Source organism: Bidens hawaiensis, unplaced genomic scaffold (assembly GCF_021521415.1).
Source record: "Bidens hawaiensis isolate Kalapana, Puna unplaced genomic scaffold, B.hawaiensis_p1.1 tig00010668_1, whole genome shotgun sequence".
In the NCBI taxonomy this organism is placed as follows: domain Eukaryota; kingdom Viridiplantae; phylum Streptophyta; class Magnoliopsida; order Asterales; family Asteraceae; genus Bidens; species Bidens hawaiensis.
The window spans coordinates 521,013-581,960 of record NW_027491816.1 but is presented as its reverse complement, the minus strand read 5'-3'; the positions used below and the strand labels follow the sequence as shown (position 1 = coordinate 581,960).

At 37.9% G+C, this 60,948-nt stretch overlaps 1 pseudogene; it reads right to left on the bottom strand.

Moving 5' to 3' along the window:
* Positions 1 to 2,382: 2,382 nt before the first annotated feature.
* LOC143535853 (tryptophan aminotransferase-related protein 4-like) lies at positions 2,383 to 32,123 on the bottom strand (annotated as a pseudogene).
* Positions 32,124 to 60,948: the final 28,825 nt, after the last annotated feature.

Sequence of the window (60,948 nt, the reverse complement as noted above, 5' to 3'; positions counted from 1 at the left end):
CTTTTCATCCTAGAACTTTCAAAATATTAAGATCATGGAAAACTTTTATGCTTTGGCCTCACAAAACGTAATAAAAAATAACGAACGAGCTCAAGAAAACAACGAATGAGCATTCATCATCTTCATCATTTTCCAGATCCAAACTTATCCAGACTAATCCAAACCTATCCAAACTCGTCCAAAACTCTACTATATCACACCAAATCACTCACAAACACATTCTGAACCAATCCGAACTAATCCGAACACCTCAATCACTTCAATTCTATCCAATTTTGACACAACAAAGTTAAAATACGTTAATACTTTGAATACTTTCCCATGCAAACTGAAATTAATGATTTAGGCCAAATGAAAACAATTAAATGATAACATATGATCAACTCATCATCGCTAACAATCCTAAGTCAAATTCAGCTTCAATTAACATGTTTCAGTCCTTCAATTGATCGATTTATACATTACAAACAGTCTGATTATCAAAACTCGATCACTTAGTTACAACTAATGATCAAAACTCGACTCGAATTAGAAATCTAAATGTAATCAATTACACGCAAGCTCTGATACCACTTTAGAATGCATGATTATGATTATACTTTAGAACTAGTCTACTGATATGAATACGATTAGGTTGATTTACTTTAGTGAGTGTAACTATGTGTATTGAGAGGAAATTTGGGCATAGTAACGAGATCTGGAGTGATTAAATAAGAATTATTATTAACTTAGATAATTACGGGGAATATATAAAAAATGAGCTCATTCGTTAGACAATCCCTAACGAATGATCATCATTCGTTGTCATACGTTAATTATCATTCGTTGTCTTAACGAATGACTTCATGTCTTAATGAATACTTTGAATACTTTCCCATGCAAACTGAAATTAATGATTTAGGCTAAATGAAAACAATTAAATGATAGCAGATGATCAACTCATCATCGCTAACAATCCTAAGTCAAATTCAGCTTCAATTAACATGTTTCAGTCCTTCAATTGATCGATTTATACATTACAAACAGTCTGATTATCAAAACTCGATCACTTAGTTACGACTAATGATCAAAACTCGACTCGAATTAGAAATCTAAATGTAATCAATTACATGCAAGCTCTGATACCACTTTAGAATGCATGATTATGATTATACTTTAGAACTAGTCTATTGATATGAATACGATTAGGTTGATTTACTTTAGTGAGTGTAACTGTGTGTATTGAGAGGAAATTTGGGCATAGTAACGAGATCTGGAGTGATTAAATAAGAATTATTATTAACTTAGATAATTTACAGGGCATATATAAAAAATGAGCTCATTCTTTAGAAAATCCCTAACGATGATCATCATTCATTGTCATACGTTAATTATCATTCGTTGTCTTAACGAATGGCTTCATGTGTTAACCTCATTCGTTAACATCCCCAAGCGAATGAGGACGAAAGACACACTAGTCTCATTCGTTATTAGCTACTCTAACAAATGAACCTTTAAATTAATTACCAAAATACCCATATACATTATCTAATACCAAAAAAATACCGAGACGGAAAACGATGTACTAATAGTATTGGGATCGGGTTTGAAGACCGAGTTTATAAGAGTTATTGATCCTATGTGGCTAATCAACCTAACTGAATCCGACAAAGAAGTGTTATACAAGAATTGGATTAGTTGGGCGAACATTAAAGACAACGAGCAAGCTATGCAATTCCAAAGGGTTGTTCGAGTATGCTATGCGTTTGAGATTCATAGTTGTGCTGACTGGAAGACTAGAAGGTTCAAGAAATGGAGACAACAAAGAGCTCGAGACGAGGGGAGTTTATTAGTGCACCTTTTTACGTCTCGGTCTTTTTTAATGTATTGGGAATAGATAATGTATAGGGGTATATTAGTCTTTTAATGTAAGGCTTATTCGTTAGAGTAGCTAATAATGAATGACCCGCTTAGTTTTTCTCCTCATTCGTTATTTGATATTTAACGAATGATAGTTAACGTATAGGGCTCATTCGTTAAGGGATGTTAACGAATGATAAAACGAATGAGAGGCTCATTCGTTAGGCCTGTATAAAGAATGAGCTCGTCGTCTATATATACTATGTAATTATTCATTATCTATAACAGTTTTTATTTTGTCACATTTCATACCGTTACTCTACCCAAATCTAAATCTCCTCTCAACACACACACTACACAGAGTAAAGTAGATCTAGACTTAACCATATTCCTATCAAAGACTAAATCTAATGTATAATCAGAATCGTACATTCTCAAAATAAAAATGAGTAAATTACTAAAACTTAATTAAATTACATAAAAAAACTTAACTAAATTAAAATGAGTAATAAGAATTCATATATTCATCCATATTGTGAATGCTTACAATGTTGCAAATTGCACAAGTAAAAATATACTTTTTTTCTATATCAACATCAAATTTTTTATATCCGTATGAAGAACAATCTTTTTTTTTTCTTTCAGACACATGTTACATACAAGCAGGCAACTAGATTAGGATTGCCTGAACAATTATCCAACAAACTTTTATTGTGCAAAAGGCTTATAAATATGATCATCATTGTATACATGATTCATTTGAACTCTTCATATTGTCCAGACGGACCTGATGCTGCCATTTTCAGTAGACACTAGCTCAGTGAGCCGTTGCATAAGCAGCTCAAAGTCATCTTGGCTCTTGATGAGACTAAGTCTCGTATAATGATCTTTTTCTGTAAATGTGCTTCCACTAAGACCTTTGATGTTTCTGGCTTTTAGCACTGCACCACAATCTTCATCTTCTTCTCTTTCACATTTTACCCATGCATAAGTTGTAGTTAATTAACACATATAACCAGAAATTACAAGTTACTTGATATAATATTAGTATAAATTAATAAGAACTTTTAAAATATTTAACGGTTTAAAAGTAACATGAACTATTATCGTTAGATAAACATGAAATACATTAACCTGGAGATGGTAGTCTAGTTTCGTTGAAGAAATTGCAGTGCAAAGGATGTCTTCTTTTAAGTGAAAATCTAGTTGACTTTGATAAGACTGAAGTCAATATCCCAACGCTCCTTCATTTTGTTATAAACAAATTCGAAAAGCGGTTTCCCATCTTCTTCAATTGCTACTTTTAGCAGCTTCAAAACTCTCAGTTGAGTATCCTTTGAGATCCCCGAATCAGCCACCATGATGTATTTTGAAACCTTCTCATATACATCTTTATCTTGGTAATCACCCATCTATAATAAACACACGTATGTGTTGATTCAATAGTAGATAACCCGCTAATTAAGGCACCAACATCTTTATATATTATGGTTAAAGAAGGTATTTATACAACTTCATATTGCTTTTATTAAAACTGTTTCTATAGTGAAGCTCTAATACCACATGTTGATTAGTTTCTCATGTAAGTAATAGAAAACATGATAAATATTTAACTTATGAACTTGTTACAGCAGAGAGAGTAGTAACCGCTGCAGGGTATGATGTAGTCGACATGTTTGTCATCTTGATCGAGTTCCCCTTTAGGATGTATAGTTAAGGATGGTGTTAGGGTTCTTGAGAGGAACCCGGTTTAGGAGAGAGGAGGCACACAAAATTGTTATGTGTGTGATTAGGTTTTGATGTTAATATTTATCTCCCTTTATATACACCCAAGAGGAAACCTTTTATTAGCTAGTAAGGGTAATATGACTCATCAACAATTACCAAACTAATATATAATAAGGTATAACTAATATTTTGATCTATTATAATATAAATGATTATAATGACCATATATAAGTATATATAATTACATATTTAATCTTACAATTTATACAACTTCATATCACTTTTATTAAAACTATTTCTACAGTGAATGCGTCCCTATATATAAATCCATGCATGTACCAAATGACGAATATAAACACACATACCCAAAACGTGTACCGGCATGGCCTGTGAGCTTAGAAAGAGTAAAAATCATGAGATCATGATCTGAAGGGCCTGGGATAGATGTAAAATGTGGCCAAAAGTAGGCATGATCGTAATCGTCTTCCCTCCAAGGACCGGTTTCTTCAACTCCCCGTCTGGATTGTTTGGTGAGGTTACAAATTCAACTACATTCATATCATTTGTTGAATTATTAGCTTGCATGAGTTTGTGTCTCCTTTAAACATAAAAGTCTCCGCGTTGAAAAACACAGTCTGACCCTCATACATCTATAGACCAACAATAGTAATTACAATAACTATAGTAGAGATATTAAAGTATCGTAATTAAAACTTGTTACCGGATAGAACGGTATGGAAGCGAGGACATTGGATGGCGAATAAGAGTTTTCTGAGGAAAGAGCATAAACTACTGCACTTAGGAGTTGGGATGCCCCAACACCAAAGACCATGTATCGTCCTTCGGTGACTGCATTCCCGACAATGGAATGCAGCTTGTGAATGTAATATTTATGCTCAGTTGGCATCATAGTGTTGTCGTCGAATCAGTAACTCATATGGTGCCATCCCGGTATGACGACTGCACTATTAGCGGCATGCTGCATCCAAAATGGTTCAAGGAATTAGGATCCCCCTGCAAATATGCATGATGGCACATCTCTAAGAATTAAAATAACGTTAAATGTATATCTCATCATTTTCTGTATCCAATAAGGTCTGAGATCTTCCACATCAAGACCATCCATGGCTTATGTGAAAGAGATTTGTTAGAAGGATGAAAAAGACATTTATTGTGGAGGGCCATCCATCCTTGAAGATCCTTCCTTAAGGATGGTGAAGGATGGTGGTTGGTGGGTCCGCAATGTTGGTGATGTGGAAATTATGAGGTTATTTGTGGGAATAATGAATATGTTATTGTTGTAGGTAAAAAGTGTGTGTGAAAAAATGAATGGAAAGCTGATGTGGCATGCTGACTAGACTGTTTGTAATAAGAATTACCCTGAAGTGATGCAGGCAGTCTCAGCACCCTTGAATAAGTTACCTATAACTTTGGTGTTGGTGAAATTGGTCAAAACTTATATACATTTGATGGTCCTTAATAAATTGAACTATCCCTATGTATAGGTGAAATAGTCAATAGTTTCATAGTTGGTGTTTAGTTCAAAGAATTAGCATGAATAAATTTAAATAATTAATTATCAGAGTTTAGTAGTTATTGCTTTATCTATGTGATTGTTTAAACGGCCACCCAACTAAACCTATTAAACTCATCACTATATTCTCCTTTTTTTTCGTAATATCCTTAAAAAATTTATTAATGAAGTATATAAATGTATCTGAATTTGATAATATTGGTGTAACTATAACTAGTATTTAATGGGCAATGGGGTTGGTTGCTTATTGGTAAAGGCAAAGCCTTTAAAAAAGTAAAGGGATGGAAGTCTTGGGTTCAAGTCTTTTTTCATATGACACTAATTCGCCGTTCATAAAAAATATAAACTAGTATTTACCTAAAAATATCAACAAGGGCAAATTCTCTGTTTTTTTTTCCTCTCTGAATGTCGTTTACTTTCAATTAGTCATTAAGTTTATTTGAACAAAGACACCGATTACTTCTAACGCTCTTTAGCCGAAAATCACTTTGTATTGGGCGCTCTATTAGTATTCTTATTAGAACACGTTTCCATATTTAAAGATGATCATATAATTTTCATGTTACAGTAAAGATTACTTTTGAAACACTCATTTCCAGGTACTATGATATTTGATATTCAGATTAAAACAGCATGTTGAAACCCTAATTGAACTGGACATGATTGTGTGAGAGTTCGATGATGGGTTTTAGTGAGGAGATAAGAATGGCCATTTTTTATTATTGAAGGTTCATAGTTGAATGTAGAAACCCCAAGTGAAACCACTATTTGACTCTGAGAGTTCAAGTGTTGTGTGTTGGTGTGTGAGGTTGTTCTTGATGATCTCCAGTGTGAGATGACGATAAGTAAAAGAGAGTGTAATGTTTTTATTCATAAGTGCATGAGTGTTACAAAAGGGAGTGTGTACATTTATAGGGTCCCTGGGAATCTTTCCCTGGACCATTACAACTAAGGTTTAGCCTATTATCCAACGGTCTTTTCTTCCTTCTGACTTTGGCTGGGAGCTCACTATTATCCGCTGGACATCTCTTGGTTTCCTCAGAGAGCATATGTTTCAGGTCTGGGCCCCCTCTTCAATCCTCCAGTCTGGGTTTGTCGTTGACTCAGTCTTTTGTCTGAATATGCTCTGGGCCTCCTCAGGATGGTCTCTGTCTTGGGCTTTGTTGGGCCAACTCTGGGGTATCCTCTTCAAGTCCCCCATTATATTATTTTTGTTATTTATGACAAAAGTAATAGACTTAATGCAGGCATGTCCCCCCTCTTTCTCCTCTTCTTATTTTCACTTTGGACCTATCTCTTTTCTACTGGGGTTGTAGCTGGCCTCCTTTTATTCGATGGATATTGTCTCGCCTCCAGGAGCATGCGTGCCTTGGGTCCTCCCCCAAGTCATGTTCATAGTAACTTTGACCCCTTTGACTTGGTCTTTTATTTTATTATACCCTTTGTCCTTGGGCCTCTTTTCTTGGGCTAGGTATCATGTTCTTCACTTACATGGGTTGTGATCCAGCTTAAAGAGCCCAATTCTCAGGTAGGCCCTTCAAGTCTCCCCAGTCCATTATGCTCGTTATTTATGACGAGTATAATAGACTCAAAACAAGTCTCTATTCGACCTCTTGTGTGATCCACCTTAAATTCCGATCGACTAAATGGTTGTGAGTATTTATTCTTACATGTGGGAATGAGTGAGTACAAATAGAAGATCCTCACTTTTTATAAAGCCATGGGGGCATCTTTGATATAAAAAGAATATCCATAGAACTATTCCGTACTGTTGATTGACTAGGAGCTTTCTCCTGGGCCATTGTTCTCTTTAACTTAGGCTTCATTCATTCCAACAACGTGGCATGTCACATGTGTTGTTCTAACCCTTTCCTTTGGGTTGATTCAACTAACTTATTCAGATCAATATGATAAGTCCTTAACCCCCCCCCCTCCCCCAAGAACCTTTTATTTCATTTATTTTCTTTGGGAGGTCTTTTAAATATTCTCTTTTAGGCTTCCTTACTTTAGCCACCCTTAATTTGAGCTCGTGTTTGCTACTGGACCTATTTATCTTATCATTTGGAGAACCCATTTCAAAGGTAACCTCATCAAGTCTTCCCCGTTTATTATCCTTATAACTAATGATAAAGGTAATGGACTAAGCCCCGCCCCGACTCATCCTTACCTTTCTTTGTTTTATATTATCTAATCTCATTTTATCTTTTCAGCCCATTACTGGTCCACACTTGAACCGACAACATTTATGAAAATGCCTCGCCTGCTTCCCCCAATATGTCATGATGTCTTTCGAATCGTCTTCTTTTCTCTTAACTATTGGCTTCCTTTTCCCACTTTCATATTTACATTTCCTATCTTCTTATTATCTGGTTGGTAGGATGTTTGGTTTGAGTATCTAGTACTCTCCAAGTATCTTGGTTTCTCCTGGGCTTTCCTGACTTGGTCTCTATCATGGGATGGAGACCCATTTTCATAGAATTCTTTACAAGATCCCTAGTCCTTATACTTTATGTTAAGCACAAGAGACTAATGTGGTCCTGGCCATCTTTCTTATCGCATACATGATATGCTCATTCCTTTTATTCCGTTTAGACCCATTCCTTGGGCCAGTTTCGGACGAGGTTCTCTTTTTATTTTTTTGTTGAGGTAGATGATATTTAGTTTCCAAAACTCTCCTTGACCTGATTCTCTTGACAATTTAAATCTACCACGATAGAAATACGCGATCCTTTTTCTGTTTTAACTTATCAAATTTGGACCCAATTAGGTTGAGATAGCTAAGTCATGGGATGATATAAGGATCAAGCATTTCTAAATTCATCACCATATAACGGGCCTAGTCCTGGAACTATATCTTAAAGTCCCCCAGTCCCTTATGCTAATTATTTATGATTGGGATAAGGGACTTTAGGGCCAGTTTCTTTAACATAACCAAGACAATGTTAACTTTTGTTTCTGAGGTAACTATGTTGGATGTATGTAATCTCTTTTTACTTACTGAATAACCTGGAAAAAGTTGTTAGTAGGCAATTAACAAGCTCTAACAATGATCATGTTCTTGTTTTATTATTATTGAACATAGAAACGATGATATAAACAATTTCGGCGTGATAATATTTGTTGAAAATATATCAAGCCCCTGACATTAAGTATGAGAATTCAAATTCTTTCTATATGTTTCCTCTGCAAGGTCTTGCCAGTTAATATAAACAATCAAGTTAAAAATGTTTGGGGGGGGGGGGATATATGTGTGGTGTCCCCTTTATTGGGAAATATATAAGTCGTGAGCCCTCTATTAGGGGCCATATCCCACTCGGGGGAATGTAAATTCTGAGCCTTTTAGAAGGGGCTATTTTCCTCTGGGGAAATCATAAGTATTGAGCCCATGGATTGGGCTATTTTTTTATATGGATCCAAGCCCCTCAGCCGGGCCTTCCATTCACACTTGTTAAGGAGCATTGATGTCATTTTCCCATTAATGGAGAATTATAAGTGATGTACCTTGTAAAGAGGGCTTTTGGGCTATTTTTTATATGGATCCAAGCCCCTCAGTCGAGCCTTCCATTCACACTTGTTAAGAAGCATTGATGTCATTTTCCCATAAATGGGGAATTATAAGTGATATGCCTCGTAAAGAGGGCTTTATTGTGACACTCGTCAATTTCAGGTTAACTCCGTTAACTCAAACTCCGTCAATTCAAACTTAAGATCACTGGATCTATAACGCACATCTCATTACATTTAAAATAAGGTTTTAAATGACGCTTGACAATTACTACATGTGTAGTCTTTCGGGATTTCACCGAAACGCAAACGAGTTGACGCAAACCATTGGTGAATAAACGAAAAACGTCAAAACAATAATTATGTGATAATTATGTGTTAGACTTATGTGTTATGTGATAACATTGTATGAAACATTAACTCAAGATGCAAACAAGTCAATTTAAGCTAGAAAAGTAATTATTAGAAGTTGAGGGGCCTAGATGTAACATGTTATTATTAATAATATTAATAAAACCCTAACCCCTCCCCTCTCTCTCTCTCTACCCGACGGCAGCCCCCCCTCCCCTCTCTTGCGATCGGCAGCCAACACACACACACATATCACCTAGTTTTGATCTTGTTCTTCATAATCGGAGCATCCTACACTCGTTTCTAAGCATCTCTCACGTTTCCCTTGTGTGTTTCTGCGTTTTTAAGGTATAAATATGAAACCCTAACTTTGCAAATTATGTATTAAGTGTTTATATGATTGATTGTTGCTAGAGGATGATTGATTATGTGTTAGCTATTGATGTTGATGATCATATGTGATTTTGAACGGTGAAAGATTATTGAATCATTGATTGTTTGTAAACCCTAGAGGGTTACTACTGATTTCTATGATTAATTATGTGTATTACATGTTTTGAGTTTTGTCGTATGTTTAGGATGCATGTTAGATGATTGTTTATGCTTGCTGAGTTTTGATAGCAGTGATTGTTAAACTTGAACGATGTGTAACTTGTTGAATATAAAAGCAAACTGAGCTAATTATGAGTCTACAAGGTAGTACTCTGAGTCTAGTTTTCAGAAAGTCCAACCACGCCTAATTTGGAGGTGTTTTGGTTGGTTAAATGATTTAAATGTGATTAAAGATCAAAACTGGTACTGGACAGATTGTAAGTTATGTTTAGACAACTGTAACTAATTGTTAATGTGGAAATTGGTTGAGGTTGTTAACACTACAGGGTGCTATGTTGAGTCTAGTTTCTATAAAGTCCAAGTTTTAATTTTTGGACGAGTAAAAGTTAATCTTTATGATTTTACAAAACTGAAGTGCAAATCTGAGTTGTGAGACCTGCTGTTAAGTTGTTTTGTAATTAGCATAGCTCATGAACTACGAGACCAAATGGGTTGGTTCCACTTTTGGAAGTTAACTTGTTGAGTTAAGAAGCTAACCCAATTGGTCTTGTATTAATTAGATTTTTCATTTAACGGGAATAACAAATAACATTCTGTTGCGCATGAATTTGACTGTTGTGAGTTTGCTGTAGTGTTTTGATCATTGTGAAAAATCTATGAAGATTAAAAATACAATAAAATATGTTCTGGAAACCTAACACATGTATGTTTCTGTGACGATTTTTGGTGAATTAATTGTGATACTATGATCTGTTGAATAGAGTAGTCTTTCAAGTAGAATTCTGTCTTGATGAAACTAACTGCTGAACTTTGTGAAAATACATGAAACGTGCTTATTGCTAGATAATTGTTATGTTTTGGACCAAATTGCCCTTGCGGGGGATAATTGCTAGGAATGTACACTATTGACACGTGACACGTAGATAGTTGTTCACAACATGTAACGTATCACAAATGTGCTTGTTAAGTCACACACGAGTCACAAACGAAACACGAAACGTATCTTGTGCATAGGAATTATGTGCCGGGTCTAGAGACTCGATAATAGTTCCGACTCTTAGAAAATCTCTTTTTTGTTATAGAACGCTAGTGAGAGTTTTCTGTGACGCGCATCACTTGGGTGACTTGTTTTTGGGAATTCTTCGCAAACAGTGAGTTTCACTTTCCCCTTTTAAGCTTTTTAAACGCTTTTCACTTGGGGGAGAATACATACTCCGAAACGCTTTTAGATTTTGTTATTAGATTATATATCACTTGTAAAGGCTAAGTGGCAAACGAAACAACTGAAGTCCTACACATCGAACCGTTTAGTATTGGATAATAGCGAGTCACTGTTGAGTAGTACTACTGGGTTTGACAAACCCCACCCAACGCTAAGCTCGACTGGAGGTCGAGTGGGTGTAATTTTGGCTAACACATTACCATGGTCGGGATAGACCAGGCAAGGCACATGATAAACAGTCAGCTTCGGTGTCGAACACTTAGTAATACTTGTTGTATAGGCTAGCTACCTATCGATATATAATTGATTTAACACTATCTAGTAACGCAAAACGCTAAACGCAAAATGCTAAACGCTTTATTTTACATAAACTTGTGAACTCACCAACCTCGTGTTGACACTTTTAGTATGTTATTCTCAGGTAGCCGAGGCGGGCGCGCGGTATAGGATCATGCATTACTTTGAACATTATTGATTATGCAAACTTGTTTTAAACTGTTACTATGTGGGTTTTTTTAGTCGTCCTGCGTGGCGCAACACTTGGTTTATGTTTTTACGCTTCCGCACTTATTTTCACTTAAATGTTTTTATGGTTTGATTATAACTAATGATTCCGATCCTGTTAGTTCACACCCTCTGATGGTAAAACTCCGTTAGTGGATTTTGAGGGTGTGACATTTATCCCATCTGGAGGAATTATAAGTATGGTGCCTCTTTTAGAGGGTTTTATCCCACTTGGGAAAGTTATAAGTATGATGTCTCTTTTAGAGGGCTTTATCCCATCTTGGGGAATTCAAGTATGATGCCTCTTTTAGAGGGATTTATCCCATCTGTGGGAATTTTAAGTACGGTCGAACAATTATATTTGTTAATCATAAATATAAAAAGCATAATTAGTTTTAATACATGTTAGAAGTCTTACACATGAAGATGATGGAAGGGGCTACTGGTAGGGGCCCATTCCCTTCTTATAAAATATAATAGGGATATGAAAGTTTCTTCTCCATGAAATTTTTTTGGAATGTGAAGTGTTACCACATGAGGATTTTTTCCTTTCGCATCGACTTTGTCACTCTTTAGAAGAGAACTCTTCTTCTTTAAAATGACACTTGAAATATGAGATGTTGCAGTAAAAAGCTTCGTTCCTGTTGGGAGGGACTTTTCCACTACCTCAATCATTGGAAGGGAATTACTTTTCCTTGGAAGTCTCCCTAAAACGGTGATCTCTTTATAAGATACGTCTTCATGCATATAAGCTGATAAATGGGTCCCCTATTGCTTTATTAAAGAGGCTCCAATCATGAAAACCCACGACACAATGATGCAATGTCAAATTAGTCCCCCAGCTCCATGTTGGTGTAGGAGGGGGTTCCTTATGAATGGAAGAGACCTTTCACATTTGTCATCCCCTGGACAGGGATTTCTCCTACTCATAGAAAACTCTTGTAGTAGGGGACGTTGTTGATGTAGTGAGGGTAGGAATGCCTTCACGCATTCCATCCTTTGGAGGGGAATTATTTCTTTTCAGATAAAATTATTGTAATGCAAAATATGATTGTATGAGGCTCCCATTCCATATGGGAGGAACTTTTCAAATACTTACTTCATTCGAAAAGGGATTATTCTTCTTGAGAAAGAAAATCTGAAAGAGGTTGTTTTCCTTTGCATAGGACTTTTTCCCAAATGATATTTTTTCTTCGTGGGGGGAATTTTTAGACACCTTATCCATTGGAAAGGGAAATTTCGTTTTTTTAAATAGATTCTTGTACTATGGTATGGGGCTTCAGTATGGATTGTATGGGAGGAGTGTTATTATATGTGGATTGTCTTGAAAGGAGGTTTTCGTCTTGGAAAGGGGCTCCGTTATGAAGGATTGTTTAGTAAGGTACCTTGTTATGAGGATATGGTTCAATAAGAGACATTATTCTAAAGGAATTATTTAATAATGGGGTTTGTTCTGGAGGGATTCTTTAGTATGGGCTTTCCCTCGGAAAAGATGGTTTAGTAAGGGACTTCATTCTAAAGAGACGGAATAGTAGGAACCTTGTTCTAGAGTAATTATTTTGTAAGGGGTATGTTCTGGAGAGATATTTGGTAAAAGACTTAATTCCAAGGAGATGGTCTAGTAAGGCGCTTTGTTCTGAAGCAATTGTTTGGTAGGGGGCTTATTTCTGAAAAAATTGTCTGGGAAGGGAGGTTTGTTGTGAAGGGTCTCGTTTTTAAAGGATTTTACTGGAGGGACTCCCTAGGAGGGCCTCACCCTGAAATTTTTTGATAGTATAATAATGCCAAAGGTTGCTGGGTGCGTAATAGTTGACCCAAAAGATAAAACAATACTGTGGGTGAGTACATAAGGTCACATCACCTTTTTGAAATACATGACTTCTCATCACCCTACTTTCTTGTAAAACATGAAACTTGTTTGAAAAGTCACACATACTTGTGGACGACTTGATTTATGACATAACATGTGTGTACAATAGTAATTGTTGAAAATTTGGAATAGACAAATGCCTTCACCCCTTTTCCCTTTACTATTAAACTTTTTTTAGGATAAACAACATGTGCTTCTTGACTGCACATAAAATTAACCTATAGTATTTTATGCTTACAAATTTATACATGACCATCTTTGATCATTTTTTTATGAGTATAACATTTTATTTTTACTTAAATAACAAATGGTTATAATATCCCAACAGCCATTGACCCATCCATTTATCAAATAAATCTTAGTATTTTGGGTCTAAACACTCGAGCATATATATATATATATACATATATATATATATACATATATATATATATACATATATATATATATATATATATATATATATATATATATATAGGATCAGGATCATGAGAGAACCTTTTTAAAATTGAGAACTATGAGAACCATTTTGGACCACAAGAAGCCCAATAATAAAAAAAATCATAAAATAAAATAAAAACACAAAAATCAAAAAAGTATAAAAACCAAAATTCTTATTTTATCATCCCGGTTTCATTAAAAAAAAACTCGGTTGAGCTAAATTATGTTTTTCTTATGTAAGCCTTTGTAGGCATGAACAATTTCTACTTTATCTTTGTGATGCATATGGCACATTCTTGTAGTGCCTTTATGTTTTTATGTTTATCTCATAGTTTATATTGTTTACTTATGTTTTTCATGTTTGTTTGTTATTTCTGCAACATCTTTGAAACTTTGTTAAGAAGGGATGCTGCAGACACCCTTCCTTAGCTTAGTAGCTAAGAACTGACACAAAGCTTATCCTATTGGCTTGCCAGTCCACAAGATTTTACTTAGCTTGTTTTGTGGTATACTGTTACACAAGTCCTATGCTTCTTGAGCTTATCAACTTGATAAACTTCTTGTCTTAGTACTCGTGGAGCAGGTTGATAAGAGATGCTCAGCCTCGTTTTATGGATATAATTTTTTTCTAAGTGTTCCATGGAGTCGTATCGTTTTGGGACTCAACCTGTATACAGGAAGATATAGCGTCTTGTTACCTGCTGAGCAATATGGCCTAAGAGCTCAACCCTTTATATGTGTAGGAACTACGCCGGACCTCATGGAGCCTAGTTTGGAGGGGCTCACCCTTAGATAGGATAATAAACAAGTTTGTTACTCAAAATATAATATCATTGATCTTTCCATCATAACTAGTACAAGGACCTTATAATGATGTCCTAAACCAAAAAACTTCTTGAGGTGCTTGTCGCTCCAATGATGTGGCACCTTTCTTCCTTCCATGTCATTAAGCTTGTAAGATCTGCCCCTTACATAGGGACCTTCCCAATTGGGTCCTAATTTTCTCGTGTCGGATTGTTTGTTGGCATCGTTGTTTCTGAGGACCAGATCTCTAGGATTAAACATCTCCTTTCTTACCCTGGTGTTGTACAAGGCTTCTAGCTTCTTTTTGTACCCGTCTTCTTCAATAGCAGCCTGATCTCGGGATTCGTCCAAGAAGTCGAGGTTGAGTAGAACCTTAGAGTCCTTGCCTTGTTCCTTCCTGTTTCTCACCCTACTTTAATTAACCCCGATTTCAGCGGGGATAGCAGCTTCTGAGCTAAAGTTTAGGTGTAGGGTGTTTTGACGTGACTTGTTTTCTCCGTGGTCCGGATAGCCCAAAGGATGCTTGGAAGCTCTTCTACCCAATTCTTGCCATTCATTCCCAACCTTGTCTTGATGCCTTCTGTCATACCCCAACCTACGGCGGAAATGCATGAGCTGATTGCTCACAGCTCTCAAGGTACTATCATGCAATAACTAAAATTTTAACATCTATTATTTCAAATTAATTAATTCAACAAATATCAAATAGCAAAGTACATAATCCATATATAAAACAAATAAGACAAAATAAAATTTAGGTTCTTGTTTCTTCTCTCTAGCGTACAAATCCTAAGTTTCTTCAAACAACTTGGAAATCATATCACACGATGACCTGCATATGCATTAAAAATACAATAGGTTTTGTCAACACGAGATTGGTGAGTAAAACACCAGTTATGTGAAATATATAATAAATAATGAAAAATGCAAACTGTTCCTAAGATATAAACAGTTAAGCCATAGGACATAACAAATCGGCCACACAATAAATACAGGGCTAAACCAATTCCATACAAATGGACATTAGTTACCAAGCTAGTGCTAAACCGTTGCCATAAAAGTGTACTTCGGTTACCAAAGTCTTATGAGCATACTATATATGATGGACCTTTCTGAAATGCGTTCAAATATAGCAAGTAAGCAAACAGCAAGTTAGGCATAAACTTATATACACACAAGGATAAACAGTTGTGGTTTAATATTATATAATATAAAATAGCTTGTTACGCATATGTCCCTAAAAGATAAAATAAGTAAAAGAGGGGAGTGAGATACTCACCTTAGCAAAAAGCAATTGAATAAATACGTTAAGAATGGTAAGAGGATAAACGTCGTGCTCGATAAGTATAAATGGGAAAATCCCCAAGTAATAAAATGGAGAGTACTACGGGTTAACAAATGGTCTAATAAAGATTAGAGGATATTTGAGATGGGAAAGGGAGTGTTCAATTTTTTTTAACGTTTAATTTATAAAAGATTATTATAATTATATTAGTAATAATAAGATAAATCCTTTTTTTATTATAAGTATTATTTTACTTAAAGTTGTGATAATTATTATTAAATATTTGTTTATTAAAATATTTGACGAATACTTATTTTAAAATAATAAGATTTATTTATATTAATTATGTATTTTAAATCAAAAACTCTTTTCGAATGTTTAATATTAAAACTTTATTAAAACCTTTATTATAAAACTTTTATCGATTTTATAACTAAAATATACATACATACATACATACATACATATGGTTTTAATTAAAGATCGAAAAGACAACGAGTTAATGTGTAAATTTTTATAAAATACCGATTAATTAAAATATTTATATATTTGTAATACAATTAAGTTGATTAGCTATATTAATTATATGTTTTAAATAAGAAAAAATAAAAAAAATTAGACAAACTACAGGCTGGGGGGTTCGAACCCGCGACCCCAGCCATTGGGATGATGTAAACCAAGTGCACCAGCAAACCAGGCTGGTGTCTATCTCATGTTATGATTCATAAAGAAAATATATATAACCTGTAAAGGTAATAACCAGAAAACCATAAGAACCCTAACAAGATCAATTGACTTAATCCGGTATGGTTAATCCAGTTGACCTTGTGGTTATTGTAATAGAAACCAAGACGGACATAATCATGTATTAAGAACTTGCACATGTCACAATGTTGAGGGGTAATTGAGAGTATTCACGACGGCTGTAAACGGGAGAAGAAAAGCCATCCCTACGTTATTATAATTCAATTCGTTAGAGGGTTTTAGATGACGAGGGTTAGGTGATTCTAACTGTAGGTTTAATCGAATTATAATCGTTGTATACATTTATAATGATATCTATTTGATGTCGGTTGCACAAATTAAGAAAACGGAATCATAATGATCAGGTTGACAAAATTAAATCGTCAGTTAGGCCCTATATGGTATGTATAATGCATATATTGATTCAATATATATAATGGATGCGAGAATTGAGGTCCAAGACATCACCTATTGCAATCGGGTTCACGAAAAGGGAAATGGGTTTAAGTTTGGGTTGGGTAAATGGGTATTGATTGCTCACAGCTCTCAAGGTACTATCATGCAATAATTAAAACTTTAATATCTATTATTTCAAATTAATTAATCCAAAAAATACCAAATACTAAAGTACGTAATCCATAAATAAAAAAAAATAAGACAAACTAAAATTTAAGTTCTTGTTTCTTCTCTCTAGCATGCAAATCCTAAGTTCTTCAAACAACTTGGAGATCATATCACACGATAACCTGCATATGCGTTAAAAATACAATAGGTTTTGTCAACACGAGGTTGAGTGAGTAAAACACCAGTTATATGAAATATATAATAAATAAAGAAAAATGCAGACTGTTCCTATAAGATAAACAATTAAGCCATAGCACATAACAAATCAGCCAAACAATAAAGATAGAGCTAAACCAATTCCATTCAAATGGACACTGGTTACCAAGCTAGGGCTAAACCATTGCCATAAAAATGGACTTCGGTTAACAAAGTCGTATGATCATACTATAAATGATGGACCTTTCCGAAATGCGTTAAAATAAAGCAAGTAAGCAAATGACAAGTTCGGCATAAACTAATATACACACAAGGATAAACAGTTGCAGTTTAATACTATATAATATAAAAATAACTAGTTACGCATATGTCCCCAAAAGATAAAATAAGTAAAAGAGGGGAGTGAGATACTCACCTTAGCAAAAAGCAATTGAATAAATACGCGAAGAATGGTAAGAGGATAGATATCGTTCTCGAGAAGTATCAACGGGAAATTCCTAAGTAATAATAATCGAAAAGTACCATAGGTTAACAAATGGTCTAATAAAGATTAAAGGATATTTGAGATGGGAAAACGAGTGTTTAAAATTTTTTTTTAACGTTTAATTTATAAAAGATTATTATAATTATATTAGTAATAATAAGATAAACCATTTTCTTATTATAAGTATATTCTACTTTAAGTTGTGATAATTGCTATTAAATATTTGTTTATAAAAACATTTGACCAATACTTATTTTAAAACAATAAGATTTATTTATATTATTTATGCATTTTAAATCAAAAACTCTTTTCGAATCTTTAATATTATAACCTTTATTATAAAATTTTTATCAATATTTTTAACTAATATATATATATACATACATACATACATACATAAATATATATATATATATATATATATATATATATATATCAATATATGGTTTTAATCAATGATCGGAAAGACAACGAGTTAATATGTTAATTTTTATAAAATACTGATTAATTAAAATATTTATAATATTTGTAATATAATTAAGTTGATTAACTATATTAATTATATGTTTTAAATAAGCAAAAATCAAAAAATGAGACAAAATACGGGCGGCGGGGGGGGGGGGGGGGTGTTTGAACTCGCGCCCCCCCCCCCCCCTCAACCTTCGTGATGATGTAAACCAAGTGAACCAGCCAATCAGGCTGGTGTCTAACTCATGTTATGATTCAGAAATAAAATATCAAACCTGTAAAGGTAATAACCAGAAAACCCTAAGAACCATTACAAGATCGATTGGCTTAATCCGGTATGGTTAATCCAATTGACCTTGGGGTTATTGTAATAGAAACCAAGACGAACATAATCATGTATTAAACACTTAAACATGTCACGATTTTGAGGGTTAATTGAGAGTATTCTCGACGACAGTAAACATGAGAAGAACAACCATCCCTACGTTATTATAATCCAATTCTTTAGAGGGGTTTAGATGACGAGGGTGAGGTGATGCTAACTATAGGTTTAATAGAGTTACAATCGTTGTATACATGTATAATGATATCTATGTGATGTTGGCTGCACAAATTAAGAAAAACGAAACAAAATGATCATGTTAACGAAATTAAATCATTGGTTATAATGCATATAGTGATTCAATTTCTATAATGGATGCTGGAATTGAGGTGCAAGACATCACCTATTGCAATCGGGTTCTTGAAAAGGGAACGGGTTTGAGTTTGGGTCGGGTAAACGGGTATGGATTCGGTATGCAGGTTTCGTGGGTTATAAAATGTGAAATTGCACTATAGTCCCTACATTTTGAGAGTGGAAACATATTTTTGTAAAATTATAAGTTTAGCCTAAGATTGTCTTATGTTGAAAGTTATAAGTATATTTTAAATAAATAATTAAACATTAATATTATAATAATTAAATAAATCGATAAACGCAAAATGTTTCGAACATCGAAACAAGTCGAGTCATGATTAATAAAATAATTAGTTAAAGCCCAAGTTGTTACACCTTCAACGATGCTATGGTTCATTCGTTCAACTTTGCCGTTGGATTTGGGGTATGCCATTGAGCTAAACACTTGCTTGATTGGCAGCTCCTTGCACCATGGACTGAATGGTTTCTCCGCAAATTTCTTCCCATTGTCCGTCACTATTTCTCATGACATCCCATATCTACAAATTATGTTTTCCATAGAAATATTTATCACTTGATTTTGATGGAAGCTAGAGACTTAACTTCTAGCCACTTGGTGAAATAGTTTATAGCTACTAGTAGGAACTTCACCTTCCCAGCTGCTTCGTGGAAGGGACCAACGTGTCCATTCCCCAATTGTAGAAGGGCCAAGCAAAAATCATTGGTACCAAGTTGTGCTTCGGGTTTTCTTTGACGGGAGCGTGGAGCTGACAGGCTTCGTATTTATGTATGAACTCCGCGGAGTCCATGTGCATTGTTGGCCAGTGGTACCCTAGGTTCATCAACCTAGTTACAACCAACCTCGAACCGGAGTGTGTTCTGCAAATGATTTCATGTACTTCCCTCAAAAGATAGTTGTCTGATCTGGTCCCACATATCGCAACAAAGGGCTCAAATACCCCTTCTTTCATAGGACAGTGTATTCTATCATGTATTGCTTTGCTATAAGCTTCAGCTTTAGGGCTTCTCCTTCTTAGTGGGGAGCTTTACATTTTTGAGAAACTCAATGATGGGGGTCATCTAAGTGGTCCCATCTTCTTCAATGATGTCTTGAACTTCTAGTTCCTTAATTGATGTGCTCTTTAAGGCTTCCACCAGCACCTTCTTTGTTAAGTGCGAGAAGGTCAAGGAACCCGGCTTACTAAGGGCATCGGCTTGCTTTTTCCGAGTTCTAGACACTTGAGTTAAGGTGCATCTTTTGAATTCCTTCATGAGCTCTTTGACCTTCTGTTTATATTTCAACATTGAAGGTTCCCTTGCTATGAACTCGTTGTTCACTTGGTTAGCTACCAATCTGGAATCGACGAAGGCGCTTAACTCCTGAATCTTCATTAATTTCGCTAGGCAGAGCCTTGCAATCAAACATTCGTATTATGTTTCGTTGTTAATACATGGAAACTCTAAACAGAGCGTGTATATATATTCGGTTCCTTGGGGGTCTTTAATTATTAGACCATCTCCGGAACCTTCTATACTTGAAGTTGCATCAGTCTAGAGTGTCCACTTCCCAAATGGATAGCAGGTTCACCTTCTTCTAGCTCGTTCACTTCCATAGTTTCTTCTGGCGTTTTGACTAGAATGTCGGCCAAGACCTAACCATGATGGCATTTCCAGATTCGTACACTATGTTGTGTTCACCTAAACTGATTGCCCATTTGGCTAGCCTTCTCGCTACTTCTGGGATTTCCAAGATGGATCTTATGGGCTTTTTGATCGTCTTCGAGCCCCCAACTTTCGTTCTTGATTAATGAAAACATCCTTGGCAAATGCTTTCGCAGTTGTTCGTCTTTCATAAATCCAAGAATTTCACCTCTGACTATGAAATACGAATGCCCCCGACTGTCCCTGTTAATCATTACTCCGATCCCGAAGGCCAACGTAATAGGACCGAAATCCTATGATGTTATCCCATGCTAATGTATACAGAGCGTAGGCTTGCTTTGAGCACTCTAATTTCTTCAAAGTAACAACGCCGGAGGCACGACCCGGCCACACCTTCATCTTAAGAGCTTGAAAATATCGTCTTACCCTTTTGGCTGTGTGAATGAGTGCTAGGATTAGCTTCTCGATTGACGTGTAATTGAGCTCAACTTCTGGTAGCGCTCTATTGATGAAGCATATTTGGACTTGGACTTTGTCATGTTCTACAATAAGCACTGAGCTAATAGCTTACCTCCCTGTAGAGGGATAAACTATTCTCACTTCTACTATTTGAGGAGCTGGGAGAGCAGGCAATGAAGCTAGATGCTGCTTCAGGGCTAGGAAGGCAGCTTCTGCCTCGCTACTCCATTGAAATCCTTTTTGTCACTACATTTCTTTAAAGTTTTAAGAACGGTAGAAATTTTTTTGCTGATTTTGAAAGAAATAGTTTAAGTGCAGCAATCTTGCCATTGAGGCTTTGGACCTCATTATTGTTTTTGGAGAATGCAAGTTAAGAATAGATTGTACCTTACTTGGGTTAGCTCTTATGCTTTGTTTATTAATTAAGTGACCCAAGAAATTACTTTCTTTGAATCCAAATGAGCATTTGACTGGATTAAGCTTCATGTTGATGCTTCTAAGATTTCGGAATGTCTCTTTAATGTCATTGAGCATTTATTTCTTGCTTTTGCTCTTTATGGCCAAGTCATCAACGTAAGCTTTCATGTTTTTCCAATTTGATTCGAGAAGGTGTTGTTAATCAAATGTTGGTATGTAGCTTCGGCATTTTTTAAGCCAAAGGGCATCTTCTTGTAAAAGAAGATTCCTTTATCGGTGTGGAATGCAGTCTTCCTCAACCTTCATTGAAATCTAGAGGTAGCCCTTGTAGGCATCCAAGAAGCATTTGTATTGGAAGCCTGTAAGGAAATCTACCTTCCAGTCAATCTCTAGCAGGCTTTGTTAAGGTCCTTGAAATCCACACACATTCGCCTAGATCCATCATACGTTTTTGAGCCAAACTAGGTTAGCAATCCAAGAATGGTATCTTACCTCTTACGGTATGTTGGCTTGATGTGCTAAAAGTAGTTAAATAATTATTTGCTAAATTACGCTAAACTAGACACTAAGTAATACTCTAGACTCTTTAAAACTTGACTAAACTACTGACCGACAAGTGAACTGGTCGACTCTAATAAAGCTAAGTAAGTTGTATATTGAACCCACGAGACTCTTTAAATTGCGTAAATTAACTAAATAGACTCAACAAACTGACACGTATTTATTTTATAATTATTATAAAGGGGTTTTAAATTACTAAATATTAAACTAATAAAATAACTAATTTAGAAAAGACAAGTAAACAAAACACAAGACAATTTAGTTTGTCTGATTCGGATGATGATGAAAAACCACCTAGGCTTGAATCCCCTAAGTTGCAGTTATCAATTAATTGGAGCATACTTGTTATGGAATTAAGATCATAAAATAGACAGGAGCGCGAAGATCAAAGGTAGTTTAATAAACTCAATTGACTCGATGGACAATGTTAACCAATCAAACCTAAACGAACTCCTTATAAAGAACTAAATCTACCAATATTAATCAACAAAGATCAAACAAATGACCTTTTACCTTACAACTTTTTAGGTTAGCAACACACTTTTATTTGTTTGACTAAAATATTATTCCTATGCTCTTATTGCAAATCAATCATAAACTAGTCAAGAACACATAGTAAATGACCTAACTGTCAGGATCGATTAAACACTTATGATTCTCGTAACCAACAACTTAGTGTTGACAAGACGGTTACGAAGGATGCTAGTGTGAAAACCCAACGAATATCAAAGAAGATTTCCACTAATATTATATTAGAATACAATGAAGATCTATTAGGGTTTGTAGGTGGAATGTTAGGTGTGAGACCACTTTCCGTACAAAATATTCCGTTTGTAAAGAAAGTTTGTCAGCCGTAAAATCACTCAGTATTTGCTCTGGTGCCCTAATAAATGTGACCTAAACTTTCCTTAAATAGGCACACCTGACACCTTTTAGAAACCCTAATGATTGTTACAAAACATATACAAACGTATTTAAAATATTACAAGTGTAAAAGGTCTTTAAGTAAGCTTTCATCTTTGTCGAGCAAACCTTGTAACCATAAGTGTGCTTGGAACAGTTCTCCGAGCAAGCGTTACTTAGAATATTTTCCTTAGAAAATATTCTTCAAGAAGACTTTAATCTTCATGATAATATCAAACTTTGCTCGATAGTATCCTACGAGCAAACCTGTTTTTCTTGATCTCTTCAACCTTTTGTCTTTAACTTATTTAAACAAACTAAGTGTGATGGTGACACCGTAGCTTGATCGAGGTTGAACCTTGCTCGTGGAAGTCCTTAGGATAATTTTTCATAACTTCCTTCTAGTGTGCTTGAAATCACTGTTTATTGAACCTTGCTCGACCCACCAAATTACTTGGTTTAAGCTTGGTTATGTCAATGGTTCGATCTTAAACAAACCTTGCTCGATTGAAGGAAAACCTTGCTTGATGAAGTGTAGTTCACTCGAACAAAGAATTAGAAGACTTCCAGAAGATAACCTTGCTCGAAAGTAAGATACCTTGCTTGAATAAGTTCTAGGCTTGCTCGAAGTGCCAAGTTTTCTCGAATTCCATACTTAGCCATTTATTGAGAAGGTTGAGAAGAAATTCAGATGCGCCAAAAATACAAAAGCAATAAATTCAGATGCGCCAAAAATACAGAACAAATTCCCCTATATCAGAACAAATTCAGATGCGCCAAAAATACACATCAAATTCTAAAAGCAATAAATTACATTACATAAACAAAAATTACATATTCAAATGCTGTCATAAGGAAATTACAGATCAAACTAACATAATCAAAAACAAAAAGGCTTCATCTTCTTGAGCTCCCTGCTTCACATCTTCTTTCAAGCTTCACAACAGCAGCCTTTTCTTGGAACATAGAAATCTCCCTGTGGAATGGATGTTGAGCTGGAAGGTTCCACCTCATTAAGTCTTGAAGATCATCCATATGAAGATATTCCAGGTCAGTATCATGCTCGATGATTCCCAGGGCCACTCCTTCAAAATTTCTCAAATGAAAGATTGAGTTTTCTTTTCATAGTGAATTTGAGAAATTCTTCCATTTCGTTAGTCTTCATAATTTGGCCTGGTCATCTGTCTTCTCATACTTATGCACTCCTTCATTGTGGCAAGATGATTAGAGGCCTTCTTGGATTTTCCATACAATAGCTCAATTAATCTTATATCGCTCATCCTCTTCTCCCTTTTGAGCTTCTTAGCCTCAGAGTATTCCAACTTTTTCTTCTTTTTAAGCAGAGGAAATCCATTTCTTGATTGTTCTTTTAAGTATTTAGACATGTCAATCCTCTGTTATCCTACAAACATGTTCCTCTTTAGATAATCATAAAGATACAGACTATCCAATTCATCTAGTTGTTCCTTGTTGAAGTCTCAGAAGTTGATGTGCGGAGATCAAACACTTACCAAATAATGAAGACATGGGTTATGGAATTACAAGAGTTTATAATTAATATTTTATATCTTTTGGTTTAATCATTAGAAGCCCAATGGTTTATAGTTTCTTTTAAATACTTGAGATTTTGTCATGTAAGAAAATAAGGTTTGGAATATATGAAAAAAATCATTTCCTCTCTATCACAGTGTATGTTAGTGTGTGAAAGACCTAAGTATCGGTATTCTTTGTGAATCAACGATAGTTGGACGAATTGATCCTGGTATTCGTGTGAATCAACAGGTTCAATTATTTATCTTATTTACGATCTACGTCTTTTCTGGAAGTTTTGGGAAGTTCTTCACGGGTATTCTTAGAATCAACGTGTTTGACATCCAATTTTATCTTCACGCTGCATCAGAAGTCATCCCTGAATACTATAGTTCTCAGCTCACCACTTGACATAGTCACTTTGAATATCTTAGTCCTTGAATCAAAAGTAGAGATTCTTTGGTAGGTCCACACTAGAAGGTAACCTTTGTTGTCTTTGTTGCTTGGACATGGTGGTAGGGATAGGACACTTGATGTGGAAGCCCTTGTTGTATACTACCTTTGTGTTTGGGGTCTTCTCACATGCCCTTTTAACTCATAGATCTTTACAGTATCTTCTTTCTTCATCATAATTAGTTTCAAATAATCACCACCTTCCTTGGACAAGATCTTGATTATTCCCATTGTTTCTCTGTCCATGTGTTCTTTTGAAGAAGATCTAGGTCTTCTGTCAGTTTTCCTGCATGGACTAGATAATAGGGACATCAATCTTCTGTGCTAATCTTCTACTTGATCCCAATATACATTTTCTTTGTAAAACAAATCTCTCAATTGAGATTTACCCAAATTATCAAATACTCCGGCTGTCATTCCTTTCTTTAACATAGCATGCCTTAGAGTATTGATCTTCTCCTTATCCTTCCATGGCATAAGTTTTGTTTTTAAATCAACCTCAAAGGGTTCTTTCTTTACTTCAGATAGCAAGGAAGGAGTTTGATTTGGTACATCAGATTGGTAAGATTCTTTCAACTCCGTTCTATACTTAGCAAGTTCTTACTCATATAATTCTTTCTTTTGTGATGCAGTGAGCTTGCTTACTTCATCACCTGCACCCCAGGCTTCCATCAATCTTTCAAGAAGAATTTCATTATCTTTTGACAAGTCTTTATTCTTTTGACAAGAATTTCGTTACCGGTGCCTTACTTTAACGTTGGATTTACTCATAAACACAGTTCTAAATATCAGAGTTAATTAATTTTTCGCGGAATAATAATAATAATAGTCAACCATTCATTACAAATATTGGTATCTTTTCTTTTTAGAACATAATTAAAACATAGTATCAAAACATCATGACAAATCTTCCGATTCCAGCCTCTTCAATCTTGCCATGTGTCCTGCTCAAACCAGCTGTCTCGATCTCTTAACCTGCGTGCATACTAAAAGTCAGCTACGCTGAGTGAGTTCTAGTTAATCAGACGACATACAATACATCCACATACTTACATATGTACCCGAAGGTACATACCTTCATATTTACTTACATACTTATATACCTAGTTTCATTCATACGTATAGGTTTTGAAGATCATTTCGCCCTATAACCTTCGCCGATATTATTATGGTCGGTTCCCTGCATTCTCCGACATTAGTAGGATCGGTCCCCTACATTCGCCGACATTATTAGGGTCGGTTCCCTACATTCGCCGACATTATTAGGGTCGGTTCCCTACATTTAGTACATTGTACCGTACCTGTCTTACATGCTTTCCTTGACAATACGTGCAATCTCCGAAGAGGGTTCACGTACCATTGACATATCATACATACATTATTCATACATCATATATATTCATACATACATCATTCATACATCATACATATCAATCATATCTTTAACTGCCACTTGACGGTACATGCAATATCCGAAGATCGTTCACGCACCGTCAAGCAATCATCACACATAAATTATACAAGGTATACACTTACCATTTAAGATTAGTGTATTAACTATCACATCAAGTATGCACACAGCCCCGAAAACATAACAAGGAAGTGGGGCTAGAAACTCACCTTAATGCGGTTGCGTTCACCGTTTACGGTTATTCCCCTCTTTAGCTGTGCACGACTAACTGTATAACAATTACGCATATTAATTACTATCACTATCCATATCGTATTTGTAGTTCAATTATAACCCTCAACGAACGGGGGTCCAGGGGCAGCGCCCCTGGCAGTGGGGTCTAAGAGCGGCAGCCCCTAGCAGGTTCCAAGGGGCAGAGCCCCTGGCTGGGGTCCATTTACTGTCTTATCACATTTTCCATTAGCATTTTGAATCATTAATTAATTTGCTACTTAAAAGTTCAAGGGCTTCCTTGTAATTAAGTCATTCTTTTTCTAAGTTCAAGGGTCATTCTGTCATTCTTTCAAAGTCTAGTTCGTAAATATGCTCTTTAACGAACTGGGGTTCATTCGTTACTTCTGTCTTCCATAACGAATTGGCTAATTCGTTACTTGATAACGAATTGGCCTTTATAGCAAATTGTTCCTTATAACGAATTGGACCATATTCGTTTGGTATGTTTAACGAATTGAACTCCTTAGCGAATTGAACCCTTATAACGAACCAGGTTTCATAACGAATTAAACCTTATAACGAACTGGTCAACATACGAATTGGACTTAACGAACTGGAGCTAGTTCCTCAGTCTTTCCTTAACAAATCAGTACACGAATCAAAGCTAGTTCGTTAGACCTTCTCTAAAGAATTAGGGTTAGGTCAGAGAATGTCAGAACATTCTCTGACATTCCTCTTAACCTCGTACCACTTTCTGGCGCCGCCGCCGGAAAAACGCGGTTTCGCTAGAAAAACGAGTTTTAACTCGTTTTTCACCGTTTTTCTCCCCGTTCGATACAGATCTGAGCTAGGGTGATCCCTAAGCTCATCTTAGGTTCTGTTTATACCCGATTCCACCCGGATCTCACGACTTAAATGGTTTAACGGTGTCGGCTCATCGTTTCGTGACCATATCTAACGGATTTGAGCTCATACAATATCCTACTATCATTACCTTGGATCGGGATCGGTTTTACTTGGTGATTTCGGCCAGAGAGAGAGACTAGAGAGAGAGCTTAAGTGTGTGTTTTGATGGTGTATGGAATATGTGTAAAATGAAATTAAATGGGTGATTAAAGGTATATATATTTATTGATCATGGGCTTAAGCCCATGGTCTTTCCTCCTTTCCTTCATAACCCAAGTCCATAACCCATATCCATTTATCCAACACTATCCCGACTCGTAATAACTCGTTTTTCGTTTATTTAACGAAACTCGAGAAACAGGATGTTACAAGTCTTCCCTCCTTAAAGAGGTTTCGTCCCCGAAACTTAACTATTACATAAACAAATTTGGATAAAACTTGCGCATCTCATCCTTAGCTTCCCACGTGGCATCCGATCCTTTGCGATTTTTCCATATCACTTTCACTAATGGGATAACTTTACGACGAAGCTGCTTCTCCTTGTGATCAACTATCTCGATTGGTTGCTCGATGTAGTTCAGCCGTTCATCAACCTCAATGTCCATTAATGGCACGTGCGACGTGTCATCAGCCAGACAATTTCTCAGATGGGAAACATGGAAGGTTGAGTGAATTCCTTCTAACTCTTCTGGCAAATCTAACTTGTAAGCCACTTCACATACTCGCTCTAAAATCTTGAACGGTCCAATGTACCTCGGACTCAACTTTCCCCTCTTCCTAAAACAAATAATTCCTTTCCAAGGCGAGACCTTGAGCATCACATTGTCACCAATGTTAAACTCAATCGGTCGTCGCCGCTTATCAGCATACAACTTCTATCTGTCTTGAGCAGCTTTAATTCTTGCCTTAATCTTATCAAACTTTGAAGATGTTTCTTGAACAACTTCCAAACTTCCCATCTCCTTTTGACCAATCTCTCCCCAATATAATGGAGTTCTACAACGTCTTCCATATAACATCTCGAATGGTGGCATACCAATACTCGAATGGTAGCTATTGTTGTAGGAGAACTCTGCTAGATGTAGATGATCATCCCAACTTCCACCAAAGTCTAAAACATAAGCACATAGCATATCCTCAAGGGTTTTGATCATCCTTTCAGACTGTCCATATGTTTGAGGATGATACGCCGTACTGATGTTCAATCTCGTTCCCATGGCTTCATGGAACTTCTACCAAAACCTCAAAGTAAAATGAGTATCTCTATCAGACACAATCGATAACAGTACTCCATGCTTGGATACAACCTCTTAAATGAACAAGCTTGCTAACCTTTCTGATGAGATAGCCTCTCGTATAGGCAGAAAGTAAGCACTCTTGGTCAAGCGGTCCACAATCACCCAGATGGTATCATGATGCTTAGCTGTACGTGGTAGCTTAGTTATGAAACCCATAGTGATGTGTTCCCATTTCCATTCAGGTATCTTAAGCGGTTGCATCTTTCCATAAGGCTTCTGATGTTCGGCTTTGACTTGTAAACAAGTTAAGCACTTACTAACATAATCCACTACATCATTTTTCATTCCTGACAACAGTAGTCCCTTTTCAAATCTTGGTACATCTTTGTAGTTCCTAGATGAATCAAATACCTTGACTTATGAGCTTCATCTAAGATTCGACCTCTGAGATCTCCATGGCGTGGAATCCACATACGGTCAAACCTAGTCTTAACACCATGCGTGTTTTCCATCAACTTGTCTTGCTGACCGAAAATCCTTTCTTTCTTTACTAGCCCTTCATCTACCAACACTTCTGACTGCACCTTGATGATTTCTTCACATAAGCTTGAGTTCATAATTAGCTGATATGACTTTACTGTTGCAATGACTTCCTCATTCTTACGGCTTAGCGCATCAGCGACCACGTTAGCTTTACCAGGGTAGTACTTAATATCACAGTCTTAATCCTTTATCAATCCTAACCATCTTCTCTGCCTCATGTTAAATTCCTTCTGCTCGAAGAAGTACTTTAAACTCTTATGATCTGTGTAAATGGTACACTTAGTACCATACAGATAGTGTCTCCATATCTTGAGAGCATGCACTACTGCTGCTAGCTCCAAATCATGCGTCGGATTAGTACTCTCATGGACTTTCAACTGTCTAGATGCGTAAGCTATCACCTTTCCTCGTTGCATCAACACACAACCTAACCCACAATGCGAAGCATCAGTACAAACAACCAAATCCTCGTCACCATCGGGTAAAGAAAGGATTGGAGCTTGCGTGAGTCTCTTCTTTAACTCCTGAAAAGCCTCTTCTTGAAACTTACCCCAACTGAATACTATCGACTTTCGGGTCATACCGGTTAACGGTGCGGCTATCTTGGAGAAACCTTCGATGAATCTCCTATAGTAGCCAGCCAAACCTAGGAAGCTTCGTATATCAGTCGGATTCTGTGGAGTTTTCCAATTAGTTATCGCTTCAATCTTAGCTGGGTCCATGGTAATCCCTTCAGGATTAATCACGTGACCTAGAAATTGCACTTCTCGCAACTAGATTGCGCATTTCGAAAACTTAGCATACAACTTCTTTTTCTTCAGAACTTCCAACACTTCTCTCAGATTCTCGGCATGGTCAGACTCGCTTCTTGAATAAATCAATATGTCGTCAATGAAAGCGATAACTGACTTATCCAACATCGGCTGGCACACCCAATTCATCATGTCCATAAATGCTGCGGGAGCATTCGTTAGACCGAATGACATTACGAGGAACTTGTAGTGTCCATACCGCGTCCGAAATGCTGTTTTAGGGATGTCTGCCTCTTTCACTTTCAACTGATGATAGCCTGATCTGAGATCTATTCGTGATAACCAACTTGAACCTTGCAGTTGGTCAAAGAGATCATCAATCCTTGGAAAAGGATATCTATTCTTTACCGTAAGCTTGTTCAACTCGCGATAGTCTATGCACATCCTCATAATTCCATCCTTATTCTTTACGAATAATACTGGCGCGACCCAAGGAGAAACACTTGGTCTTATGAAACCCTTATCGAGGAGTTCTTACAGTTGGGACATCAATTATTTCATCTCGGACGGCGCTAGACGATAAGGCGCTTTCGCAATGGGCTGGGCTCCTGGTACTAAATCTATCTGGAATTCTGTCTCTCGCTCCGGTGGCAACCCCGGAATATCCTCAGGAAATACTTCTGGGTAGTCGCACACGATAGGAATATCTTTCATTTATTTCGTTTTGGCCGTCGTGTTGACAACATATGCCAGGTAGGCACCACACCCTCGTCTTAATAACCCTTCGGCTTTTATCATCGAAATGACGTTAAGCTCAGAACTTTTCTTATCACCATAAACCGTCACCGCACTGCCATCCAAAGACTTTAGCTTTATTATCCTACTCTTACATACTATCTGAGCTACATACTCGGATAACCAATCCATTCCCAAAACTACATAGAACCCTTCTAAGGTCATAACATACAAAGTAACAGGGAACTCATGTCCCTCTAACTCCATCTTACAATCATTAACCATTTTCATTATTTTCACCGAGGTTTCTACTATGAAGGTTTCAGACACTCGGAAACTTTTCATTCTAGCTAGTTTACTAAACCTCATAGCTACAAAACTTCTATTCGCACCCGAATCAAATAATACTGAAGCAGAAATACCGTTTAATAAGAACGTACCCGTCACAACATCAGGAATCTGCCTAGCTTGTTCCTGGGTCAGCGTGTAGGCTCTAGTTCTCGGCCTCGTTTGATCAGCATCTTTCTTCTCACTCCCTCCAGCTTCACCACTCGTACAAGTCCTCGCCAAGTGACCTGTCTGTCCGCCCTTATAACACGCGGGCTTCGCATAACAATCTTGAGCAAAGTGCCCCATTTTACCACATTTGTAGCAGGCATTTGACCCTGATCTACACTCCCCACCATGGGACTTCCCACACTTGCGGCACACCTCAGACCCAGTGCCCCACTTGCACTCTCCAGCGTGCATCATTCCGCACGTCCTACATGACCTTTTCTCCCATACTCTCGGTTGCTTGTTCTTGAGGTTCCACATCTGAGTACCAGGTCGTTTGGAAGGCGCGATCCACTTCTTCTCCTTCTTCTCTTCCATAGCCACCTCATCTGTCAAGTCCTCATAAACCTTTTCCACGAGCCCCACAACAGAATCAAAAGTACCTGGTCTACCAGCCTTGATCAAGTTGCGAACTTTCTGCGGTTGTCCCCTAAGGTAACACTTGATCCGCTTGGCTTCAGTGTTCACCATGTCTGGCACCCGCCTAGACAGGTGGTTGAATTTAGTGGTGTATTCGCGATATGTCATCTCACCTGCCTTTAGGCTTAAGAACTTCATTTAATCACTCTCAACCTCCGCATCAGCACAAAACCTTTTCATTACCAACTCCTTCAGATCATCCCACCGCATAGCTTTGATCTCCTCCCGGGTCTTCCTTTGTTCAACAGTTTCCCACCAGTACATGGCTTCATCAAGAAATGATTGGGTGGCAAAACCCATAGCTTGGTCGGGACGGCACTCACTAATGCGGATAACCTTGTTCATAGTAGTTATCCATTGGAGAGTAGCGATTGCGTCTCCCAAACCAGTTAGCTTTGGTGGATCACATCCTTTGAAGGACTTATAGTTGCATCCACCTCGACCCCTTTTTCTATCATCCACCTTCACCGATTTAACCACGCTAGATTCTTCCCTCTCCCCTTTATCATTCTTTTTACCATCACCTTCCGCCCTTTCAGCGGTTCCTTCACGGCTCCCAACACAGTTTTCAGGATTCATGTTTTTCACAGCAGTTGCTACCGCTTGAGCAATGGCAGTTTGAATTATGGGGTCCAGTTGAACTCCTTCGTTGTTACTCGGATTTCCACCGGCTGCACTTCCTTCTCCCTCAGGGTTATTAGCTGCTTCTAATGATGGTTCACGGACAACGCGTGACCTACCACGACGTCCCGTACGCCATCCTCTTCCAGCAACTTTCTTAGCTCCAGCCATTCGTATTCTATAAGGAAACACAAACATCATCACTTAAGGAACCATTTAGTACAAGGATAGTAAGGCTAACTGGTAATATCAGTGGCCAGCTGTGATTAGCTGATCACGTTACTTTCCGTGTCCTATACACTTCCTCTCATGAGTTTATTTGTGCTAATTCTACTCTTAAACAATTATTCAATCACAAATCAAGAAATCCTATCCCTACATACACATATCCTTTCTCTAGCGGTTAAGATAACATTAACATTCATCATTTAACCATACACTTTACCGTTACTGAGCTTGCTTGAGTGACACATGGCTATCTTGAACTGGCATATTCTTTCATTTCTTACTGAAATCCTATTCTCTGTTTGAGTCTAAGCATGTAGGATGCTTAAATCTCTCTAACTTTTCTCTAATACCAACTTGTAAGGCCTCGTTACCGGTGCCTTACTTTAACGTTGGTTTTACTCATAAACACAGTTCTAAATATCAGTGTTAATTAAAATCTTTCCCGAAATAATAATAATAGTCAACCGTTCATTACAAATATTTGTAACTTGTCTTTTTAGAACATAATTAAAACATTGTATCAAAAAATCATGACAAATCTTCTGATACCAACCTCTTCAATCTTGCCATGTATCCTGCTCAAACCAGCTGTCTCAATATGTTAACCTGCGTGCATACTAAAAGTCAGCTACGCTGAGTGAGTTCTAGTTAATAAGACGACATACAAAACAACCACATACTTACATATGTACTCGAAGGTACATACCTTCATATTTACTTACATACTTACATACCTAGTTTCATTCATACATATACGTTTTAAAGAGCATTTCGCCCTATAACCTTCGCCGATGTTATTAGGGTCGGTTCCATGCATTTGCCGACATTATTAGGGTCGGTCCCCTGCATTCGCCGACATTATTAGGGTCGGTTCCCTACATTCGCCGACATTATTAGGGTCGGTTCCCTACATTTAGTACATTGTACAATACCTGTCTTATATGCTTTCCTTGACAATATGTGCAGTCTCCGAAGAGCGTTCACGTACCATTGACATATCATACATACATTATTCATACATCATATATATTCATACATACATCATTCATACATCATACATATCAATCATATCTTTAACTGCCACTTGACGGTACATGCAATATCCGAAGATCGTTCACGCACCGTCAAGCAATCATCACATATAAATCATACAAGGCATACACTTACCATTTAAGGTAAGTGTATTAACTATCACATCGAGTATTCAAACAGCCCCGAATACATAATACGAAAGTGGGGCTAGAAACTCACCTCAATGCGGTTGCGTTCACCGTTTATGGTTATTCCCCTCTTTAGCTGTGCAGCACTAACTGTATAACAATTATGCATATTAATTACTATCACTATCCATATCGTATTTATAGTTCAGTTATAACCCTCAACGAACGGGGGTCCAGGGGCAGCGGGGTCTAGGAGCGACAACCCCTAGCAGGTTCCAAGGGGCAGAGCCCCTGGCTGAGGTCTATTAACTGTCTTATCACATTTTCCATTAGCATTTTGAATCATTAATTAATTTGCTACTTAAAAGTTCAAGGGCTTCATTGTAATTAAATCATTCTTTTTCTAAGTTCAAGGACCATTATGTCCTTCTTTCAAAGTCTAGTTCATTAATATGCTCTTTAACAAACTGGGGTTCATTCGTTACTTCTGTCTTCCATAACGAATTGGCTAATTCGTTACTTCATAACGAATTGGCCTTTATAGCGAATTGTTCCTTATAACGAATTGGACCTTATTCGTTTGGTATGTTTAACGAATTGAACTGCTTAGCGAATTGAACTCTTATCACGAACCAGTCCTCATAATGAATTAAACCTTGTAACGAACTGGTCAACATACGAATTGGACTTAACGAACTGGAGCTAGTTCGTTAGTCTTCCCTTAACGAATCCGTACACGAATCACGGCTAGTTCGTTAGACCTCCGCTAACGAATTAGGGTTAGGTCAGAGAGTGTCAGAACATTCTCTGACATTCCTCTTAACCTCGTACCACTTTCCAGCGCCGCCAGAAAACGAGTTTTGACTCGTTTTTCACCGTTTTTTGCCATGTTCGATCCAGATCTGAGCTTGGGTGATCCCTAAGCTCATCTTAGGTTAGCTTTATACCCGATTCCACCCGGATCTCGCTACTTAAATAGTATAATGGTGTCGGATCGTTGTTTCGTGACCATATCTAACGATTTGAGCTCATACAATATCATACTATCATTACCTTGGATCGGGGTCGGTTTTCCTTGGTGGTTTCGGCTAGAGAGAGAGAGACTAGAGAGAGAGAGATTAAGTGTGTGTTTTGATGGTGTATGGAATATGTGTGAAATGAAATTAAATGGGTGATTAAAGGTATATATATTTATTGATCATGGGCTTTTGCCCATGGTATTTCCTCCTTTCCTTCATAACCCAAGTCCATAACCCATATCCATTTACCCAACACTAGCCCGACTCGTAATAACCCGTTTTTCATTTATTAACTGAAACTCGAGAAACGGGATGTTACATTTGATCATCTCCTCTTGTATTCAGCATCAAAGTCTGTCACCAACTGCTTATCAGTGTTTTCTTTTGAGGGTTCGACAATTGGTATAGTTTCTTGAGGGATCTCAGCTTGAAATTTGTGTATAACAATGACCAGAGCATTGTCTGCCTCTTCAGTTTGTTGTAATTTCAGTAAACTTTCAATAAGTTCCTATTCAATCTCCCCATTCTCTTCACTCATCTTCTTTTTCAATTCAAACTCCTCCATAATCACACTTTGTTCATCAATCTCCTTATGTGTTAAACAACCATTAAGAATGTCTCTTTGAATCCATTCATTTATAATTTGATCATGTCTTTTCCTTCCCTCATCCGCAGAATCATCAACAAACAGAATTTAATCACTTGATTCCATTTCTTTTCTTTTTAATGGTTGCAGCCGGCCTTCATGCTCAACCATTGCTTTTCCTTTCTCTCTTATTCTCTCATCATCCTCATCAACGAGTCTGGATGGTCCAGTCTCTCATACAACTATTGGTGGAAATTCATCTATCTTTTTCAGCAACTCCTCCTATTCTTCATCTACTTCCATTGCCTTCACTAGCTTAGAACTTACCTCATCATAATCAGTATTAAGTTCTTCAGTTTTTCAGTTAAAATAATAGTTTCACCATAAGTTGCAGCTTCTTCAGAATCATCTTCAACCATAGCTGTTTTGTTATTTAAGACATCAGTCAACACTTCAGCATTATCAACCACATTATCAACTATCTCCTCCACAACATTTTCAATTATCATATCATTGTCAATCACATTCACATCATCAGCCACATTCACAGCATTATCCTCATTCACATAATTCATATCAGCCTCAGCCTCCCTTTCCTTATCATCTTCCTCATCACTGCTGCCATATAATTCAACAAGTAGTTTCAAGGCATCATTATTATCCACATTCACACCCGCAACAGGTATATTCTCCCCCTTTTTATTGCATCTGAGGTCTTCCAGCTAGGACTCCAGCTCCCTGTTCTTTTCCTTCAAATTTTCATTTTCTAACAAATCACAATTTTCAATAAGAACATCAAAATGTCTATCAAGCAACATCAGTCTTGCACCTGGGGATGGTGAGTTGATTGGTGAAATTTGAATGGGTTCAGGAAACTGGGTTGGTTGAGTATGTTGACTTGGGCTTTGAATAATACTGGAACTTGTAGTAGGTAAGGGGTTTCTTATTTGGATTAAAGGTATATGGCTTTGACTGGGTGGTGATTTGGGAGGTGTAATGGGATGATTTTTTAAATGGTATGGGATAAGTTCTGGGATATAGGAATATGTATCAGTTTGGGTTTGGGCATGTGATGTGGGCCCAAGTATAAAAGACCGGGCCATTATGTTTCTAAAGGCCCAAGATCGCGCTTCAAAAGGGGCTTCACGAAAATGGGCTTAACTTGGGCTACGGGCCTCCGTTTCTGGCGTTCTACCAGTCAAAACGACCGTTGGAACGTGGGCCACGTTGTGCTAACAAGCAGTAGGTGGGTTTTCCCTTTTATTTTTCCGAAATAAGGCCTCTAGATACACTTTTGGGCCACTTTTATGTTTTTCGTCTACTTTTTGTGTTTTGTTTTGGGCTGTTGTTGGGCCTTTAGTTGTTTATTTCGGCACAAACCTATTTTGGCTTCTCTATTAATATGTTATGAATGTAATGTGACTGATCATTGAACATAATTAATAAAAAAACTTTTGACTTTTTAATTTCTTGACTTTTGGGTCGAATTTGGGGGTTTGGGAAGGATTTTTCACGGGTATTCCAAGAATCAACGTGTTTAGCCTTTGGATTCTCATTGTACGTTGCATAAGTTGGTATCAGAGCCGGATTCCTGGCTCAAAAATACCTCCAAGGAGACAACAGAGACCGCTCGATGAGGTTTACGAACGAGAGTTGGAACAACGATTTATGGCACGGGTGGAGCAACGATTGGATCAAGTGGTCGATCAACTCACTGATCGAATGGCTGACTTGATGAATCGTAGAAGACAGGTCCCTGAAAACAAGGAGGGGCGTGACTTCGATAATCCATTTTTTGGTCATGATGATTCGTCTTCCGAAGAGGGGTACGAGAGGGGACCAAGGCAAGAACTTGGTGTGGAAACCGGCGTTGGGATATTGGGATCCGAACTGATATCCCTGAATTTGATGGGACTAGTTTGGATCCAGAAGGGTTCATTGATTGGTTGGTTATTGTAGAAGAGGTGTTTGAATTCCGAGAGGTTCCTGAAAATAAGCGGGTACCTTTAATCGTTACCCTGCTACGTGGGAGGGCGTCGGCATGGTGGCAACATTTGAAGATGACACGAAATAGACTTGGAAAGTCACGGATCGTGACATGGGCCAAGATGAGAAAGTGTTTGCGGGATACCTTTTTACCCCACAACTTTCAACGGTTGATGTATCAACGTTTGCAGAATCTAAAGCAGGGATCCATATCGGTTGATGACTATACGACCAAATTTTATCATTTGATTGCTCGTAATGATATTCAAGAAACTGATGAACAACTCGTTGCTCGATATATTGGAGGTTTAAGGATTCAGATCATGGAATCTGTAAATCTTTTTGATCCGTTAACGGTCGTCGAGGCATACCAAAGGGCGTTGGCTTTTGAAAAACAAAACCGTCGGGTGGGCGGTTCATATTCACCAGCCCCTGCTGGAGGAAATTCGGGGTCGGGTAGTGCAGGACCTCGTGTCGTGCCAAGTCAGCATAGGTCAGGGGTCAAAAACACCGGGTCAACTTCTAAGGGGGCTAGTAGTAGCGGGGTGAAGTGTTTCAAGTGTGGTGAGACAGGCCATCGACAAGTTGACTGTAAACAAGCGGGTAAGAGACATTTGTTTGTTGAATCTGAGGATGAACAATATGAAGAATATGAAAAGGCCCCAGAATATGACGATGAACCCGAGTATGAGGAAGAGGTTGTGACCGGTGATGTGGGGGTGAATTTGGTGGTTAGGCGTTCCTGCTATACACCAAAGGCGGATGGTGATGATTGGCTAAAGCATAACATATTCCACTCCACGTGTACTATCTTAGGGAAGGTTTACACCTTTGTTATTGACTCTGGGAGTTGTGATAACTTGATCTCAGAAGAGGCAGTTCGTAAGCTTGCTTTGAAAACAGAGAGTCGTTCCAAACCGTATAAGCTACAATGGCTTAAGAAGGGAGGCGAGGTAATGGTATCCAAGCGAGCTCTTGTTTCTTTTTCTGTGGGTACGACATATAAAGATGATATTTTGTGTGATGTGGTTCCTATGGATGCATGTCACTTGTTGTTGGGTAGACCTTGGGAGTATGAACGTAGCATTGAACATAACGGGCGTTCAAATACTTACAGTTTTATGTTTGGTGGTGTGAAGCTAACTCTTGTTCCTAGCAAGCCAAAAGAGTTGGCCACGAAGTCTTCCGGTAATTATTTGACTATTAATTAGTTTGAAGAGGAGTTAAAGGATGCAGAAATGCTTTCCGTGTTGATAGGGAAGGAAGTGTCTGAGGAGGCTGAAATTCCTGAAGCAATGGCTCCATTATTTGATGAATTTGTTGATGTCTTTCCTGATGAATTGCCAGATGGTTTGCCCCCGTTGCGTGACATCCAGCATCATATTGATTTGGAGCCAGGTGCCCAACTGCCTAATAAGCCACACTATAGAATGAGTCCTAATGAGAATGAGGAGTTGTGCATGCAAGTTGAAGACTTGATTTCTAAGGGGTATGTTCGGGAAAGCATGAGTCCTTGTGCTGTCCCTGCCTTGTTGACCCCCAAGAAGGTTTGGAATATATAAAAAAAATCATTTCCTCTCTATCATAGTGTGTGTTAGTGTGTGAAGGACCTAATTATCGGTATTCTTCGTGAATCAACGATAGTTGGAAGAATTGATCATGGTATTCGTGTGAATCAACAGGTTCAATTATTTATCTTATTTACGATATACGTCTTTTTTGAGAGTTTTGGGAAGTTCTTCACGGGTATTCTTAGAATCAACATGATTCGATTTTCATTCTTGTTTTTACCGCTGCATCAGGTGGTCCAGGCTGTGAAACATTGGCGCCACTACTTGTTCCATAAGGAGTTTGTTCTTTTTACGGATCATGATTCCTTGAGGCATATTCCTAGTCAAGACAAGGTGTCTCATAAGCATGCAAGATGGATGGCTTTCTTGGAAAAATTTACTTTTGTGGTGAAACACAAGTCTGGGGTTTCGAATCGGGTGGCAGATGCTTTGAGTAGGAGGAGCAATTTGCTTGTCTGTATGAGGGTTGGTGTGCCGGGTGTAGACACCTTCATGGAACAGGTAATGGTGGACCCTTATTTTTCTGTTGTTTTGTAGGATGTGCAATCTGGGAAGAGGTCAGATTTCCTAGTGCATGAAGGTTTCCTTTTCAAGGGAAATCAACTATGTATTCCAGATTCAAGTCTTCGCCTTCAAATAATTCAACAGTTACATGGTGAAGGACATGTTGGAAGAGACCGTACTTTACAGTTGGTGCAAGTTTCCTACTTTTGGCCCACTATGCGCAAGGAAGTAGACCGGTTTGTGACGCGTTGTAGGGTCTGTCAAGTGTCAAAGGGAACCGCTACTAATGCTGGGCTCTATATGCCTTTACCTGTTCCTTCACAGCCTTAGGTTGATATTAGCATGGATTTCGTGTTGGGATTACCGCGTACTCATCGTGGTCATGATTCGATATTTGTTGTTGTTGATCGGTTTTCTAAAATGGCTCACTTTATTCCTTGCAAGAAGACGACAGATGCAGTTAATGTAGCTCAATTGTTCTTTCGAGATATCTACTGGTTGCATGGGTTGCCCACTCCTATTGTGTCTGACCGGGACACTCGTTTTTTAAGTCATTTTTGGCGTAGTCTGTGGAAGATTGTGAATACTCAGCTCAATTTCAGTAGTGCCTACCACCCTCAGACAGATGGGCAGACTGAAGTGGTTAATCGTTCACTTGGAAATTTACTGCGGTGCCTTGTGGGTGAACATGTCAAGGCATGGGATCAAAAACTATGTCAAGCTGAGTTTGCTCATAATCATGTTGTCAATCGAAGTACCGGGTTTAGTCCTTTTCAAGTGGTTTATTCTGCTCAGCCACGGGGACCCCTTGACCTGATGTCACTTCTCGTTCCTGGTTCTGTTCCTAAGAAGGTGAAAGATTTTGTTGAAGGGCTACATGAGATTCATAAAGATGTGCATGACAACCTGGTTCGAGCCAATTCAAAGTACAAGCAGGCTGCTGATCAGAAACGACGAAAGGTTGAAATTGAAGAAGGTGATTTTGTATGGGCTGTTTTGACAAAAGATCATTTTTCTGTTGGGGAATACAACAAGTTATCAGCTAAGAAGATTGGACCCATGGAAATTGTGGAGAAGATAAACTCAAATGCTTATCATCTAAAGCTGCCGAGTCACATTCGTTGTTCTGATGTGTTTAATGTGAAACATTTTATTACCTTATTACGGGGACACTTCTGATGATGAGGGTGCTATTGGTTCGAGGTCGAATTTTTTCTATCCAGGGGGGAATGATGTGGGCCCAAGTATAGAAGACCGGGCCATTATGATTCTGGAGGCCCAAGATCGCGCTTCAAAAGAGGCTTCACGAAAATGGGCTTAACTTGGGCTACGGGCCTCCGTTTCTAGAGTTCTACCAGTCAAAACGACCGTTGGAACGTGGACCACGTTGTGGTAACCGGCCTTAGGCGGGTTATCCCGTTTATTTTTCTGAAATAAGGCCTCTAGATACACTTTTGGGCTACTTTTATGTTTTTCGTCTACTTTTTGTGTTTTGTTTTGGGCTGTTGTTGGGCCTTTAGTTGTTTATTTCGGCCCAAACCTAATTTGGCTTCTCTATTAATATGTTATGAATGTAATGTGACTGATCATTGATCATAATTAATAAAAAAAATTTTGACTTTTCAAGTTCTTGACTTTTGGGTCGAATTTGGGGGTTTGGGAAGGATTTTTCATGGGTATTCCAAGAATCAACGTGTTTAGCCTTCGGATTCTCATTTTACGCTGCATCAGTATGGATTTGGGTTGGGATTTTAGTTTGGGGTCGGGTATGTGGGGAAGATGGTGGTGATGGAATAAATGGTTCAATGATTTGGGGAAGGTGAGGGTGTGAAGGAATATAAGGTTCATGGCTTTGGTATTGTGGTGGTGATTGGGTTGGTGGTGAAACAGGTGGTGTTGGTGTAGAAACAACTGCGTCATGCACAAGATTCCCTCAACTTGTGAAACATTTTCTGTCACAATGTCATCTCCTCCTTCAACATACTCTCCTACAACAACATTCTCTCCTCCATCTACATCATCTCCTCAAGTCTCTTCTTCATCACTGCTCACCACAGGTGAAGCAAAAACCTCCATTATCTCCATGTTATTATGAACCAAAAACGGAAGAATATCCAACTCTACTTCCAGATTAAATAGGCTTGTTGGACCCAATCGATTGATTATCCTGAAACATTTGGGTCCCGAAGCACATGTGTTGCACCGACTGTTGGAAGATCAAGATGTAAGATGTTGAACGTGATTTGCAGGAAACGAGTATACATCAAAAATCCAGCCTTCTCCTGCTTCTTGACATTAGTGACCAAGCCCTCAAATATCATCCATGAAAATTTAAATGGGTGGTCCTAAACTACAGCCACAGTTACTATGGAGATCTCTCTACTCATCAAGGTCCATGCCCCCTTATCGGTGTTAAACTCTGAATAATGTGATGAATGAGAAATCGGTAAAGAACAGGAAACATTCCCTTCTGGAATTGACCTTCATTAATGTTCCCTTGATAGCCCATAGTCTATTGGAAAACTCTTAATAATCATTGTGTAGAGTATGACAACTGGACTTCAAGGTTGTCTTGTAATTGGAGTCTCGCACGTATAAGATTTTAAATTATCTCAACCTCCCGTCCCAGCACAGTGGCCTCTATCCTTCGATCATTCAAATAATCTTCTAATTAAGCTTAATTTTAGAAATCAAGGTGATGATTCCTATATATTTTAGGGCTCTCAATCAATGCAAATCTAAAGTTGGAGCGCAACAACCATCGTATCATCAGCTCCAGTGGTCGATTCTCCTTAGTTATTTAGAGAAAAGCGCACATGTTGTGCTTAGGCTCAAATGGATAGACCATTTTCTGCGTAGACACAAACAAAATACGTATTCAAAGCAAAAACTAGTCAATTATGAACATTAATTGAATATACAAATAGATATAATTGCAGAAGAAAGTGTAAAAGGATATTATTCATGAACCGGTTCTTCGACAATATTATAACCTACACATAAAACAGAGATGTTAGTAAAAACAAAAATTGAAACCCTAAACTCATATAATGAGTGTCGGAAATCATTCAATTAAAGCTTACCAAGTCAGAATTAACTGGATGACAATTTTTGGGTAGGATTAGTAAGCAACGGTTGGGTGACATAGGTCGCGAGCAAGTGTTTGATAATTGAAGAGAGAGAGAGAGATAGGGAAAAAATGACTGAAAATTTTTCTAAGTCCCTTTTTATAGTGTACCCTTTGTGCATTTGAAAGTGAGTTTTAAATGATTTTTGTCATTTAGCACATGAATGCTGCCAAAAACCCAGATTTCAAATATTGAAGCACAAATCTTTCGTTTATTAGATTTTCACCATGTTTTCAATATTAATTGTTATGTTTGATTTAGACTTTATGATGCTAGGCTAAATTCCATAAACTACCTAGGTCATGATGAACCTTAGTTCGGTTTGATTTTGTTTGGATTTCGTTTCGTTATGGATTTTATGTTCTAAGTAAACTATTGAGTTTTAATTAATGCGTATGATTGCTTGGTTTTGTTTACTTGGATTTATTGTTTCACATTGCCTTTGTTGATTGTTTCATAGGATAGGGTTTTGTTAGGTCATTTACTGTGTGTTCTTGACTAGTTTGTGATTGATATCGATTAAAATCATAGAAACAATAAAATCAATTAAACTGATAAAAGTGAGTTGCTAGTTTAAAAAGCTGTAAGGTGATAGGCTATTGATAGATCTTTGCTTGTCGGGATTATTAGATTTAGTTTTTCATAAGGAGTCCGTCTAGATTTGATTGTCAGCTTAGTCTATTAAGTTAGTTGAGTCTGCTTGGCTATCTTTGAATTTCGCGTTGTAAGGTAGGTTTTCGTCATAAAGATGACATAAGTTATTAAATAACAGTAAGAAAGTTTAATTCATAAAACTGGTGAGTCTTAAAACTTGTTAGAAATCCATGGGCGTCTTCTTGAAGTTCAAGGTTCCTATTCGGGTTTTCTGTTAAGGGTATATTTTATGATCCCAATTTTATAACTTGAGTTTTCTATTTAATTAATAACCGTAACTTTAGGGATTCTAGCCTATCTTCGTCATCTAAATTAATCTAAGTTTATCTATATTACATTATATAGACAACTTTTCATATTCCTATCTCGCCGTAACATTAATTATCATTTCCCCGCCGTTCAATTAATTTTACTTAATCGGCAACATTCTCCTACGGAATGTCAATGGTCTCCGGCGTATTCAAGCCATCCACGGTTACCAGCATTAAATCTCCGTTGTTTATTAACTGTTACTATCACCAAATCTTGATACGTTACCATCAGCAATTCCCCACAGTTTCTTCAAAACCGCCACAAATCCCCCAAATCTCGATTATTCCTATTCAAACTTGGGGTTCATACTTCACAGATTCAGGTATTTGATTCAATTACAAATTCAATTGAAGCCGCTGAAGGTTTAGGTATGCGAATAATCTCCATTCTCCACTGAGTAGCAGGTAATTCAATTACTCAATTCTCGCTGTTTAATTCAACTCGATGATCATGTAAGCTGTTGCGGTAGTTTATCTCGTAATTTAGGGCTTAGATTGATAAATAATTAAATATGTCTGTTGATTCGTTTTGAACATGTATTTGAATCTGATTTGGTCCTTGTTAGTGGAATTCATCATTTATGAAACAAAAACAAAATTATCATTTTTATCTACAAATCAAGAAATCAAAATCACATAACATATTATTCTTATGTTGATTGAACCTTTTTTTTGTGCATATGTGCAGTGTGCTATGAGTGGTGGTTTGTGGTAGGTTCTTGTTGGCGGGGTCAGTAGTGGATCAAAACTGGTCCGGGTTGTTACGGGTAATTTTGGCTCGAGCACAGCAACACTTTGCACAGGTAATAACATTATTCAATTTTTATACAAGTGAATCTCTAGAAATGAGGTTCTAATATCAAATATGTGAGTATGTGACCACTATTCTTGCAATTATTTGCTACCAATAATAATATTATTTAATGATATTTTCATATTAGAATAATATAATGTAATCCTGAGTTGTGCTAAACTTTAGGTTTCTGTTTTATTTTTTTTAAATCAAGTGTAAATCTTGTGATTATAAGTTGTAACAACCATAGATTTATGTGTAGGTTCCCTGGACGGATCGCACGAGATATCGCGGTCTACTCAGGTGCGGAATCCCTGCGTAGATCGTTACGAGTATAGAACACAAACACACGAATACACAAAACACGTTATATATTATAACCGAACTCACGTGATGTAAATATCACTGTTACAAAACACACGTTACCGAACAAACTCGATAACCAAAACTGCTAACAGATTGATTGACCAACCATTAACCAGCCGTAACCTATCAATATAAATACACGACAACTTCGCCTGATATGTTCAGGCGAAGTTGTCCATAACTTCGCTTGTTCAAAAAGTTCGCCTAGGCGAACTTGTTAACAACTTCGCTTGTACAAAAACATAAATAACAATACAGACTCGATTACAGACACTAGACTATGAACTACTGACACTTATGCACCAACAGACTCCCCCTTGGCAGTAGCTTCATATCTCGATCTTTAAGCTCTTGTCTTGTAATCCTGTATCTTCACGCATGCACTCCTTCTCTAACACATACCGTGACTACTCGCTGATATTTCCTTGCTTCATCCTTCCAAGCAGGAATATAGAATATCTTCTTTTCATTCAACACTTGCAGATCAGCTTTCGATAAGTTAACAAGATGCATCGGATCATACACCCTCAGCACTTCTTGTTCGTCTTCGTCTTCCATCACGGCTTCAGCAATCTGGCAATCAACGTACCACCATTTTAGATTCTTCAACACATCTTGAGGCATAGTCTTCATTGGAACCTCCTTGATGCATCGGATCGGTTTGTACTTCATCACCATCCATGGCTTGCCATCTGCTCTCATTCCCCTTTCTGTATCCTCCACGAGCTTTCCCTTATGTGGCTTTAATAATTCAAACTTCTTCTCTTTTATGCTTTCTTTCCACACGATCTTCCCAATCACTCTTGCCATGTTGTCGTCACTTCTATTTATCAGGCCCAACCTGGCCAAATCCTTCACCTCACATTTCGACAACGTATTGAGAGATCTCAGGGTTCTTTTGAAGTATTGAATACCATCATAACGCTTCACTACAAACAACTTTATCTGTTCATCATATATCAAACAGATAATTCCCTTCTTCGACTCAGCATAGCCTTTGATGTTATAACTCTTCTTGAACATGGCTGGAATAGCAGGCTTCTTGGTCTTAATAAACCAATGAGCACAGCCTTCCTTCCACCTAGGCTGCTCTTCCCACTCAGTCTCATCCATCTCAGTACCCATGTCGGCTTTCTCAACATCTGGGATCTCGTGTTCAACGTCTTCTTCTACTATCTCCCCCTCTTCTATCCCATCTTCAATCACAATCTGTGCGCCAATCTTCTCAATCTCCTCACACGGCAGCACATCATCATCAAACACATCATCATCTAGCATATCATCATCTAACTCTCTCAACGCATCAATCACATCATCTTCATCATCAACCATCACCACCTCATCACCACCAACTGCACCTGCAGACTCCCCCTGAGCTGTGGAAGTCCCAAGAGCTTGAGTAGTTCTTGGCAACTCACCACCTGCACCTTTCGGTGCATTGGGATCATCGTCTCTGTCGTTTCTCTTCTTGGTCCTTAACTCGTCGCCTCTACAGCCTGTCTCCCCCTGAGATGCCAAGAACTCCTTCATAGCATCTATAATACGCCCATGTTCAACCAGGAGGGACGACTGTAGTTGATTCTCTGCTACAAGGCGTTGAATAGCCTGGGTCTGGATAAAGTTGATCCTTGATTGCTCTGCCACGACCCGCTCAAGTGCAGCTATTCTCTCCGAGTCTGAGATGGTTGCATCGAAATCAAATCTCATATTAGATGTATCTGGAGTATACTCAGCAGGGATTTCGAATGCAACTGGGACTTCAGAAGCAGTTGTGGACGTAACCGCAGGTTGTATCGTGACCGACAACCCTGCAGTTGCGACGACCGTCGACTCTACAAACCGTGCCACCACCTCTGAAGGAGTAAGCGTTGGAGGTGGTAACGACACAATCTCCGGAGTCGTCGTCTGTAGTGTAGTGGATGGGATGCCGACGGCTGATGTAGCCACCACAGGAACATCTGCAGCGCTTGTAACCTGTACAGAAGTAGGAACGATTGACATACCTGACAGTGTGGATGGAGCAAAACGTATAACACGTGAAGTCTCTCCAGCTCCCATACCAGCACCTGTCCTTTCACGTCTCGAACGTCTGATCAACTTGTGTATGTCCTCCTCTTCTTCCTCTGACTCACTATCATCCACCGTCCTCTTTCTCTTCCCCAACGTCCTCTCTCTAGTCACCATCATCCTTCTCGCCTCATCCATAACCTCGTCAAGATCGGAGTCAGCCACCGTCGTAGCTGCTCTAGTCACAATCACTTCCCTCACCTGTGCAGCAGAGACCTGCACTTCTTCATGTGGATCAAAACGATCCATGTCGAAGAAATCGTGACCGCCAAATGCAGCATCAAGGTCAACATCCTCCGCAACCGATACAACAGGCGCAGCAGGTACAGCTTGAGGTGCTCCCGCCTGTCGTGGTTGAGGATCTCTGAACTCGTCCCCAGCAGCAGGAACATACCCCGGGTTTATTAAGAACCCAAAGAGTGGAGTATGCCTTGGATGACGTTCAGGCTTGCTCCTCGCACTCGAAGTACGGCATTGAGCAAAGATACGTTTGCTCACACTTTCCACGTATCTTATCGGGCGTCGTTGAGGCAAAGCTGGAGCCACATGGTTCAAGATCATCTGGATGAATCTTGGATACATTATGAACCGCTCACGAGCCATTGCCCTCCTCTGTCTGTCGATCTCGTAAAAGACCATCTGACTGAAGCTATAACGTTTGTTATAAGTCAGTGCAGTCATTGCGGACTGCATGGTTGCACCCATACCGTCAGTGCCCGCCTTCCTCCCAGACATGCATACTATCATAACGTGCATGAGGAAGCGCCACTGATCAAGTAGGAACCCCTTCCGTCTCTGGGTATCGCCCAATGGACCAGAATAGCCCATTCTTAGAAATGCTCCATCACGAAACGGAGCCACAAACTCAGTCGGGTCGTCCCGAGTCTCCTCTCCAAATCGTAACGCCACCCGTATCTGTTCAGATGAGAACTGAACTTCTTGATTATTGACTGTTGCTCTCATGACTGGGGGCTCAACACGACAATCATACTCCACCGTCTGCCAGAAATCCTCGATATTGGGTAAGGATATCGGCAGCGTCGTTGTGATTGCGTGAATTATCCTCGAGCGTATGAGGAAAGAAATGATCTCACGGTAGTCTTCAACACCGCTCATTTCCGGGTCTAAGGTGATGAACATGTTGTGACCCGGAAAGAATTGCCTCTGGTTATCACCGTCATCTCCTCCAGCACCTCCAGTACCTGCAACAGCAGCCATCTCTGTAACAAACGAACCAAGTTAGATAAACATTAAAGCATAACACAAGTTCGCGTATTACCATGAGCGAAGTTGTGATAAAGACTCTATAGGCGAAGTTAAAGTTTGGGCGAAGTTGGGAACAACTTCTCTTCAGCTTTAAGTTCGTCTAAAAATTATTAAGTTAAAAAGGTTCCAGGCGAAGTTAAAGTTGGGGCGAAGTTGGGAACAACTTCGCTTCATCTTTAAGTTCGCCTCACCACAACATCGCCTCAGGCGAATTTAAGATTCAGGCGAAGTTGAGCATCAGGCGAAGTTACGGATAACTTCGCCTCAGGCGAATTTAAGCTCCAGGCGAAGTTACGGATAACTTCGCCTAAACCTTAACTTCGCCTGAATCTGAAACGGCGACAGTAAGGTTAATCGAAATCCGGAAAACCGGGGTTTCGATTAACTTTGACGATTGAGGAGGCTCAAACACATGATATTAATGATAACTAAACGACCAGTTTGTACATGAACACATAAAACAAGGTTTGAACTCGGGTTTAAAGATCGGTTGTTCGAGGTTATTAACCGGTTGTCGAAACAACCTTAGATTAACATCAATGAACATATAACATGTGATAAAAGAACCCAAACAACCTTTAGATCGGTTTGAAATCGAAGAACAAGATAACAAGTAGGATCAGAATATAAGTTCGCTGTGTAAACGGTGAATAAGTTCGCTGAGTTTGAGAATAATGAACTGTTTGACTCTTGAAAATCCTTATATAGGGGCGAAGTTATACAGGCGAAGTTACGGATAACTTCGCCTAGGCGAAGTTATCCACAACTTCGCCTGTTCAACAACATCGCCTATATTTACAAAATTTAACCTTATAATTTTAACATTTTTTCAATCAAGTTATAAAACTTTCCTTTAAGAACTAAATGACACGATTAAGTCCAAGTAACCCGTTATAAACAAATACAACTATAGAAAAAGAAAACTTTAAACAATTTAAGTATAAGGAATCAAATTTCAGTCTCGATAGGGACTGCTACGTTTTAGAAAAGATCCGAACAGGAATCATACTAAGTATGTGACTGTCACATAGATCCGTGTTTAGCTGTATTATGACATAAAGAGACAGGTTGTAAGCAGGTAATATACTTAAGATGGTTTTCATCATTTCTGTGATACGAGTTAGGTTCAATTATGCCTCAAAATTTAAGTGGGCAACAACTCAGAGATTATGATGCCTCCTATCTATTCTCAAAGCGTATTTGGCTTTCCCCAAGTCACCCCGAATTGACCTCGACCCATAGTGTCTGATTAAATTTGTAATTACTCTCCATCTACTTCCCGTTCTCCTTCTTACTCTATGATTGAGAAGTCTTGGCACTTTCATCTCTAGAATGTTTCAATACTCACAATTTTTTATTTTATTTTATTTTATTTTTTTTTTTTTTGATAAACATTTACATAGACTTCAGAGTAGTAACCAACTGCAAGTCCCGAATCTGGATTACTGCAGTTTCTTGAAACGCTATCTTCACGGGAATCAGAACACACATGGGCTCGTGTATGACTGGGTAATTGCTTTTCTGCCTAACACTTGGAAAGATAAAAATGAAGACAAGCAAAACTCTTAAGGAGTTTCCACGTAAAATCAAGTAGATTTAGTTTGTATCACGTCTACTTTTACGCACCATGAAAAGTTACCATGATATACAATGACTGTCCTAAAGCCTTTTAAGCCTAATAACTTCACTAGTTAAGCACACAAAGTTAGTATATCTATCATTTTCCAAGGTTGGATCAATTTTCCGTTTAACATAGCAAACGTACTTCTTACGAAGTAGTAGACTTGAAAAATAATTTCATTTCCCTCAAAAAAATTTGACTTCAATCGCCCCGATAAAAACAAAGTCTTCAGGTAAACGGCTATCCCGAAGATCCAATGGATCAGCTGGACCGACCACATACTAGTATGTGTCCTTCTAACTAAGAATGAACGACTAATTTTAAGCGAAAAGATGAAAACTCATCATAAACCGCCCCGGTCACTTTCAGTCATCTGGTTAATGGCTATCCTCACAATCTACAAGTAGAAAATGAGGACCAAAACATATCCGAAGACATGTCTTTCAAACTGTGGTAACCGACATACTTTTAAGCGATAATGACGTTTTTTTTTTTTTTTTTTTTTTTTAAATATAACAAGAAAAGCATGGTTACTCGGGATTGATCATCCCATTCAACTCAATAAGGTTTTGAAATCTCGTTTTGTCAAACGCTTTTGTATAAAGATCAGCGAAATTATCAAGCGTATCCACCTTTTCAAGTACAATCAGTTTCTTCTCAGCACAATCCCGTATAAAATGATGACGTATGTCAATATGTTTAGTTTTACTATGTTTCACGGGATTGTTAGTTACTGAGATAGCAGCTGTATTATCAATGCAAATAGGAGTAAGTAAGAAATTCAGACCATAGTCGCGCAACTGTTGTTGAATCCAAAGAACCTGGGAGCAGCAGTTGGATGCTGCCATGTATTCTGCCTCACAGGTTGAAATTGCGACTGAAGTCTGCTTCTTGCATTGCCACGACACCAATCTGCCACCAAGAAACTGACATCCTCCAGTTGTTGACTTCCGACTCTGATTGCACCCTTCATAATCAGAGTCTGTGTAGGCGACTAGCTCCAAGTCTCCTCCTCTTGGGTACCATAACCCCAGCTTCGGTTTGCCCTTGAGATACCGCAAGATCCTCTTCACACCTTTCATGTGAGATTCCTTTGGGTTTGCCTGAAAACGAGCACAAAGACAAACAACAAACATTATATCAGGCCTAGAAACAGTTAAGTACATTAAAGAACCTATAATAGCCCGATACTGAGTTGGGTCCACATCTTCATCACCGTCTGACTCAGCACCCAATTTGTGATTGACGCAGATAGGAGTGTCGAATGGAGTGCTGTCCTCCATCTTGAAGCGTTTGAGCACATCATGGACATACTTGGTCTGATGAATGAACATCCCATCCTTCTTCTGATCAACCTGCAATCCTAAAAAGAAAGTTAGTTCATCCATATCACTCATTTCAAACCTTTTCTTCATGACGTCCTCAAACTCCTGACACATGGATACTTTTGATGCAGCAAAGATAATGTCATCCACGTAGACTTGCACCAGCACGAAGTCACTTCCTTCTCTCTTAACGAACAACGTACTATCAATCTTCCCTCTTTCAAACCCATTTTCAAGCAAGTAATCTGATAAAGTTGAATACCAGGCACGAGGTGCCTGATGTAGTCCATACAATGCCTTGCTTAACTTGTACACGTGATCAGGAAAGTCTGGGTCAGGAAAACCCGGAGGTTGCTCAACATACACTACCTCATCAACTTTCCCATTCAGAAACGCACTCTTCACATCCAACTGAAATACCTTCATCTTCTTATAAGCAGCGAACGCCAAAAACAATCTAATGGCTTCCAACCTTGCGACAGGAGCGAACACTTCATTATAATCAATCCCCTCTTGTTGATTAAATCCTTTCACAACTAGCCTCGCCTTGTTTCTGATGATAATCCCTTTCTCATCTCTCTTACACTTAAATACCCATTTTGTGCCTATCGCATGCACATGCTTTGGTTTTTCAACCAAATCCCAAACTTCCATTTTCTTGAACTGAGCCAACTCTTCTTGCATGGCTTCGACCTACGAGCTGTCCTTTAAAGCCATTTGATAATTTTTCGGTTCAATCTGGCTGATAAAGCAGGTGTACAAGCATTCGTTGATTATTCCTGTCTCCTTAATGCTTGTGTAAACACAGGTGTGCTCATCCAAGCTACGTCTTGTTTGTACACCGGAGGACACATCACCAATCACATTCTCCAAAGGGTGATCTTTATGAATTCTCGTGGTCGGAACTGAACCGACATGCAAATTGTCTTCCAAGTTAGAAGAGAGCTCGTCAATGGTTGTTTCATGCTGAGAGTGAAAAGGATTGATAAATTCTTCTTCAGTTGAGGCAGCAGGGGTATCGACAGCATTTGATGAGGAAGGTTGACATTTATCAATCAGCTGTCTTTGCAATAGATTTTCTTCCTCATCAAGGATCATCTTCGTAGCAACTCTTTCTTCTTCTTCAGAGATATCTAAATCTGGTATGTTAAAAGACTTAAAAAGTTTAACATAGTCGAAAAACTCCGCAGGTCCGTTGCTTGGTTTTGGCGGTTGGTAACTTATGATATCGGTGTTACACACCACCTCAATCTTGCTTGTCGATGTATTGAAGACACGTCTGTTGGGAGTCCCAACAACATAACCGACTAAGATTCCTTCATCGGCTACTTCACCAAATTTAGAATTTGTCTTCAAAATCGAACAAGGGGACCCGAATGGTTCTAGACCACTCAAGTTGGGCTTTCTTCCATGCATAAGCTCATAACATGTCTTACCCAGTCTTTTAACAGTTAAGACTCTATTCAGAACATAACAGGCTGTAGCAACAGCTTCAGCCCAAAACACCACAGGAAGCTTCGAATCAGCCAGCATAGTTCTGGCTCCTTCAATTAACGTTCGGTTCTTCCTTTCAGCCACTCCATTCTGTTGCGGTGTATAAGGAGCGATGTATTGGTGTTCAATCCCTCTCTGAAGACAGAAGATCTCCATCTCAAAATTCTTGAACTCTGTTCCATTGTCACTTCTGATGAACTTAACCCTTTTATCCATTACGTTCTCAACTTTGGTAATCAAATTTTTCACCATCTGAGCCGTTTCATCTTTTGATTTCAGGAAATATACCCACGAGTATCGTGAGTAGTCATCAGTGATCACCAAGCAGTATGAAGTACCTCCTAGACTTTTTGCATACACGGGACCGAAGAGATCCATGTGAAGCAATTCTAGAGTATTGGCAATTGAATTTACTTTCTTGGTGAGATGGGATTTCTTGTGCTGCTTTCCCTTCTTGCATGCTATACATTTATCTTCAAAATTGAAATTTTTCAAGGGAACGCCCAGCACAAGCCCATTCCTGACAATGTGGTTCATCTTCCGAAGATGAATGTGTCCCATTCTCCTATGCCACAACTCGGACTCTGTTTCACTCGCTTTTGTCAAAAGGCATGACTCTGCCGTGGCTATTTCAGTTGATCTCATATCCATAATGTACGTATTCCTATCACGAAGAGCCTTCATCAAAATCCACTCCTCTGGTATCTGAAAACCCGGTTTCAGCACGATCGCCTCGTTCTTTGTAAAATGAACGGTGTACTCCTTATCACAAATCTGCGACACACTCAGCAGATTGTGCTTCAATTCTTCTACAAAGTTGACATTCTCCAACGTCATCTTTCCGTTCGACACCGTTCCCTTTCCAGTAATATTGCCTCCACTTTCTCCGGCAAAACTAACTCTCCCTCCTTGAACAGGTTTCAAATCGTGTAACAAATATTTGTTACCCGTCATGTGCCGGGAACAGCCGCTATCCACAACCCAAAGATTATTGGCAGCCCTGTTCAACTGTTCCTGCACAACAAAGCAAAAGATTAGAATTTAGGGACCCAAGACCAATTGGTCTTGGATCTATACATCCCAAACTTTGGCTTTCCAAAGTTAGTATCTCGGTAACTCCTGTAAGTCCCATTAGGATATCTCATTGAAGATTGATTGTAAGGCCTTCCAAACCTTTGAGAATTGAAAGAATTATAGCTTGTGGTTTGGTTATTAGTAGAGTAAAACTGAGATTTGTTTCTATGAAAACCTGAATTATTCACATTTTTGAATTTTAAGTGGTTTTCATTTTTAGGAGCATGATAATTACTATTAGGTCTATTCTCAGCTTTAGTAGGCCTTACACCTCTGAATCGCTGCTTCAGAGGGCAATTTGCAACAAGATGTCCTAACTGATTACATCTAAAACAACACCTATGCTCAACCTTTTTATCAACCGGTGTTTTAGATGTCGAGGCTATATTACCGCCCGTTCGTCTCACATATGGTGGGACGTACGGGTTGAGTGGAGTACTCTTTTTATTCATTTTATCTTTTTCTCCACTCTTGGGTAACACAACCTCCTCTTTTGCCTTACCAGACTCGGATGACTTATCCGAATCTGACGAGACTGGACTTTGATCAGAAATTTCAACACTTGAAACAGGCGAACTTGTTTCGCCTCTACTAACAGTTGGTTCTTTGACAGTTACTTTAATTGGCACTGTCTGAGCAACCTCAAAATCAACAGATTTCTGAACACTAGGGTTAAAAGTGTAATTGTGATTGTATGGTGGTGGAACCTCATGATAACCGATTCCTCCTCTCTTAGAAGAGGAACCTTGATCACTAACAAGGTGATCAAGAATAGCAGAAGAATTTCTAAACAGCTCCAGTTTTCGATTCAGTTCCACCACTTTCACCTGGTGGTCAGCAATCTGTTTTTCTCTCTCAGCAATTAGTTTGGTCTTTTCTTCCAAAACCTCATAATTTAAATCAATCACTTCAATTTTTTCAGCAAGTTTAGTTTTTAAACTTTTCACATCTTTTTCACAAGCTTTTATTTTAATTTTATAATTATTTTCTCTTGATTTAATGAAGTGATGATCTTCTTTTATGGTTTTAAATTCAGCATCCAACCTAACATACTGATCGGTAATAGTTGCTAATTGCTCAGACAAGTTCTCACATTTTGAACGAGTAGTTTTAGAGCATACCTCGGAGAGCTTGTCATTAACGTCTGCCATAAGAGCCTTTTCTTCTCCGGCAGCCTTCTCATTTTCTTCTGTTTCGACCTTTGCCAAATTTGCCTGCTCTAAAGTTTCTTTGGAAAGCAGGTTCCAGTTGTATTCTCTATCTGCTCTAGACATCATGGCACTGTAATCTTTTCTACCCTCACTTTGCTGTGGAGACCTACCCTGACTTCGTTCCACACGCTCATTCCTACATTCTTTTGCGAAGTGACCGTTTTGTTGACAATTGTAGCACCTTACCTTTGACTTGTCGAACCCTGGTCTTCCTCCGACAAACTTTCTACCGGTCTTATTCATAAACCTCTTCACCCTCCTTACAATCATGGCCATCTGCCATTGTAGATCCATTTCTTCCATATCGTCAGCATCAATCTGATCGTAATCTTCATCCAACATAGCTGGATCAACAATCTTCCCTTGAATATAGTTCTCATAGGAAGCAATGAAAGAAACATAGAGGCCAAACTGCTCTTCAGCAGACTTGACACTCATAGGCATCTTGGAGTAATTGTTGCTGGGAGCACTTGAAGAGCAACTACTCTTGCTTGCCTGGGGTTGAGAACCACTAGATCCAGCTGCTACATAGCAAACATCCCCATTTGTGTTAACTGACACATGCCCCTCATGTGATGAGTTGGGGCCCGACTCTCCCTTCGAGTAGTAAGCAGCCGATTCAGTCTTTGAGCCAGAGCTAGTGTTGACTTTATCTCCATACATACTTGGATCTTGAACCTGATCCATAGATGTCTCCTTTCTTACCATGTTAAGCTCAAAGGTCCTGAGCTTGTTGACTGTCGTTTCGAGATCATAAGTGGGAAAGTCCTTGTCTTCCCTCATCAGCACAGTGTACATCTCCCATTTTGGTGGGAGAGCATCCAGAAGCTTCTCAACTATCTCTTCTTCTCTGTAAGAAATGGAATAGTTGCTCAGTTCAGTCATCAGATGATAATATCGAGTGATGATATCATCTAATGATTCATTCTTCAAATACTTGAAGACTGAGAACTGGGTCTTGAGCAGTTTTATTTTTGAAGCCCGGATTCCTACATTTCCTTCAAATCTGCTCTCAAGGGCTTCCCAAAGCTCCCTTGCTGAAGTGTACTTCCTAAAAGTATGAAGGATCTCCTGTGGAAGAGCCATGGTAATAGCAGCATGAGCCTTGCTCTCAGCCTCATACATCTTCTTCTCTTCTTCTTCCATTTTACTATACTTCTTGATTTGGTCACGACCTTCATACTCCATAATTGGTGGAATATAACCATCCTGGATGCATACCCACATCTTCGCATCCTGGTATTTGACGTATTTTATGAACCGATCCTTCCATGCAATGAAATCGGTTCCCTTCAGCAATCTTGGGGCCTTGGTAGCTGACCCTGCCTCAACTTCCATCTTCACTAACTCAGAGATATTGATCGACGACATCTTTCCCGAAAACTTGAAAAATTAAGAATTTTTTTTTTTTTTTTTAAGTACAGTAGGCGAAGTTACGGATAACTTCGCTTGAAGAAGGCGAAGTTGTAGAGAACTTCGCTGACGAACACTGCTGATTAACTTCGCTGATTCTTAACTTCGCTTAAGGTAAGCGAACTTAGGAATGAGGCGAAGTTGTAGATAACTTCGCTGATACAGGCGAACTTGAGAAGGTAGGCGAAGTTGTGGATAACTTCGCTTAACCTTATATCTTCGCCGAAACCCTACGTACAGTGACGGCAACTTCGCCTGATGAACACGGACGTTTTTGAAGATCTGGAATCTGGATTTAACAAGGTTTTTGATGGTGCAAAGGCTTGAATACTGTGGTAGTAGGTAAGATTGACTTAGAAACACGAAAACACGTCCTGCGAATAGTCGAAACGGGACGAAATCTATACCCGCGTGAATATCCCGAACCTCACAATCGAGCAAATGCTCTGATACCAATTGTAGGTTCCCTGGACGGATCGCACGAGATAAAGCGGTCTACTCAGGTGCGGAATCCCTGCGTAGATCGTTACGAGTATAGAACACAAACACACGAATACACGAAACACGTTATATATTATAACCGAACTCACGTGATGTAAATATCACTGTTACAAAACACACGTTACCGAACAAACTCGATAACCAAAACTGCTAACAGATTGATTGACCAACCATTAACCAGCCGTAACCTATCAATATAAATACACGACAACTTCGCCTGATATGTTCAGGCGAAGTTGTCCATAACTTCGCTTGTTCAACAAGTTCGCCTAGGCGAACTTGTTGACAACTTCGCTTGTACAAAAACATAAATAACAATACAGACTCGATTACAGACACTAGACTATGAACTACTGACACTTATGCACCAACATTATGTTTCATGCTAAACCACTAGATACCAATTTTATTGTTTTAGTTTCTTGATACTGAGGTGTGTGAAATGAGATCATCTGTCATAGAGATGTTAATATGGGTCTCATTAACATGAATTGAAGAAAATCTGTATGCAACACATACAAGTAAATGATGTAAACCATTAATATTTGCACAGTATTTGAAAGCGGTTGTTAGTTGGCTGGAGAAACAAGATGATCCTTTTTCCTCTCAACACACATCACAAAGGAGACAACACAATTTGGAATTTTGGTCTTGTTTATGGAAAAGCCGAGGTAATCTAGAACTTTGGTATTTTCAAAATGGTAAAGTACAAGAGATTAAACTTTCGAGTTCTCAAATCCAGAATTGTTAAGGTTTTTCACATCTTCAATGGCTTAAATATATAAAAATGTAGTATTACTTTTAAGTTAAGCATGTTGGTACATTTTCTTGTAAAAAATTTATGAACTTTGAATTTCGAGTATGAAAGCAGAGTGGCTGACCACTTATGTCAAATGTGCTATTTTATATTCTTAGTGCTGATATGTAGTTACATACTAGATATGGTTTCCATTAATTTACAAAAGGTGTTGACTTTATTTATTTTTCAAATGGAACTTTGCAAATTATGAAAATGAAAACACAACATGACATTCTTCACATAAAAGTAAGTTGAGAAATGATTATTTTAGAATAATGATTGAAATAAGATATCATGTCAAACATGAAGTTGTTTAATCTAATGTAGGTACTCTTGGTCAGACTTATTCTACAGAAGTTCTCAGCGGACTTGATCAATTGCTGAGAAATTAATTTCCCGGTGAGTACAGAAGCCGGTTGAATGGTGGTGCACACAACCTTCTGTTTTATGTGTTTATGAAAGGATTTTCAACGCTATATGATGCATTAAGTTTCTTTGTTTTGACATGTGTCACGTATGCACTAGCTCTGGTCATCATGATCGGAATATCGTTTCACTCCATTGAACAAGGTAGTTTTTAAATACATTTCATTCTTAACTTTTGCGACCGTAGAAAGTTTTTATATTTTTAATATCCTGAAAAGAAATATGAGATTTAGAAGAAAACATATCAAGCGAATATTATAAACCTCCCCGGTTGAATGTGACATAGAAGAAATGATAGCTACTGGAGCAGGTGATGATGCCATACATTTATTTGTCAAGCCCGTGGATCATTCGGTAGGCAATTTCATTTTACTTTTTCAGTCCTTTTTTTATTACAAATAATTAATTTCATACTTTATTTTATAATTCGTTTTAGGCCTCAATAAGAGGAATTAGGTCAATTCATATTTTAACCCGTTTACTTATGAATAAGCCCATTCAGGTTATTATTTCTTTCAATAAAGAAGAATGAGTTTGGACCCGCATCTGTAAATTTGGGAAGGTTGCTTATGAAGCAAGCATCTAGGGATTGGCTGGTATACACTGTCATATTTTGGCTAAAATATATGAGATACATATATTTTAAATATTTATAAATTATCTTAAAATAAAAAAGAAAATTAGAGAATTTGGTTTGGTTCGGTTTTTTGGGTTCTTATTACATGCAAGACCAAAACGAGCCGCAACCTCTTGTAAGCCATTGTATATAACCATCATATGATTTTTTTAACATGAACTTTCTGGTTGCCTTTTAGGTTAAATAACACTAATTTTAACGGGACGTGAAACCGAGTACAAAAAACAATGCTATTGAGTTTATTCGATGTTTTTGTGATGACGTAGGGGAGGTAGGTCATATGCTTTCAACCTCTTCTTTTTTTATATATATATATATATCTATGTGTTTGACCAGGTCAACATTCTTTTTGTTATTTGATATTTTACAGTTCAGTCGTTGAGGATAACAAAAACTTTAGACAGGAACATGACATTGGTGTTGGTTCTGAACAAAGATGCTAAACAAAAAGAAGCACCAGAGTAGAAAGAAAAGTGAAACAGAACCGGAACCGAGATCCAAGTATCTGAAAGAGTATGAGCTGAGGTAGCTTTATATTTATTTATTCCTCAAATTTTAATAGATTTTTTGAAGTCATGTATAGCTCTATTGTCCTAAATCCTTCTTTGTTGCAATACAGTTTAGTTCTTGTTTATTTCAGCTGCACAAAATTAAAGAAATATAGTTTCAGTAAGTTTTATTCCAGTATTAGAGTAACCCTTAATAGCTTAACAGACCGTGATGTAATAAGTATGAATTGGACCACTTTGTAGTTGTTACTACACAAATTGTTTCATATGGGTTAGTGCTGGTTAAACTCAAAAGTCAAACTTAATTTGGTTGTAGCAAATCGTTATTGAATAATGTACATTAGTTTGTGACAACTGAATCAAGTTGGTGCTTGCTTCATATTGCAGTTTATTGTTTGCACCACTAATTTGAGCATTAATGATGTCTAAAGTTGTTGAGTTATACAAAGGGTGTTTTCGGAAAGCGTTATACAAAGGGTGTTTTTGGAAAAAAGAATTGATGTTGCAAATTTTGAGTGTCATGATCCTAAATGGTTCATAGTTAACATGTTTTACTAAAATTGGTCAAAATTATCTACCTTTGTTGTTTGACTGGTAAACTGGCAGTTGACTTTCATAGTCAAATAAGACTATACTTTTGGAAAGTTTTAAGTTTTTAACCCAACATTATGATCAACTTGCAATTTGACTGTGTTTAAATACAATGACACATAATAGTATTATATTTTTTGATATTATTATCATAAATAACGGACATAACATAGGTTTGGTTTCTACAATAGTCCATGCCTTCATGGCAACAACTAAAGCATACCCTATTGATTTCACGATTGAATGTTACCGCCGACCAATTGACTTCCATATTAAATTACTGGAGTGGCTGGCCTCTTAGACGCACTCTCGCAACACCTCTAAAGTAACATCTTAAATCTATTATTTTGATATATATATATGCGTAATTTTGCTTATATATATTTGTATGTGTGTTTGCGGATGTATAAATGGAATGATGAAATTACACATCGATTATCTTTTGATTCATGTGTATTTGCGTTGCGTAACCAATTCAACTTTGATGCCGAAATTGTTTATGTGCGTTGAGTAATATGTTAATATAGTATGGTCAAGGGACTGTGATTTGTTAGGCTTAGTTTTTTTTGTTTATGATTTATGTTCAGGCACCTGGGAGATCTAAATCTTATGTTAAAAAGAAATATGACTACTAATGAGAAATGTTTAGCATAATAATATAAACTTTTAACTTTTTTGTATTGTAAACAATAACAAATTTTTGTAATAGCAAATGCACTTTAACAAGCCGAACCGTCACCGGACGAATTCTTGTTGTGTCCCCGTCGCAACGCACGGGCTTTTCTACTAGTAATTGTTTATTAGTTTAAAAGTAATTAGGGTTAAGGTTTATTAATTAATTAATTAGTTTAAGGTTATGATTATGTTTTATTATTATTATATTAATTAGGTTTAGGGTTAAGTATTTAATAATTAGTTTAATAATTAAGTAATCATTAGTTAATAATTAGTAAGTTTTAAGTAATAGTTAATTAGTATTTAGAGTTTTAATTAATTAGTATTAAATTCCCCCTCAAATATTATTAATAAATAGTCGTGTCTTGTACTTGAGTCTTGTTTGCTAGTTTCTTAATTTAAAAAGTCTCATGGATTCGATATCCGGACTAACTTAGCTGTACTATAATCGAGCGTTTCACTTGCCGGTTAGTAGTTTAAGTTAAGTTTAAGGGTCTAGAGTATTACTTAGTGTCTAGATTAGTATAATTTTAGTTAATAATTAATTGGCTAATTCAAGCTCATCAACCTTCATAATGAACGGTAATAACTTAACGAATAGCCTAGTTAACTAACGAATGGACCCATTCGCTATACAAACCATAGTGAATGGCCATTATACAATAAATATACATACTAGACTATCTATAACTTATTCGATTGCTACGAACACCAAAACCATGCACTAACAAATCATAGTAACATACCTAAGCATCATAGATACTTAGGTCATACATGTTCATTGAAGCACACATCAATCATAACAAATTCACATATCCACACACATTAAAAATAAATCACTCAAGACCTTTTGACATATAGTTAGTTT